The sequence below is a fragment of the Paramormyrops kingsleyae genome, chromosome 4 (genome assembly GCF_048594095.1).
Source record: "Paramormyrops kingsleyae isolate MSU_618 chromosome 4, PKINGS_0.4, whole genome shotgun sequence".
Lineage (NCBI taxonomy): Eukaryota > Metazoa > Chordata > Actinopteri > Osteoglossiformes > Mormyridae > Paramormyrops > Paramormyrops kingsleyae.
The window spans coordinates 6,997,554-7,050,476 of record NC_132800.1 but is presented as its reverse complement, the minus strand read 5'-3'; the positions used below and the strand labels follow the sequence as shown (position 1 = coordinate 7,050,476).

The window sequence follows — 52,923 nt, the reverse complement described above, 5'->3', positions numbered from 1 at the left end:
TGTCCTCTAGATCAGTGGTTCTCAACCTTTTTTGCACCGCGACCCAATTTTTACCATGCCAGCTCAAGCGCGACCCTACAACAGTATAGATTTAAATTAACACTATGATCAAGCACGCAGTGCACTCTGCAATTTATGCAGAATCAATGTCTGTCACACAAATCTGATTGGAGGTGCCAGTACATTTTAAATTAAGCATCTGTGGTTTGGCCCCGCGACCCAGTAGGATAAGTGGGTTGGACAATGGATGGATGGATCTGTGGTTTGGCTTCTTGGCTGGGTTGAGCGCTGACTAGTTCTGCGCTAAGCGTTTGCAGACCCAAATTTGGGTCGCGACCCGTGGGTTGAGAATCGCTGCTCTAGATTAAGGGTTCCCAGCATGTTCATGCGCATGGAAAGGTTTACATAGTATATAATTTGCATGGACCAGTAAATTTGGTGGGGCGGGGGTGTCCCCACAACACAATTTGCAAAGCTGGGGGGGGGACTACAAAACATATACTAAAATACAGGATAAATTGCGTACATAGGTAGAACATATACCATTTTCCTGGATCACAGCATTTTGTTTTTCAATACGGGCCGATCCAGTAGTATATGGGAGAGGTGGTAACTCTACCCCCAGCAATCTGAGGCCCCGTGGAATATTGTCTGGGGAGGGGGGGGGGGGGGGGGTGGTACCAGTCTGCTGCCCAGGGGGGCCTGACTCTATATAAATTCACACAGGTTTTACAGTATAACTTACTTTCTTACTTTAGAACCTGTAAAAGGCGAGGACTTTGGGAAGGGTTCTATAAAAATTTAAAACTGACAGTCACTGAACTGAGAAAACACAAAAAGAAAAAACAAATACAGTTAACCATATGCTGCACTGCAAAGCATATTTGTAACAAGTGTATAACAATTTTCCCACATAATTTAAACTTGCTCATCACAGTCATTCGCGCCCCCCTGCATACCTGCAGCGGTTTGGTTTTCATGCTCAGCTATTATTTTGAGACACCGGCGCTCGTCTCTCTCCAGCTGAAAGATATACTCGCATTCGGGGTGCAGAGTGGCCAACGCCTGGCGGGAGAAGCAGTGAAGATTGGAAAGAATGAAGAGGAGAGAACTGCAACCATATATACACATTATAAAATAATGTATGGGGAAAGTGTACTTTCCCGGAGAAGCAAATTTGATTGGTTGAAATAAATTGGATTTCTGTTTGGCCTGGGGGGGCGCGGCTAAGGGCTTCAGAAGGCAGGGAGATGTACTCAGAACTGACCGTCCTATGGCTACATTTGAGTAAGCGGGACAGCACTCCTGTTAAAAGAGCTCTGATCAGCATCATTTACAGTAACAAGGCCTTCCTGCTGTTATCCAGATGCTGCACATCTGCACAAGAAAGGCTTAAAAAATTGCTCAGGCAACATTTTTACATTTAGTTTTTTTTAGAAGATGCTTTTATCCAAAGTGAGGTGCCTTTTTTGAGAGGGCTGGGTTGGCAGGTCCCAGGAGTAATTGGGGTAAGGGGCCTTGCACAAGGGCCCAGCAGTGACATCACAATGCTGGCACTGGGACATGAACCGACAACCTTCCAATCACAAACACAGCATCCTAACCCACTGAGCTAGTTAGACAGCACCATGGCCAGTTCTGCTATCGAGAAAGCACCTGTAGGAAATATGGGACTGATTTTTTTTTTGGAGGGGGGGGGGGGGTGTTAATTTTTGTGGCCATAACCTGAAATTGAACCCGAATTCTATTTGATATCTAGGGGTTATTATGCCTGTATGAACAGGACAGATCCAGCCTGTGTTACAAGTATGCAATATTCTCCAGATTGTCCTGATTTGTATTTAATGTGCCCCGTTCCTCCACAATCTAGCAACCCGCCAGCGGGCATGTTTCAAATGTCATTCTTGCCAACACTGCCCCTCCCCCCCAACCGTTGAATGAGCATCAGATAATGGAAATTCAGCCCCACCCCCTACCCCACCCCCCCCCCCAGCCCCTGCTGTAGAAATGTGATTACAGGATGCCAAAATGCAAGGCTCAGTCCGGGAGGTCGCCTGGCAATCCAAGGAACAATCACTTCTAGAAATCCCGAAATACCACCAGCCTACCCTGTGAACTCGGCAATTTCACCTATCTTTAAAAAAAGGCTAGCCTACAGTTATATTTCAACGGACTTCAACCTATCATCTAGCTCGCCCAGCCTCGCACTTCTAAATCACGTGAAATAGTCCCACGTACGTATAACGCAGGTCTCAGCCCGTTACGGTGCCATAAATCCATAAATCCAGTAAGTCCTGAATCTTTAAAGAAAGCACATAAAGCTGCTGTCAGTGCACATGCTTCACTGCTTCGGTGGATTTGCTGTGCCGAGCTAAATGGGAAATTGTTTAACGATCTAATAGCCACGCTGCTTCACATTTTCAGGGCTGTGGATTTACACTACATTCACCGAACAGACACCTTTATACTATGCTACGTACATTTACTTTTTTGAAGAAAGCGGGGTGCGACAATACCTGGAGCAATTGGGGATTAAAGGCTTTGCTCAAGGGAGCAACAATGAAACTGATGCTCCAACAACAACAACAACAACAAATTTATTTTTGTATAGCGCATTATCACAACATTACATTGTCTCGAAGCGCTTTACAGCATCCTCACCCAAAGCCCCCAGTGAGTAAGCCATAGGCGACAGTGGCAAGGAAAAACTCCCCTGAAGGAAGAAACCTTGGGAGGGACCAGACTCAAAGCTCCAGCCTTGGGATTTGAACCCATAAAGTTTGGGTCCCTATATGTCGCCCAGCTTTCCTTCCACTACCTAAAAACAGTTAAGTGAAATGAAACTGCCTATAGTATAGAGGTATTCCAACTGTGGGGTGCATCCCACTGGTGAGGCAACTGAGGGAGAAAATACAGAGAACTTTGGGGGAGGGGAGAGTTTCAACAGTCAGCCCCTCACAAGTCAGAATCTACATATGCTAAGAAGTAACTTTGTCAATAATTTCCCTCCGTGTTTTTTTGCCCTATATTGCCAAGCAGTTGAGCCCACACTGTTCTGGCGAGGCGTTTTTTAGACTAATGCATTTCTGCTGTAATTACACAGGAGGTGCAAATGGGCAGAGGCACCTGCACAATAAACACTATCCTACACCAGGGATCTTTTCCCATAAATTCTAATCTTTTTATATATTTTATGCTAATTCTATGTTTATTTTTCCCCTCAAATTATATTGTGCGTCTCCTGCCATCGCCTTCTTCAATTCCATTTTAAATACAACCACAAAGACACAGAGAGACAGGATTAAATTTTCAACTGTTGCAAAATCAAATTATCAGATGTCTTGGGAAGTTTGGGTTCCGGACCCCTTTTCAGTCAACTGAACCATGTTCAGCTGATACTTCTTACTTCGCTGAGTGCACAAACACATATGCCGCTCCCAGGTGTACTTTGACTGACAGACAGACGGACGGACGGAGAGACAGAGCAGATGATATTCAGATGATGTCTTCGTGTCGATTAAAATCCTACTTAGCTCCAGCAGTGCAGCCTTTTATGGTACAGATGGCATTTTTGAACAGTTGCCAAGGTGACGGACCTCAGTGGCACGCGCAAAACAATAGGCAAAACCGATTTCTTTCACATTGCGTCTGATATCGGTCAGCTTGCAGTATTATACTATAAGTTTTGCTGAGCTATTTACAGAGTATTACTGCGCTATCAACTAAAATGTGACAGGATATCTTTCTCTTGAAAATTCATCAATAGTGTTTTCTGTTTTGTTTGTTAATATGGGTAAACATTACCCATAGGCTTCTTCATGGTAATGTTAATTGTTGTCAAAGTGATGTTATTATTATTATTATCATTATTGATAATAATAATAATAATACTAATAATAATGATAATAATAATAATAATAATAATAATAATATGCGAAATCATAGTCCCTCATTGTCCCTCTTTCACGTTTTTTTTCTCTATTAATTTAGATTTTTTTATTTTTATTTCATTTTAGGTGCTTATTACCAGCTAGGTGCACTTGTACATTAGACCCCAAACGGGTCCCCTACCCACCGAGTCAGGCTGTCCAAAGGGTTTATGGTCATATTGTCTCGATCGATTGAAACAGCAGGTGAGGTCCTGCGGCTGCATTGTGATCACGGTACACTGACCTTTACTGCCCCTGTGAACCGAAATGGTGACACGTCTCCGGTTCTCGAGCATCTTTTTGTGATATTTGAGCAAAGGAGCACCACAGAAAAACTCGTGTTTCCCCTTCAGCCACAACAATAACGATTCTCATCCATATTTTGTCCGTCATTTTATTGATTTTGTACTTACAGTCAAGTCACAATGACACTTAGAGCCAACTGTTTTTACAACAAAACTACGTCGCGTGTTCAAAAAAGATTAATAAAACGCCTGTAGGTGTAGGAAAAGTACTACTTGGTACTTATTTAAAGTTTAAACACATCTTAAGTTTAAAGTAGTATAAAGGATGTATTATGCATGTATTGTGAATCAGCAGGAATTAAAATATATATTTTTTCCCATAAAGGGTAATCTTAATTTATGAGGATGTTCACATCAAAGTCGGAAACATCAGTTTAACCAAGAGAATAAACTAGACGCATGCACAAGAAGCAGAATCTTTAATTTTGTCATTTGACAGCCTTGACAAATCAGGCATTGTCCTTTGAAATCCAAACTTAAGTATTCTAAAAATAAGAATGTCATATATATCAAAAATTAACTTTGTTTCATCGTGAGAGCTTGCCAGGGGAAACTCAAAATATTTTTAGAGCCTTAAACAAATGTCTCATTCGCTGCTGATGTTTCAGAGCCAAGTACTATAATTCTGTTTCCCCCCTAATATTACCAAAGTCATTTTTTTTTTTAGATTAAAAAGCCAGTTTTATTCACTTACGGAGGCGATGAGGGACACCCAGCAGACAAGCCCGTAGCCCGAAACATGCATCTTCAAAGAGCGAGGGATCGGACACTCCCACTGCTGCCTCGGAGAGCCCCTTTAAACGCTGAGCATGTCAACGTCACATGCCATCCAGCGGCGACACCCGTTTTCCTTCCCCATTTCAAATACGTTCTATTTTCAGTCGAAGTTATTTTAACATTATTTGCATCCCAGTTTTGGCTTTGGGTAGATGATGAGGGGGAGAACGCGCTTCTTTATATGAGTGATTATTTCCACAACTATATAGTGCACTATTGTTCGAGTTGTGTAAGCATCTCTGCAAGGTTTTTTGTGAGGGTTTAATGCAAAATTAATGTGTGCTGAATGTTGGATCGGACACGGACTGAAAAACGCTGACTTAAGGAAATTGTGCCGGCGCATAAAAACGTTGGGAAACATTGGTCTAGATTTAACACGGTAATGAACAAAATTCAGTATTTGCAACCAAACGTCAATGCACAGTACTGGAAAAATGTTACAAATTGTCAATGAATAGACAAAAAAGCTTTACAGAATACATTGCTTATATAATGCATGTACTTGCGCGAGGTTGACGCCTCATCCTGGGTTGGTTCCCTGCCTTGCGCCTGCAGCCTCTGGGATAGGCTCCGGACCACCCGCGACCCTCAGTAGGACAAGCGGTTACAGAAAATGGCTGGATGGATGGATCATGGGTGTCCTATAGGTCCGATCACATTTTAGCCCCGAAAAAAAGTAAAACCCGGGGAAACTTCACTTAGCCCCTGATCTTTTCAATGACTAGAAACGCCCCAGGGATGCATAACGCATGGACATTCACCGGATGGGACACTGTGGATTGCGCATTTGCAGGTGTTATGCCGAAAAAGGCATCCCTGCCGTAGAATGCATGCCTGTCTCTAAATGACCGATTGGTCGCTGATCTGAAACGAGTTGAGCTACTTTGTCGAGTAAGGCTACCGTAGTGCTAATCAATAGCCCCAAAAAAACCCGTAAAACTCTAACCCTAACCCCCAAAAAACCTCTAAAACCCTAACCCCCAAAACACCCATAAAACCCTAACCCTAACCCCTAAAAAACCCCAGACCCCCAAAAAACCCTTAAAAGCTCAACTCGTCAGAACACTGGCATTCTAAGGCAGGGATGCGTTTTTCGGCATAACACCCGTATAACACAATGATCGTTAATTAACGGTAAGTTAGAAAAATGGGAAAGAATATGGAGGGAAGCACGGCATTTGTAAGAGGGCGCGGAATTGTAACGCGTTTCCTTTGGTACTGGGTTGAGTTAAAGCAGTGGTTCCCAAACTTTCTTTGCAGGGCCCCCTTTTCTAGATAGGAGCATTATTGAGCCCCATTCAAACTACATAGGTTCAGATTCAAACTTTATTTGAAATACAACTCCCTTTTCTAATTGAGCGAAACAAATGCAATTACAAAATACAAATGGTGCAATTTCACCACTGTAGGAGAAAAAAGAGCAATCTATTAAAAATAAAAGTCCAGCATAAGTTTGTAATTATTCAAATACAGATTTAACATTCCTGTTAATATTAATTGGCGTACACAAAATGAAGTTAGTATCCCAGGAAGTTCCGATGCCTTATCTCCTATTTCTCCCGAATATCACGTAAAGCAGTGAGAACTGGTTTTCAGTTAATTTACCTGGCAAAATAAAGTTTAAATAAATGACATAAATGCTCTAATAGTACACGTAAGTTAGTGGTTTATATATTGTTAGTTACTGTAGTGTTGCGCTGATTATTTGGTTAATTGTCCAGTCTGTAAAGAGATTATTTTGCCCCTGAGGCTATCCCATTGGTGCGCCCCCCAGTTTGGGAATCACTGAGTTAACGTAACATTACTAGGGTACTCAAAAGCTCTTAAACTGTAGTTTACTTTTGAGGTTTTGAATAAGCGAGGAAATCCCAACCCACGCGAGGATGCTCTGAATATTCCCACTGCGCATAGTGACGTCGGAATGACATCTTTAATATGTCGTTTTTGGACGTCCAATTTTGGTCCACTGAAGGGGTTGTTTTGTAACGCCAGGCGACGTCTTTTTTTGACGTCTAATGAACGTCTAGTATTGACGGCCGTGGGACCTCCATGTATGGGCTATTTATAGTCCAAATGTGGTCGTTGTGGACGTCTTATAATACCAAAAGCAGACTAATTTTAGACATTGTGTATGTCGTGTCTCGACTAAATTCATATATAAATGAACAATTTCACCATGCTTTCAATGAAAACTTAAATTTAAATAATGTATTGCTGCGACGGGCAGATGGAGGTATCGCGAGCAGAGAAACACGAAGACTACTCTGCCGGGGAACATCCACTCAACAAATAATCCGTACAAGGATTACATCAGGCACACAAAGAGCACCAAACATAATTACATGTAAGAAACACAAAGTTGTCAGACAACGAACTGTAAGACGCATCCACGGTGGGACATTTATGTAAGCTAATTACACACGAGGATCAGACCGGGTACACACAAGACACATGTAAACACATGTGCAACAATAAGGAATTACCTATTAATTAACAATAACAGCAACAACACAACAATGGCTATTTACAACTTCACGCGGGGCATGCTGGGACACGAGCCCCGCCGGTGCTACAGTGTATACAACAGAACAGTACAGAGAAAAGTATCATGAAAAGTAAAAAACATAATTTAGCATTAACCTGGTTTACCAAGCTGGATGTTAATTTGTTCGACTGGGCATCAAGCTGCTGCCAGATTTTGAAATCCCGCGTTCTGCATGTGCACAAAAGTGTCCGCGAGGGACGTGGATAAAACTGTTACAGCTGCTCTGCACTACTCAGTTTTCACATGGTTTTCAGAACGAACATAAAAAACAATGCGCGATATAATTTATTGTCATATCAGCGCAAATGCACATAAAATACGTACGCATTGGCATAATAAATCATGTTTGTTTCGAAATAATCATCTGTATTCACATTTATTATGTTGATAACAACAATGTTGATATTTGTAAATAAAACTATATTTCCTGCACCTGTCATAGTCGTCCAAATAACGTCAAAAAAATTACGTTCAAATGTTGAATGTCATATTGACGTGCAAGTTGGGTCATGGATGGACGTTCAAATTGTGGACCTAGTTTGGACGTTGTATAGATGTCCAGAATTGGTCATGGACTGACGGACCTAATATAGACATGATCTGCACGCCTATCCGACGTCCAATGTTTAGTGGGTTCCCCTCGAGCAGTGGCGGCTGGTTAAAAATATTCTATGTAGGCTGTTTGTGCCATATTCAGTCAGTTTCAGTAACCATCCCAATACAATTTAACACAAGCTGCAGGATACCAGTGTTCTGAGGCATAGTCAGTAATTATTTCATTAGCATTAAAAAGTCAACAGATTAATAAATAATGAAAATTATCATTACAGGACTCGCAAAATTTCGGAATCTTTAAAAATTCCACCTGGAAACATATCCTATAGGCCATTCTTATGTTTTCAGTTTAGGCAAAGCAGTCACTTTGCATGACAGAGGCAACATTAACTGGGCACCAGCAGCGAATGAGACACAGCAGTTTGTCAGCATCACGGACATCAACAGAAAAAAGCAAAAAGAAACAACTGAGACAGTCCCTTCGGCTAAATGAAAGCCGCACATTGATCCAGCGATAAAATACATCGATCAGCAAATTACCTTTATTCAGCTTCATTTGCTTCAGTGCTATTCACGTTTTTTTAAAAAAAAAAAAAAAAAAAAAAAACCACATAATTAACAATACCCTCATAACAGACAGCGGGTGGCTCAATACTATTTTGGTTTCAGTGTGTGAGTGTCACAGCCAGTAATATCTGTTCTGTTTAAATCGTTGGCTTTTGTAAAGTTATTTCGCATCACTCGGTGGCAGGACAACTGTACACTGGGCACTGGGGCAAAAATGGACCATATATGCCCCCTCCTTTCCAGATTCACACCTATGCCTCGTTTCCACCATCACGGAGCTGGTGCTGGTGCCGGGCTGGTTCCCACTTGGTGCCTTTGGGAACTAGCCTACGTTTCCACCAGTGTCAAAAAAGAACGGAACAGAAATGTTGCGTAGGCGGAAGTGAAACCGAACCTCTCCCTGCTGTTGCCACGTCCCTTTCGGAAAGCGCTGTAAATTCATATAACATAAACTGTTCTGCTTTTAACATTTTCTTGCCCAAAGTTTTCTACTGGACTAACAACCAGAACAACTACACCCCTCTATACTCCCCGGTGCCATTTCCAGACTTGGGTTCACTATACAGTAACAGTATATTTACGTTCGTAAACTCCAAGTATACAAAGTCAGTCAGTGAGTTTGTCCATCCATCCATCTGTCTTCTGACTCCAGGGTCACACAGGGCCTGGACCCAATTCTTAGCAGCACAGGCTACAAGGCTAGGTTACAACAGCATGTAGCCCATTGCAGGGCACATACACATGATGGGCAATTTAGACACCAGTTAACCATAACATTACATACCCTCATATTGTCAGGGTCAGCCCCCCACTGTGGTCCTTCCGTGCCCCTTCCCTGTTTGACCAGCAGGTGATGCTGGTCATTCCATCCTTCACGTCAGTCCTTGTTTCTCCCCTGTCTCTTGTCTGGTCTTGTGGCTCAATGTATTAAACATGTGCTGTCTGTTTGCCCCTCGGTCCTGAGTTCCCTCTTGTTGTGAGTTCGAATCCTGCCTCCTTTGTTTTTGTATTTTGCTCCCTAGTGTTTCATTTGAGTTTCTTTAGTTCTTGTGTCTGATTTTGTAGTTGGTTTTGGTTTTGTTCCTTGCGCCCCTGCTTGTGTCTTTACCTGTTTAATTCCCTAGTGTTGGTTTCTGTTTCCTTGATTAATTCTTAGTTTCCCTGATTGTTAGTGTCTTTGAGTTAATTGGTTTCACCTGTGTCCTGTTTCCCTAGTCTTTGTTAATCAGCCTCACCTGCCCTGTGTTAGTCATTACCCCTGTAGTATATTAGTTCCTGCCTTTGTTCTGTTCCCGGCTGGTTCATCGCGTCGTGTCTATGATTGTCGTTGGTTGATGGTTTTGATATTTTCAGTGTTCTGCGTGTATTCGGTTTTTGTTATTTAGTCTTGTTTAATCCCCTTTCTGTTTTTGACCCCTTGTGGTCTTTTTGGTTTAGTTGTGTTTATAGTGTTTTCAGTTTTGTTTAATAAACCCCGTTTTTGTGTTCCTGGAGCCGCCAGTGGGTCGTCCGCCCCTTCCTTGTGCACCATGCCTCGTTCCCGTTCCCGTGCCGTCCGGAACCATGACACATATAGAGTAGGGGCAGGGCTTAGAGCCCTTGCCCCTTGAGATGTGAGGAAACAGTGCCCACCCCCTGAGCCACCCTGCATCTCCAAAATAGTAATGTACCCAGCAAATAAAAAAATAAAGTTAAAAGGCAAAACCATCACAATAAACATTTTATTTTTCGAAAGTGTACATATATAAATTCAATACAATGGAATCCGTGATTGTCTATACACGCACTCAGCTGTGATAATACATACGCACTTATGAATGGGTTGGGCTGCACGCTGCTGCCTTACATTTGGTGCTGAAGGGTGGAGGACCACCATGGTTTGTCTCCAACTTAACCGGCTAAGTAGGTCTGAAGTTGGGCTGCCTCTGGTTCTCCTCGATTCACCACGCAAACCAGCAAAACCTCAGTAACGAGACGGTGTATTCTTAAAAAGGGACATGGGACGGTGTATTCTTAAAAAAGGACATGGGATGATGCATTCTAAAAAAGGGACATGGGACGGTGTATTCTTAAAAAGGGACATGGGACGATGCATTCTAAAAAAGGGACATGGGATGATGCATTCTAAAAAAGGGACATGGGACAATGTATTCTTAAAAAGGGACATGGGACGGTGTATTCTTAAAAAGGGACATGGGACGATGCATTCTTGAAAAAGGACATGGGACGATGCATTCTAAAAAAGGGACATGGGACGATGCATTCTAAAAAAGGGACATGGGACAATGTATTCTAAAAAAGGGACATGGGACGATGCATTCTTAAAAAGGGACATGTGACGATGCATTCTTAAAAAGGGACATGGGACGGTGTATTCTTAAAAAGGGACATGGGACGGTGTATTCTTAAAAAGGGACATGGGACGATGCATTCTTGAAAAAGGACATGGGACGATGCATTCTAAAAAAGGGACATGGGACGATGCATTCTAAAAAAGGGACATGGGACAATGTATTCTAAAAAAGGGACATGGGACGATGCATTCTTAAAAAGGGACATGTGACGATGCATTCTTAAAAAGGGACATGGGATGGTGTATTCTTAAAAAGGGACATGGGATGGTGTATTCTTAAAATCCTTGTACGCTATGAAAAAAGTAAATAATACACCTCAAATACGAAAAATCCCATAGAAAATGCCCCCCCCCCCCCAGTTTGGTTAATGCTTATTAAAAAGTGCTTTTTATAAACAGTGCACCCAGTCTTAGTTTGGCTGGTCTGCATGAAGGTGCATATACATACACCTTGCATAATTCCACTTACGGCCAAAAAGCATGTAAATCGCTACAAGTAACTATTGCACCTGTTACACCCGTGGGGGTTTGAGCACATAATGACCGATTTCTGATGGAAGTAAAACCAGGTATTGCACAGAAATTAGTGTTATATTTTGTATCCATCTAAAATCTAGGCAAGGGAAGAGATATTTCATATCTGTACAAAATACTTCGCATATATTAAAATAAAATGTAGCAATGCTTATTGTTATTAGTCATTGTTATTGCTATTATTATTAGCGTGTATTTACAGAGATTGGCATTCTGAGTAATTAAAATCTGCAGTATGCTTTGATGTTAACACAGCAGTGTGGCTGTCATGGCGATATTGTTGTCACGGTGACCCTCCACCCAATTATCTGTGTTTGCTGGTGTTAAGAGCCCGGAAGCTTGTTTATAGTACAAAAAAAAGACTGAAAGTGCTATTTATTATACCTCTAATTCCCAGCCCTGAGTCTGACCTTAAAAAACGCCATAAAAACTTTGTTTCTGCTGACCTGTCGTCTGTATGCTGTTTAAGACCTGAAAATCCTCGTTAAAATTCTCCAAAATTCCAAAAATGCACGTCTGACATTGTGAATGATATACAAAACAAAAAATGTAATAAAAATATAATGTAAATAAAATAAGATAAAATAACGCACATCAAGCTTTTCTCAGTTTTCTTAAAATTTCTTGGAAACTCTCAGTTCCTCAGTCACTTGCTTGTGATTATAATGCTTCTTTAAGTTTTTTTTTCCAATCATTCTAAGAGTTCTGAAAAAAGATATACTTTGGTGATTTTTACTTCTGCATTTGGTCTGAAATGCACCCTTAATGTTTTTTTTCTTTCTTTTTCATAACCATGGCTATTATTTTTAAAATGCTTTAACTCAAAGGAGCCCATCAAAAAGAGTGGTGTCATAATGGCATTTCTAAGCATCTATGGCTTTTTCAAAGTAGAAGATGAGTGTAAAATGGAACCATATAGTGATGCAGTTAGGGTCTACAAGAGAAAATCGCGCAGACCGTGAGGAACACGAGGACCTGAGTGACTCTACACCCAGGGAATTCTGGGGGAATCTGAGTTTGGGGGCAGGACCACCTCTCCTAAGAATCACTTCCATCATAGATCACTGGCTTTTCAACTGTCAAATGGTAGAAAATATTCTTTGAGATGAACCTACAAAAAAAAAACAATACCATAAATATAATTAAAAACAGGAATAAAACGAACAAAATGAAAACTGTGGTTGAAATATAATCGACAGAACAGAAAGGACGATAAATAAATTGAACTTATAGGTTACTGATACCGACTAAAGCTTTCCTGCCTGTAACGGAACGGCGTACCTAGAGTAGGAATTGTCAAAGAGTAGTGTATAGACCCCTGGCCTCCGAACTTTCAGCTGGCCCTGAATTGTCTCCTGGTGGGAGTTGCAGCGGGTCAACGGGATCAGAACCTGCCGAGGGAGAAGGAGAGATTTCAACCCTCTGCTCTAAAGACATGTGGGAATCTGGCCTCACGTGCAGGAGGTGCCCATACTAATTCAGTGTGAAAGTGACTCATATAACAGCTGGCAGTACTGATTACCACAGAGGCCGTGTTCCATCTAAAAAAAATAATAATTCACCATTCAGCAGAAAAATGCTAGGCTGAAAGTCTAAGGGACAGGCTAAAAAGAATTCTTTATTACATTTGATTATATATTATAGATCTCGCAGCTCTTTGTGTGTGATGATAGTGTGAGGTTCCTCCAGGTTCTCCGGTTCATACCCAGCCCGGGGTTCAAACAGACCCCAGTATGACATGTTCCCCCGTTCCCTGGGATCGGCTCCAGATCACCGTGACCCCAACTGTGTGCATATATGGGTTGCCACAGCCTTCTAATAATGCCACTAAATCCTGCTTACTGCTCTCCTGTAGTGTATCTTTGATGCTAAGAAGTCCATCCTCACCCAGGTTCCTCAGTCAAGTCCTGATGCTTGATGGCCTTTGGAAACCGGGGCATGTTTTTTTTTTTCCATTTCCATAAGGCACATAGACCTTATTCGGCTAAAATAGGCCCATCAGAACTTGGTAAAAGGAGAACAGAGGCCTCGGTGTTTCAAAAGGAGTCGTGTTTAATTTTGCACAGGGATTCCAGACTGGGGCTCCGAAGAATTGTTGCTTTACCTTGGCCTGCTCGAGTGCAGCATCATCCACTTCACGGTACACCACGCTGAAGGCGATGCTCTTGGGCTCGGAGGAGAACACCCAGCTGACAGTGGGTCCTGGCTCGGGCATGGTGATGGACAGCACACTGTAGCAACTGGAGCGGATGAAGAGCTCCCGGGGTCCTTCACCGAAGTGTGAGACGTCCTCGAGCGTCAGCGGCACGGCAGACCTGCCCGAGACAGCCACAGCTATATTTTCAGGCCCAAGGGCCGCTCACATTTTCACGTCTCACAGCTAAGAGACGACTAGACAGATTTGTGACGTAATGGAAGGCACTGACTTCAGCAAATTCTCACCCTGGAATCTGTTTTAAAAGACTTTAAATGGAAATGTAGGCACCCCGCCCCCAGCTTGGCTTTTCAAGACTTTCTATAGGAGATCTTGCCGAAACATCTATCAGTGATTGGGTTTCTAGGCGTGCCAATTCATATGCTATGATGTCGCAACAATGTATTTATGGATGCATTTCTGTTCAAGGTTTAGTTTAAACCACATTAGTTTCAGTGCTCACAGAAAGTTTTGGGAGGCTTGCTTAAATTCAGTATACATATTGCAGATTAATTGATTTTATTACGAAAATCATTACTTTATTTTTATTTTTTGCAAAAAATATATATATCACATTACAAACAACCAGTAGACTTAAGCTAAATATTAATTTCAAGTAGTAATAAACTCAAATTACAGTTGTAAAAGAGCTGCTAAAATAGTTAAAAAGTTCATTGACGAGCAGGGTAGTGGGTGCTTTTTAATTAGTGACACCTTTTAATAACATTCAACACCAAACATTTGTGTTTAGTATCCCTTTGGCAGCCAATGACTACAATTGAAATTAATAGCAAAATGGCAAGATCATAACTGAATGATTCAGTCAAAAAATGTACACTAAATAAAATGCCTGTGTGTAAGATACGTGCAGATATGTTAAACACTGCTTGGCAACCGACTTCTGTTCCGAACACAATGAATTAGCAACATTTTTGCAGAATTAAGCAAGCGTCCCAAAACTTTATGTTAGCACCGTATGTCAAATTACAGTGTGCGCCTTAGTTTCAACAAGGAGGCCGCCGTGGTGATGATATGTTATCCCAGGGGTCAGCAACTCCGGTCCTGGAGAGCTACTATCCAGTAGGTTTTCAATCCTACCCGGCTTCTAATGAGCCACACTAGTTCTCAGGTAAATACCAGGAGCAGGTGTGGCTCATCAGAAGCCAGGTAGGATAGAAAACCTGCTGGATAGTAGCCCTCCAGGACCGGAGTTGCTGACCCCTGTGCTGTCCTAGTCACTCACGTGAGCACCCCTGACTTTAGAAGCTGGATCTCTGCATCCTGCCGGTCCAGCGTCACACCCTCAGGGTCTTCGGAGGCAGCATCCCCGGTGCTGTCACTCCTGATTCACGGCATAACCGAAACAAAACAAAAAGAGGAAAACCGCATCATGTTTCCGAAAGAGCGGCAGAGCTCCGCTCCATGGCAGCAGCGCTGCACTCCGCCTCCCCTGAAGCGGCAGTCAGGGTTGTGACGCGTCCCCGTAAGCGGCGACTGGTTCACGGACGCGTTCGGCGGAGCTGCTCACGGGCACGCAGAGTCGCCGTCGTAGATCCCGTCCAGGTCCTCCTCCGTGATGATGTCGAAGGCGGCGTCATCCGACTGGGGGCTCGGGTCTGTCACTGAGGCAGGGGGGAAGGAAATGGGAAGGAGGTGTGAGATATGCCACGATATCTCCACCGACTGCATCTCAGGGAACTTCCCAGAATTTATGAGAGTGGCTCCTGGAATATTTAGTGAAGCAGAGAAATTCCCAACAAAGAAACCCATCAGAATCCATCCATCCATCCATCCATCCATCCATCATACCAGCTATCCAGAACAGAGCTGCCATGAGCCAGCAGCCTATTCCAGGGAGCACAGGGCAGAGGACACCCTGGACATGATGCCAGTCCATCACAAGGGACACACGCAGGTGTTCCTGGAATTTTTCAAGTTGCTGGTTGGATTATTCTAAAAAATGTGCCTCATCTACACAACTAGGAAGCTCATATGAACATTTCTACCATTTGGGTAAAGAGATGCAATCAGTCTGATCCCCAATCAGTTTCTAGCTGCAACCTTTTGGCTGAACCTGTCTCTTTCTGGCAAAATGTTGGCATAACTCTGCCCTCGGTCACCTCTGCTGAGCTCAGCACCTTTTAACCTCTCTTCGACACCAAAGTTTTATATAAATAACCCACCCATGATCTTCTTTGCTCACATCATACTAATGCTGAAATTGTCCTGCCTTGGAGAAATTATGCTCATATCAGGAGACCAAGACACTTCCTTGGGCTCCCTTGAAATTTAAGACAAATACAATTTCCTGCTTCATCCAGAGGGACTCAGAAAGATTTCAGTGAACTCAAACAATGGCCACATCGGAAAGACATAATTACTTTCTTTTTTCCCCACAAAAAAACATAGCTGTCTGTTGTTTTTTTGTTACCTGTCACCCTAGGTATGGGTGTGTAGGGGGCGGGTCCCAGCTCAGAGGGGGGGCAGGGGGAGGTGGGGGTGTCCTGGTTGCTGCCCACCGCGGCCTGTGTGAGGCGCTCCACCACCGCGCAGTGCTGCGAGTAGCACTCTCTGCAGCAGCGCTCCTTTTTCCCGCTATGCTTCGTCATCGCAAAGTTGTTGCTGCAGTAATAACAGAAAATGCGCCCGCATAGCCTGGCATGACCAGTAGGGGGCGGTACACATCTATGTTTTTTTTTTCATGTTTAATGTCAAAGGACAAACACCTTCTTGACTACCAATGCCTGTACAGTAAAACCTAAGAATCAGGCATATAATACCCCCAAAAACTGCCCACAGGAAGTAACCCTAAGCTTTAATCGAAATGAAAATTAAAATGATAGAGTATGATTTCAATGAAAGAATCATTGAAGATTTAATTGGTAACTGATTGTCGGGCCTTGTGCAACACATTTAAAGAGTAACTCTAACAAAGAAATTATTCATTTAATAATGTTTGATATGAATTTGGAAAACAAAGAATGCATAATAATGTTTCTCATTTCATTCTATATCACATGCCAAAAAAAATCACTCATCAGAGACCCAATTATTATCATTAAGCCAAAGGCACTAGCCCACACCCAGCCAATCAGTGGCATCGTCAGGGATGGCTGTCCAGCCAATGGGAAGCCCCGTTGTTTTCTGCGCTCACCTGCAGTGGTGCCTTCGCAGCCACCAGGTGAAGGTGCTTCGGCAGCCCTGGCAGCGGTCGGCCTCCTTGTCCACGAGCCACCACTGCTCCTCCGCCCGCAGCTTCTGCTCGAACTCCAGCGCGTCGGACTTCTGCCACAGGGCATCCTTATCCCTATGGGGTGGGGGGGGGGGCGGCGGGAGGGGGCAGGAAAATGGCTCCAAGAGCTCAAATAGGATCAAACAGGAAACCCCGGCAGTGCTGGACACACACTGCGCAGGTCAAATCCCAGAGAAATCCCGGGGAAGAACATGGTAGCCTCGCACCTCCAGGGATGCAGGCCTGAATCCGACCCCACGTCCGCCTACAAGGCCTGCCTCTGGGGACTCCTCCCACTGTCAAACCCATGTGGTTAGGGGGCCGTGCTGAATTTAAAATCACCCGTAGGATGTGAGTGTATGTGCCCTGCAACTGACTGGCATCCATACAAGGTGCCCTCTACCATGTTCTGCTTGGGATTGGCTGCACTGGATAAGAGGGGACCGGAATAAAGGGATGATAAAATAAAAAAATACAACCTCAAAATGCATATTGTAAAATGACAGTATTACATACTAACTGCAAGTAATGTATACTGTACATCACCCAGTTAAAAGTAAATACAAATATATCAGTACATTCTTGCGGGCATTTTCGAATCTGTCTATCGCATACTGGGGTTTTGCGCTTGTCCCCTGCTGGGTGAGGGTAAACCTCACGTGATCGGCTGCCGTGCATTTAGACATGAAAGCCTAGGCATTGAACACAGCCTCGGTCCAGGGGAAGGGACACCACGGCCGTCGCCGTGGAGCCCAGGAGCCATGTGATGTAACAGACTCAGACGCGCTAAGAATGTCTTCACAGCAAGACAATTTCCTGAAGCTAAAGACTCCCTGTGGACAAGCAGTAGGCAGGAAATAATGCAAAATGCATTTTTTGATTGCCCCCTAAGAAGCGCCCCCCCCCCCCGAAAAAAAAAAAATCCAATATGGATGTAAACAAGAATAGAACTAAATGCTTACCTATTTACTTTGGTTACAGATTGTTTCATCCATTGTGATTCAGGGTATTTGCCTGTTATTATCCCCCCTCATTATTGTACTACATTGTGTTTTCCATCATCTCTGATATAACGTTAGCTAGCCTGTTATTATCTGTGTTTATATCCGTGCTTCAATGTGTCCCTGTTATTATCTCTGTTGTTACTGTTTCATATTGTGTTACATTATGTTTGTTGTTATGATCTAAGCTGATATTATTTCATTGCAACCATATTATCCCATCAGTGTTTCACATTGTTTCTTGCTGTGATCTATGTTTATATGACTGTCATTGTATTCCTGTTACGGTCCCTGTGTTCTCCATCATTCCTGCTATTGCGTTACATTGTTTCTCCTATTATCCCTGCTGTTACTCTGTCTCACTGTGTTTCCTGATCTATGACTATTGTTACTGTGTTCTGTCGGCTTTCCCCGCGATCTCTGCTGGTACAGTGTTTCACTGTGATTCCCATCATTACTGCTTCTGTTGCCCTGACTGACGCGTTACCTGATCAGCTCAATGAGACGCTCCTCCAGGGTGCTTTTCGTCTTGCACAGGTCTTCAATTTCAGCCGTGGTCTTCATCTCCAGGACTTGTCTCTCTTCTGCAGCCCTGTCCAGCTTCCCTCTCAGCTCCTCGCACCCCTTCCTGGCCACAGACAGCTCCTCCTCAGTCCTGCCAGAGTGTGAACAATGCAGGACATCGGCAGTTTCAGGTCAACACACGTGCATGTGAGGCTCAGGACGCCTCAAACGCCATCGGCAGGCAGCTCACCTAACCAACGTTCCTCTCAGCTGCTGGAGGTCCTCCTCAGCCTGTCGTACCTTGGCGTCACTCCTCGCCATGTCCTCCATCTTCTCCTCCATCTGATGGGCGCAGTCACTGTTTGCGGCCTTGAAGGAAATGAAGATGGCATCATGCACAGACAGCCACGAGCAGACGGGGGCCCCGATGCAGAGCATGCTCAAAACGGGGGGGGGTTTAAGGCCTCGGTCAAGGTCCCAACAGACATGGGTATAAGGGGCGGAGCTAAAGGCGGCCCACTGCCCCTGGTCCCTCCCCCCAGCCAAAAGAGGACCCTCCCATATACTAAATACACATAAAGTTATATTGTTATAATTTTTCCCAAGTGTTTCACAGGTAGAAAATATTACTTACACTTTAACTGTGACTTGCGATTTTATATATCTGTCATTTTTGGTATACATTCTTATTATGGTAGGTGTATGGTGTAATTTTTAATAAAAAAAAAAAACAAAACCTGTAAAATCCCTACAACAAACTTAAAATAGAATACATAGCAATGTTTTGAAGTCAAACTAAGCTGTTCCTTTTGTATTTTATGTATTTAATGCTTTATAGTTTTTGTGAGGGACAGTCAAATTCTTAAAAAAAAAAAATTCTTTAAAGAATGACCCACACTTTAAAACACCTTTCAGCGCCGCCGCATACAAGTATGCGTGCACGCCTGTATGTGTCTGTGTGTGTGTGTGTGTGTGTGTGCGCGGGGGAGGGGGGCCGATCGGTGTTTTGACCCTTGTGTGCAGTTGTTCCGCCACTGATGGCTATGCGACCTCCCTATCATAGCAACAGAGGTCTCACATGCTGAGTCACATAGAGCTCTTTCTTTCTTTCTTTCTTTCTTTCTTTTTCTCCTTCCTATTCCCCAGTGACCATGGTCATCCTGTCTATATTCCCAGAGGCTGTGTTACTCAGCCAAAGCTGTAATCTTGAAATGCTTCAGTAAAATGCCCAGTACTTTACAAAAGTATAAGTTCTCATACTGGCTCCTCAGATCTCTCCAGTGCTCGAATGCGCATTTCCAAGCCAGTCTGGCTTCAACTGTCAAACTCACAAACCTCCAGCTGTAAGACTCTGGCCTCCAGCAAAGACGATTTCTCCCTCCCCGCTGTCAGCTGGCCTTTGAGATTCCCCACTTCATCCCCAATCCCCTATGAACAAAAGCTTAAGGTTAACACCCCAAAAACAGTATGAATACACTCTACGCAACACATCCATACCTTCAGAATTTAAAGATCAGTGGTCATTGTTGACACACCACAGCACAAAGTGCACAACAACGAAATGTGTCCTTTGTATTTAACCCATATGTAACGTCGTGACATAGCAGGGGGCAGCTAATTCAGCACCCAGGGAGCAGTGCTTGGGGGAGGTACCTTGCTCAGGGTACCTCAGTAGAGTCTTGCTGCTCAGGGAGTTGAACCAGTAATCTTTCAATTACAAGTGTACTTCCCTAACCATTAAGCCTCCACTGTCCACTTTGAGAATGCATGCAATGTATCTATATCTATATGGATGTACACAATTTGTATCTACATCTACAAGAATCAATCTATAAGAATGTGTCTATAGCTATAAGATTGTGCACAATGTATCTATATCTGTAAGAATGTATCTATATCTATGAGAATGTACATAATGTATCTATATCTATAAAAATGTATCTATAGCTATAAGAAATAACAGCTAGAATGAACTTCAGACAGAGAGAAGATGGTTTGACTGGAACATGGACCTTGAGCTGATTCTGATGGTTTAAGGCTTCACTGGACATCTGAAACTTCAAGGCCTTCACTTCCTCCCGCGCAGCTTCCTGGATGCTGGTGGCCTGCTCCAGCTGCTCCTTGAGTTCCAGGGCGGTCTGCGTGAGGTTCTGCGACTGGGCCAGCTCCTCGCACAGACTGGTGTTCTCCTGCCGGAGGGCGGCAAGCCCAGCTCTCAGACGCTCGGCCTCGCGGGCCACCTCCTCCAGCCTGCGAGCCGCCTCCTGGTTCTCGGAGGTCAGGCGGCAGACAGCGACGCCCAGCTCGGCAGTCTCGGTGTTGGCCCGGTGGAGGCCCTCTTGGGCTTCTGCACGCTCCAGCACCAGGTTCTCATGGAGAGTCTTCAGGGCAGACAGCTCCTCCCTCAGGGGCACTAGCTCAGCCCGGACCTGGGTTTCATGATCCCTGATGACCCTCATCTCCTCCTCCATCTCCACCTGCCTCCCCCGGAGCTCCTCCTCCTGTCCCTTCAGCTTCTCAAGCAGGGTCGCAAGCTCTTCCCGTGAGGTCTCTGCCACATTCAGCTGACCTTCGGTCCTCCTCTTGTCCTCGACGGCACCCCGGAGCTCAGCACGCAAATCCAGGAGCTCTGCCTGCAATCTGGAGACTTCCTTGACGTTCAGCTCTAGCTGGCCCTCCACAAGCATCAGGCTGGAAACTGCATCCTTCTTCTCCTCTGCCAGCTCCTTCATTTTGGCTTCCAGCTCCTGGGTCTGGAGCTTCATGAACTGCAACCGTTCAGCAACTTCCTGGAGCTGCTTGCGGTGTCCAGCCTCAGTCCTCTGGGATTCCGCCAAGCTGCCCTCCTGATCGACCACCCGACTTTCAGCAGCTCGCAGCTCCTGGCGGGTGGAAGACAGTGCCCCTTTTGTTGCCTCCAGCTCCTTTTTCAAGTGCTGGCTCTCCTGCTCAAGCTCCCTCACGGCCCCTTCTACGGTCTCCTTCTCCAAGACGGCCCTGCGAAGGCCCTCATCCAGGCATCGGTTCTCCTCACGCTGCTTTTTCTCCCGCTCATCCAGCGCCATGGCCGCGTCATCTATTTGGCTCCTCAGCTGCTTCTCGGACGCATGCAGGGCAGCCAGCTTGCTCTCCTTGACCATCCCGGCCTCCGTCAGCTCTTTCTTGGTCTGCAGCAGCTTGCCGTTGAGCTCCTCAAGGCTACTGCATCTGGTCTGGTAGTCCTCCATCTTCCTAGCCTGGTCCTTTACAGTGACCTGCAGCTCCACCTGCTTCCCCACAAGGCCTTGCTTCTCTACAGCCAGCTGAGTCATCTGCTTCTCCAAGTGTTCGATCTTCTGGAGCCTGACGGACGCTTCTTCGTCTTTAGCCTTTAGCTGCTGGGTGTAAGTGTGAATTTGGCCCTCTAGCGAGTCCCTCAGGCTGGCAAACCTCTGCTGAAGTTCCAGCTTCTCCTCCTGGGCTTTTTTCCTCTCTTCTGTTGCCTCGACCACTGTCACCTCCAGGGTGTGCTTCAGGTCCTCCAGTTGCCTTTCCAGGCTGCCAGACGCCTTCTGCTTTGCCGCCAGTGCCCCCTGCAGGCCATCCGCCTTGGCCCGTTCTTCGGCCAGCACCCCCTCTCTTATCCTCATCTCCTCGGCCAGCCGCCGTGATTCCTGCCTCTGCATCTCCACCTCCCGGCACACCTCCAGCCTAGCACTCTCTGCCTGATTGAGTTCATCCAGCAGGCCGTGGATCTTCTGGGCTGAGTCGAGGTAGCTGGTTGCATGCAGGCTCTTCTCGTCCAGCACACCGTCCAGCTTGGCCAAGAGCTCTGCGTTCTTCCGCTCCACCGTGGCCAGCTGGGCCCTCAGCTCATGCTCTGTTGCCCCCCTCAGCCTCTCAGCCACCCTCAGGGCCTCCAGCTCTCTCCGGCCGGCCTCCTGAGTAGCCAGTGAGGTGTCCAGCTGACCCTGTAGCGCCTCCACCACGGCCCTCAGCTCGGAAGACTCCTGGCCCAACTCCACCACCCGGCCCAGCAGCTCCCGCTGCCTCAGCTCTGACTGGTCCAGCTGCAGCCGCAGGTCATCGGCCGCACAGGGGCTCACGGCGTCATAGGCTGCCTCACCTGCGACCAGGTCAGGGCTGGAGGGGAAGTCCTGCACCTGCCAGAGATGTGCGGAACAGATGTGGTTAGATGTGGCTCTTCTTGAGGACCGTGCCTGTGCTGCATTTCTGGCTAATAATCTATGCTGCTTGATACCGTAACAGTGCTGAAGGATTACAGTACTGTTAAAAAGTCTTAGGCAGTCAAAGGAAATGATGTTTAAAGGATCTTCATATTGGTGTAAAACTATGATATTACGTCTATAAACTTTGAAAAAAATTCAAAATCTCTCCTAAAATCATCCCAGGATTTGCAGCACCATCCAATACACCATGTATTTTCTGACTAGACCACTGGCAAACCATGTCTGGTTAATAAATAAATCGCTGAGTTACTTAACTAATTAAGTTTTAAATATCACAAACACATAGAATGGCTCAGGTGGCCCTGAGAAGAGCTCATCCAACAAGATATCAGTGATTTTTTGGAGAACAAACGAAAATATTGTCAGTGTTTATTATGCTGCAGTTAATTTGCATATGCTCTTTTTTAAATTGTGCTTTTTTTTCTGAGCAAATATACACTTATAAATAGCTTTAAACATTTCCTTTGACTGCCTGTGACTTTTGTACAGTACTGTATGTTAACTGAGTAATTAAGAAACTTCATGGCAGGAAGAGAGAAAGAGACTCCCACCGCAGCACAGCTGGAATACAAAGGCACACAACAGAGAACGCTTGATTAAAAGGCACTTCACCGAAACAAGCCTGCTCTGTGTAATATCGAGTGCCACCTAGTGGTCATAATAAGTCGTGATAAGCCAAAATATCCCCAACTTCAATGCATGCAGGGCATGCTTGTGAACAACAAAACTGAACGACTAATGAGGACTGTTCTTCAAAACCTGACAGGATGATTCATTCAAGAGAACAGGGTGTGGGTCTGGTGTTCTTAATGAGGATACTGGGATGGAGCGTGGCTGAACAGGCGGACCAAGGCCCTTTGCTGCAACTGCTCCAGCGACATTAACTGATCTTACGTCCTCATTCGGACAGACGTGGAAACGTAATGAATCCCGGCGTCCCGATTTGGAGGAGCTTTACCTGAGAGTAGGAGCTGACCAGACTGTTGATGCTGGAGCTGCGGCTGGGGGGTCTCCAGAGGTGGGCGGGTGAGCCGCCCAAGGTCCTCCTGCAAGGACACATCCGCCATCAGCCGTCGGCGTCACTAGGTCGCCGATCGAAGGCCGCTGAGCAAATTACACTGAAATGCTCTTATGTGGTCAGTGCCTTAAACACAGCAGGGTACTTGACAATTTAAAATACAGTTCCATGTATTTGTATGACAGCTTGCAAAAGTATTGCTTGACTTACAGTATGATAACAGACTCTGACACTGACACTCTGAGAGGGATCTGACGATGATCTAATAAGCCTCTTTGAATCTGAGATCACTTGCCCTTCCTGCATATATTATTTTTTACTCTAGTGGTCCTCTGCTAAATAATATTTACTCTCTAGCTTGGAATTTTGCTTGGCACATAGGAAAGTAGCATTAAAATCACTGGTGGTCTACAGAATATGTTGTGAAAATGGACTCAACATGTTTTTCAGTGTTCTGGTTAGACAGATGCTTTAATGAAGTAGTTAAACCGGAGTACCTTACTTAAGGCAACTCATTCCAATTAAACAATTCTCTCCTTAGGACTAAGACTTCATTTGTACACGTCTCCTGTTTGGGTTTTGTTCATGTTGCACAGCAACATCTCTTTAGCGCCCTCTGTTGTCGCTTTGGTTGGATGCAGTTTTGAAAGACGACAAAACGGCAGCCGAAGCGTTACCTGGCGAAGGTAGGCCAGGCAGCGTCGAGATCATGGCCTCGAGACGCCACGTCGAACTGGATGTCGTTAAGCTCATACAGGTGATTGATGATATCAGCACTCAGGTGGGGCTTCATGAAGGGGCTGCGTGCGTAGTACCAGTCACTGAAAGCGGATATAATCGGGGTGGGGGAGTGACGACGTAAACCACAGATCAGCCCATAACAGTTGTGTTAAACTCACAAACCTCCAGCTGGAAGAGACCCTGGCCTGCAACAAACAGGCTCACTTGCAGACGGAAACCCACCCTGGCATCTTCATCTGCGTACCTGGTGACCCTCTGATTCATCAAGCATTGCTGAAGGGTGTCAGCCAGGCGCTGGTGCACCAGCGAGTAGCGGATGAAGGCCCGGCCTTTCCCCAGGGACGTCTTCAGCTGGGGCACAAAAGTCGGAAACAGACGGTGGTGTGATATAGTACAGGATATATTTCAACACCTCATACTCTGGCTGGAGACTCCATACTGGTCCTGGAGTAATCACTAAACCCGGGTCCCGAAGCTCCATGCCGTCTACCGAACTACTAAAACTGGGTCTAAGTAATTAGTAAAGCCAGATCTTAGGCATGCACATAATCTAACTAATCACTCAATCAAAGTTATGAAGATCCACAGTATCTATCTAAGTACTCAATCTGAGTTCCAGAGATCCAGAGAATCTAACTAATCTCTCAACCACGGTCCTGGACATCCACAGTATCTACTAATCTACTAAACTCTGGTCCTAGAGATCCACAGCATCTACTGATCTACTAAACTCTGGTCCTAGAGATCCACAGCATCTACTGATCTACTAAACTCTGGTCCTGGAGATCCACAGCATCTACTGATCTACTAAACTCTGGTCCTGGGGATCCACAGTATCTACTGATCTACTGAACTCTGGTCCTGGAGATCCACAGTGTCTACTGATCTACTAAACTCTGGTCCTGGAGATCCACTGTGTCTACTGATCTACTAAACTCTGCTCCTGGAGATTCACAGTATCTACTGATCTACTAAACTCTGGTCCTGGAGATCCACTGTGTCTACTGATCTACTAAACTCTGGTCCTAGAGATCCACAGTGTCTACTGATATACTAAACTCTGGTCCTAGAGATCCACAGCGTCTACTGATCTACTAAACTCTGGTCCTGGAGATCCACAGCATCTACTGATCTATTAAACTCTGGTCCTGGGGATCCACAGTATCTACTGATCTCTGGTCCTGGAGATCCACAGTGTCTACTGATCTACTAAACTCTGGTCCTAGAGATCCACAGTACATGCCGGGCTACAGAATGTATCTCCTTGAATGCCACACTACCTGCAGGATTCTACATTCTTCTTATCCAATGCTACTCTTTCACCAAGATTGTGGTGAACCGAAGCCCACCATCATACCTCAGCAACAAGAGCATTGCACGTTCCTGGGTAATGCTCACCTCCGAGATGGACCTGACAAAGCGAATCCCATCACTGGCGCCCTTCAACTTGGCCAGGCAGTCGCTGAAGTAATCCCAGTAGTCTTTTCGAGTGCCCAGGAACGTCACTTTTTCCTTCAGGTCAAACTGAAAGCAAATCAGTGAGTGAACATGTGATGGTAGTTGAACATCGTAACTACTACACCACCTAGTGACTTGTGAGGGAAAATCAACCTGGACTGCAAGGTCCCTCAATTGTGATGCTGATATGTAGGCCAAACATGACCTGCTAGGCATGTGGATGCCCACTTGCCTCGTTTCCGGCCCAGGCTTTGAATTGGGGGCGGGGGGGAGGGGGTGTTCACCTGCAGCAGGTACTCCAGCTTGTAGGAAAACCGGTGCAAGTTGGAGCTGTCATCTGTGATGGGCTCCCCACTCTCCCTGTACTCTCTGGCCAGCTCTGCCACGGCATCTACGGTATGGGGGAGAGGGAAAACCATTATATAGCAAATGTATACTCTGGGGAACAGAGAAAGCCATTATATAGGGAACTTAAGCCCAGAACACAACTACAGGACACTATTTACTCATGTCACACCCCAGCAGACACACATGTGGTATAGATTATTCAGGGTTCCCCCTGGAGTTTGATTTCAATACTTCACTTTTCTTTGTATTTTTGCTTCTACTAATCAAATTCTTCACTTTTTTTTTTTAGTCACTCTCTCGCCGCTTCTTAATAAATTAAACATTAAACTCACTGAATATACATCTCTTGTTCATTAAGCCTTTTCCTTATAATGGGCGTCAATGGAAGGGTGAAAACGCTTAACGTAGTATAAAGTCCTTATTCTTAGCATTTCGGTTTAGATTTCTTGTCAGGTGAACGTTTTTATGACCAGATATATGTGTGAGAAATATAGTGATTTTTGGTGGCTGTCTTGGTACTTTAAGTTACATTAAGCCTTTTCCTTATAATGGGCGTCAATGGAGGGGAAAACGCTTAACGTAAAATGAAGTCCAAATTCCTTGTATTTCGGTTTTGATTTTTTGTCAGGTGAAAGTGTTTATGACCAGATGTGTGCGAAATTTGGTGACTATCGGTCGCTATTTTGGTACATTAAACCACATTAAGCGTTTTCACATTAAGCATTTTAGAATGTCCCCACACCGATCGATAACATTTGCTACTTTTAGAACGGCCCATGCTCATTTGACATGGGTGATCGACGATCGTGTGTCCGGGGCGCCGGGCCAGTTTTGATTAGGCCCTACGGGTGCTACGGTTGAAAATTGGGGAAAAAATTAAATTCGACTTTTCAAAAATTTAAAATTCGTCATTTGAAAATTGAATTCGCCAGAGTGACGATTTGATGCCGTTTTTCTTCGTCACCATGGGTTCCGTTTTCGTCAATGACGAGAGTGACGACCGGCAGCGGGAACCCTGATTATTATATTGTACATGTAGTAATCCAACTTTACCTGACCAGATGCATGATTATTAATAATCTCGACTACGTATCTGCTTTGGATATCACCGGCACGCCACAGGCTTTGTAGGCGGAACTGCATGTCCGTTATAGCCGAACAAAACTACAGTTAAAAGCGGCCCTGGGGACCAAATTGTTTGTCCGTTATAAGTGAAATTCCGTTATATGCGAGTCTGCTATATCCGATGCTTTTTCTGCATGTTCTTAAAGGCGCACGGCCAGGACCAGCGGACCTCGTCTGTTATAGACGATATTCCGTTATAAGCGAGTCCACTATAACGGGATTGTACTGTACAGGGAACCGGGAAAGCTGTTATATATGGAATGTATACTATGGGGAACAGGGAAAGCTATACTCCATAATAAGTCTGCCTCTAATGACTGTTTTTCTAGAGATTAATCTATTGACTATTTTATCAATTGGCCGACTAATCTAAATGATTAATTGTCCTCCAGAAAATCAACTTGACCACTAATTTAATTATATTTTGACAGCAAACTGTATTGCATGGGGAATCTATACAATGGGGAACTGAGAAACCCACTATATAGTGCAGTGGTGGCTTAATGGTTAGGGGAAGTGCACTTGTAATAGAAAGATTGCTGGTTCAAATCCCCAACCAGCAAGAGACCACTGAAGTACCCCGATCAAGGTACCGCCCCCAAGCACTGCTCCCCGAGTGCTGAATTAGCTGCCCCCTGCTATGTCTTGATGTCACATATGGGTTAAATGCAGAGGACACGTTTCGTTGTTCTGCCTGGTGTGCTGTGGTGTGTCAACAATGACCACTGATCATCTAATTATTATATTATAATTCTAATATAGGAAATTTATACTGTGGGGAACAGCGAAAGCCATTACATAGGAAACATTTAGAATGGGATACAAGGAAAGCCACTATATAGGGAATCTATACCATGGCAAACAGGGAAAGCCTTTACATAGGGAATATATACAGTACAATGGGGAACAGAGAAATCCATTATATTTCATAGACTGATGATGATGCATATAAATATACATACACATTTTCAGAGACGTGTACATATGTGTGGTAATGAGGAAATCACAGTGGAGACTGAGCTGAAAAGTCATAGGATTTATCAGACAATAAGAGGCAAAGTTGAGATCTGAAATCAGAACGTGGGGATGACACTGAAGGTGACACTGATGAATTTCCAGAGTAGATGAATCTGAAAACAGCAAAGAAAACACAAAAGCTCTACTATGTAGTTGCAAAAGGAGTATAAAGTAGTGAGCCATGCTGAAGGCAATGATGCGGTATGAGCAAACGGCTTTCTGAGAAGAATAAAGTGCGTAGAAGCGGAACATCTGGGAAGCTCCGTTATGAAAACCTCCCCAGTCCGAACTGGCGTGCTTTTCTACTGTGGAACTCCATGGAGAGCAGCATGCCTTTCAACCACAGCAGTAGATTAAAGGACAAATGGGACGAGTCTGGCAGGATGGCGTGACCCCGCTCCCTCTGCCTGTCCACGGCAGATCCCAGGAACCAGCAGCAAGGGAAGCCAAGTTAGGAGTCTGGCGAGCTCAGAGCTCCCTCACCATCAGTGGACAACAAGCTGCTCTGTTTCAAGCACACACACACACACACAAAAACCCATGGACACACACACTCTGCCGCCCTACCCTGCAGCTCTCGGACGATCCTCTGCAGCTGGCTCCCTCCAGAAGCTTCTGGGGCAGCCATGGTCCACGGCGTTTACCGGCAACAGGGGTCAGAGGTCACACGCCATCTCTGCCGAGTCAGGGAATCCCATAGATCCATGATTATCAGTGACGTAGAATCAGCTCACCAACATCTTACATATTTTATATTTTAATAAACAAAGACTATTCTATCAATCCAGTGGCTCCTCCCAGGATTAGCACGTTATACAAATATGAAAAAAGACATGGAGTACAAGACTTTTTGGTACAAAATGAAGATTCAAAGAAATATTTTTTTAACGAATGAATTAATTAATTCCTTTTAACTTGAATAAATGTTTGTTTCAAGCTTGTCTTATTGTGACTTTCATCACTAGACTCTCAGTTCCCGTGTCCTATATTTGTAATCAGGGACTGTTGAAACTGTTGAAAGACCTACTCAATGGCACCTTGTGTGTAGTACCCAGAAAGAAAATCCCAAAAAGGGAATTCAACAATCCAGTAAAACTCTAGTCTGCGAGGGGGTGGCTATTGTAAACATATGGCTCTCGTGCTTGGTCTCGGGGCTGGCGCGCGGCGAGAAATCAACAGGCACTGTAAAACTGCAGAGATTGGCATTTCTGAGCAAGATTCGTCACCTCAGCTCAGCCGAACACAAGTCCCAAATCCAGGACCTCAGGTTTCAGGAACAGCCACTATGTGTAAGTACATCTCTACCACCATATAAGCTGAATACCTCTTGAAATATAAAGACGCGGGGCGTGAATTCTGACGCTTATCACTGACTCTCCCTGGTACAAATCGGGATTACACATCGTGATGTTACTTTAAGATGGGTACGCACCGATGATCTAACATCGCTTATAAAACCACATGCAAAAAAAAAACGCACTTAAACCTGTGTTAAACGCGTAAGCTCTAACATGGTATGCACGCAAAACAACAACAACTAATACTTATAATAATAATAATAATAATAATCCGAAGGACTGTAATGTATGGAGGTGACACTGCACAGTTAGTAAATTTCTTAAACCTCGACTTGGTTTCCCTTTAATCCGACAGAGGTCCCAACACAGGTGCTAACTTTGGAACTACTAAACACGGGTATAATCAATCTCTTATTCTTTACATAACGCAAATAATCTCTTCTCGGTTGACATGAGTGCTTCTAAAAAATGTATTATTCGTCTTTTACATATATACTTGTGTTAATAAAGAATTCCTTTTTAAGAATATATTTTTAGACATAGGCCTATGGCTATATATGTTGTCCGGGTAATAAACGTCGGTATGTAACGCTACGCTAGTACAGTAGTTGCTTAATACTATTAAAATACGTATCTTTCTGAATAAACATCACTGGGAAATAGCAGAACTAGCCTACATAATGCAATTGCCATAGAAGCATAAGCAAGACACGCACAATAAAAACAGCACTAACTTTGACATACTTTAAACTAGGCGATCCAGAGTAGTTGACACAGTTTACCTCCACATACTATCTTGCCTGCAATGGGGCGGAGACGATCCTTTTAAATAAAAAAACACTGCACCAATAATCACTTAGGATTTCGGTGACGACACGAACCGACCCAAAAGCAAGTTTAGTTGCACTGAAACCCAAACGCAAACACACGAGTCATGTGACAGCTTCAGAACGCGCTTACCTCAATAAGCTGCACCCTAGCCGGGGGTGCATATGGGGTGAGGCGTGGGACAATCTGGACGGGACGTCTCTCAAGGCTTGGCCGTGGTTTAGCCAGGGCCGGTTCCGAAAAGTCTTCACTGCTTTCTGGACTGCGAAGCTTGGGTTAATATTTCTAACCAGTTCAGGAGTATGCAGGTTCTTACATAATTCATATTCATACCTTCGGGAGAGTGAAGCGGGAAGTGCAGTCGGCATATCATTTTCCATGTAAGAATATCTAAAAGCATCTTAAAACAGATGTATCTTTTATGGAGGGATTTGAAAATGTAGTTTTATTTATTGAAGTACTTTTCTCACATACAAATTTGGTTCTCAGGTTCAGGTTTAAAATGCCCACATTCTTGGGTCTCCACAGAAAATATGGAAACACAGGGATGGACTCTCCCTCCATAAGCATGCTGTATGAACCGACCTGTAGTGTCAGAAAAGACACACTGACATTTCTTATATTTCATAATTAAGCTGTAATGTCATGTTTTTGTTTGGAAGTACAGCCAAATGAAATCATGTTTAAAAGTATTTATCTGCACAATAAACAGTAATACAAAGTATTCGACTTCTTTGTGTTCTCCCAAACGCTGCTGCAGGTATCTTGGACAGATAGAAGAACACTGCTTTGCTTTATAAACCTCTTCTCAGGGACAACCCAGTCCATGTATTTGTTTAATTTTACCAACCGCTCATCTAATGAACTTAATTAGTGAATTAACTTCACGCGGTACCGATTCCCCAAACAAGATGTGCTATTGGTTGAGTGTAACAAAAACATGTATATATTGGATAATATGCCTAACATACTGGGGAGACTTGAGGAGAGGTTTTGAAGTGGTTAAGCTGACACACTTTACGGTCCGAAATCAGGAAAGAATCCCCTTTTTTGGTTTTGATGATAAGGTAGGAAAACGGGGGGAAGCGGACAGTTATCTGATCTTCTTTAGTATGATTATAAACGAAAACCGGGAACCAAAATCTCTTTATAGATGTGGGGTCCGTTGACAGTTTTGTTGTGACTCTGAAATTCTCGCCTCATACCTGTACCTGTAGTTCGTGGTCTATTGGGGAGCCGGACGATATAAGAACATAAGAAATTTACAAACGAGAGGAGGCCATTCGGCCCATCAAGCTCGTTTGGGGAGAACTTAACTAATAGCTTAGAGTTGTTAAAATCTTATCTAGCTCTGATTAAAGGAACCCAGGGTTTTAGCTTCCACTACACTAGCAGGAAGACTCTAACTACACGCTGTGTAAAGAAGTGCTTCCTCAAATTTGTTTTAAAATGTTCTCCTGCTAATTTCCACTTATGGCCACGAGTTCTAGTATTTAGACTAATATTGAAATAGTCATTTGGCTTAGCAAGAGTATGGAGATTCCATTGTTGATCAACACAGAAACGAAGGAACTTGCGCTGATATTGCATTGGCGTCATGCATCAATTTTGGGACGAGACGTGGGTTTTCAGAGAGGAATGTGCGCAGGTCGTGTGCTCAGCAGATGCTTGGAAGGATCATCAAAACAAAAGGGCCGCACTAAAACGAAAATCCATTGGCTGTCATATACAGACAAATCAGTTTACATCTGCATGTGTATAATTTAACCATTTGCTTGGTCTTGCTAAGATTTTTGCATAGCCCTGTGTATTTTGATGCATATCACTATTCTTTAACACTAGATTTACCGAGTCTTTATTTTCTGGTGAAAGTCCCGAGGTGTTTTTCACCCCTGCTGAGATTTTCGCAGGTCTTTTGTTGTGCAAACACACCCATTACCTGTGAGTCCTGGCACATTTGCATTTGGTCCATGGTTTTTGACATGCTCATACACATACAGAATAAAATGATCTAATTTAATTTTCATTGGCCATCACTGAATTATAACACCAGAAGTGAATTTTGTTTTTGTGTGATCTCTCCAGCTTTGCATGTTTGGCTGTTCATGTAGAAATAGCAAAAACTGTTTAAATAAAAAAAAAAAAAAAAAAAAAAAAAATGTAAATTTTTAGCCGTCCCTCAGTTCCAGGTTCATCTCTTCATCATCTTTCTGCCTTTTGTCTCAGTGGTTACTCTCCCACACAGTCTGTCTGTTTCAAAGCCTTTGTTTGCAGCGTTTGCAGACCCAGTGACCATCGTCCCTGCATTCGACAACGGAGTTCCTTGACTAGAAGAATCAGAAACAACCTTCTTTTTCCTTTCCATCCTGTACACACCTTGTACAGAACGTAGGCATTCACCGCCACCAGGTCCAGCATGTTGTAAAATACAGCTACTGGCCACCTGCTGTCACGCCCAGCTCGTACGATCCTTGTGTTTGCCACGCCCCCCCTCGTTACCTCTTGTGACTACCTGATTGTACTCAGCTGTTGCTTGTTGAATTCAGCCTGTCTTGTATATTTAGTCCGTGTCCCAGTCAGTATGCCGAAATCTGTCATTGTATTGTTTGATGTTCGTCGCCTGTCTGCCCTGATTAAACCCCATATTTCTGAAGTTACGGCTCTCTCGCCTACCTCCTCGTTCGCCCGTCCACCAAACGTAACACAATGACTAATCTCGGAAGACTAACTCAGATGCGGACTAAATACACAGGACAAGCCAAGAGGAACAGGAAACCGGTTATGACAATCGGGAATTAACACAAGGTAACGAGGTGGCCGTGGCACACGAGGATCGGACGAGCTGGCTGAAGTGCCCGACCGCCCGCCTGCTGCTGCTGCCGCCGCTCTGCCCGAGGTGCCTGCTGAGGCGCCCCCTGCTGGCCACACGCCCGAGGTGCCTGCTGAGGCGCCCCCTGCTGGCCACACGCCCGAGGTGCCTGCTGAGGCGCCCCCTGCTGGCCACACGCCCGAGGTGCCTGCTGAGGCGCCCCCTGCTGGCCACACGCCCGAGGTGCCTGCTGAGGCGCCCCCTGCTGGCCGAAAGCCCGAGGTGCCTGATGATGCCGGCGCTCTGCCCGCGGCCCTGCCTGAGGCCGCCGCTCTGCCCGACCCGCCTGTCCAGCCCGGCTCGCCTGTCCAGCCCGCCCGCGGCTCCGGCTGCACCGCCTGCCGCCCCGCCCGAGGCTCTGACTCCTGCACTGACTCTGTCTGTTCCAGTTCCCCCAACTCCGGTCCCAGACAGCTTGACTACCGCTCCTACCTCCATAGAGGAGGAGCTTGAAGGGGACCCCTCGAGGACCTCCCTTCTGACTTTTTTACCCTCGCTCCAACCAGGACGATTCCGGCAAGTGCCCCGCCTGTCTGTATCCCGAAAGGGAAGGGGACACCGGCGTAGGACTGTGGTCCTGCCCACCCTGCCCCCTGGCTCGCCCTAGTTGGCTTTGGCTGGGACTCGGGGCGTGCCTGCGCTTCCTCCGGGTCGGTGGTCGCCTGCGGGTCCCCCGGCACCAGCGCGTCGGCGGACGGCGCCTTCACCTGCTGTGGCAGCGCCTTCGCTGGCTGTGGCTTCCCCCTCCTCCTTGCCTTCGCTGGTGCCCCCTCCGACTCCCTCCTTGTCTCCTCCGTCTGTCCCTCGTCCTGTCTCCTTGTCTCCGTCGTGGTCCCCCCCTGCTCCCTCCTCCCAGGCGCCTGCGGCCCCTCTGGCCGCCGCCCGTCTGGGCTCCCTCGGGCTCCCCCGGGCTCCCCTTTGTTCTCCATCCGTTCCTGTCTGGTCTCCCCTGTCTGCTCCTCGTGTTTCTGCTCCTCCCACTGTGGGTCCTTCGTTCCCTCCTGGTCCTTTTGTTCCGCCTTTCTCCCCTTCTCCTGTGTCTCCTTTCCTGGGCTGTCTGTCGGCGTTTCCCATTCTTTGTCAGGTCTTGTCTTACTTCCTGTCCCTGTGTCTCTTTTGTCCCAGTTGCCTCGTTGATGGTTTCCTTTTTTTGCAGGTCCTGTTCCCCGGTCTCGTCTTGTCCATCGCCTCCCCTGGGGCGTGCCCGGGGTTCTGCCACGCCCAACTCGTTACCTCTTGTGACTACCTGATTGTACTCACCTGTTGCTTGTTGAATTCAGCCTGTCTTGTGTATTTTAGTCTGCGTCCCAGTCAGTATGCCGAGATCCGTCATTGTATTGTTTGATGTTCGTCGCCTGTCTGCCCTGATTAAACCCAGTATTTCTGAAGTTACGGCTCTCTTGCCTACTTCCTCATTCGCCCGTCCGCTGAACTTAACACCTCCGTGTTGCTGCTCGTACTGAATACATGCGCGCCATTCTAACAGTGACGTGGAGAATTTATTCACCGTGCCCAGTAAAGTGAAGCAGTCTGTGTGACGGTGACAGTGAGGTGAAGAAATTGTCTGTCGTGACATTTCTCCCATCGTCCAGAAATGGCTCCATTAGAGTGCATGTATATTATGTACAGAGTGGATATATAAATATATGTACAACACTGTGGATATATCTATATGGACAGGCACGAAATGGAGTGACAGGGATTGATAAGAACTAATATTGCATATGAGAAATATTGCACATAGAAACTACCATGGTGTATTGGATGTGTGTGTTTTAGTCTGTGTGTGGGGTCAGCTGCAAGGACTTTGTTGTAGAGTCTGTCAGCGATTGGAAGGAAAGACCTTCTGAATCTCTCCTTCCCACATCGTGGATGCAGGAGCCTGCCACTGAAGGAACTGCTCAGTGCCGTCAGAGTCTCCTGCAACACTTGTGAAGTGTCTGAGGTGGAACAGAGGTGGGGGTAGGGGTGTCTGTAGCACATGTTGGGGACTGCGTGAGTGAGGGCAGTATGGGTGGAAAGGCAGGGGCAGATGAATCAAACCTGTTGAAGTGATTTAGTTCATTTGCCCACCTCACATCCCCCACAACCTTGAGAGTTCTGTTCTTTGTGTGCTCGTTGAACCTCTGATTGTGCTTCTAGCCAAGGAACTTTGTTGCCGATTTATGCAACAAAAGGCAATGGAGACAGAGAGGAAGGCTGCTGCAGCGTTTGCTGCTGCTGTGCCAGGACTTGTATGGACAACTCAGTGCCAGGTACAGGAGAACTGCAACAGAAATCGCAGCAAGTTTACCTGTGCAAAGTGCTACAGATTCACCTGGGCCAAATGCAGGGACAATGGTCACTGGGTCTGCAAACGCTGCAGAGTTTTATAAATAAAACAGACTTGTGTTTCCATATACAGTGGTACCACGGTTCTAGAACTTAATCCGTTCTGGACTCCGGATCGAATCCTAGAAAGTTCGAGTTCTGATCGAATTTTCCCCATAAGAAATAATGGAAAACCAATTAATTGGTTCCCGGTCCCCCAAAATTTTTTTTTTTTTTTTTTTAGCATTTAAACACAAAATGAACAAGATAAAACAGCCATGCTGTTCAACCAGATAGTTACTTCAGCATTAGTTCAAATACAAGAACTCGTGGCCATAGGTGGAAATTAGCGGGAGAACATTTCAAACTGGATTTACTTCTTCACACAGCGTGTAGTCAGAGTATGGAATAGTCTTCCTGATAACGTAGTGCAAGCTGAATCCTTGGGTTCCTTAAAATCAGAGCTAAATCAGATTTTAACAACTCTGAGCTATTAGTTAAGTTCTCCCCAAGCGAGCTCAATGGGCTGAATGGCCTCCTCTCGTTTGTATAGTTCTTATGTTCTTAAGAAGAGCATATACTGTACTAAACACATCTAAGCACATTTATCAAAACAGTAATTTGTAAAGTAAGAAAATAAATGTATCCAAACAATATGTAAAGTTAAAAAAAAATCAATGTGTCCTGCCCCGATCGTCCGCTTCTTCCGTGTGCCAAGCCCCCTTGTTAAACTTGTGTGGAATCCCCGTGTGATCAGCTGTTTCTGGTTGTTGTCATTAGTCCTCTGTATTTAGTCCGCGTTTCAGTTTGTTTCCCCAGTCCGGTCATTGTATTGTCCGTCAGCGTTTTGCCTGCCTTACCTGTAATTAAACCCCGTATTCCCCAATACCCTGATGTCTGCGCCTTTGTCTCCGTTCCGTCCCCGCTAAGCAGGACAATATTATTATAATTAAATGTATTAATGGTTTATTATTAATGATATTAAAATAATTAATAAGAAATCTTTATTTTATAATGTATTTTATTATATAATAATAATTACTGTTACTATCATTGTCTAAATGTATTTTTACTGTCTAAATATATGTATTCAGTTAGTGTAAACATGCACGATGCTATCACAGCGAATGCGAGGCTGAGACTGAAGCGTTACCCTTTGTTTCCGCTGAGAGACGTGCCGCGTGACTCATTTTCCCACACGTGCAAGTTATCTTAGGTCGGCGTTCACGGTTCAACTTCTGAGATTCAGATTGAGTTCTAGGTAAAATTTTTTTTAACTGGTTGGTTCGACTTTTAAGAAATTCGAGTTCTAATGAGTTAGAGAACTGAGGTACCACTGTATTTTGAACGTCACTGATGTGGAGCAGTGGAGACACGTCAGCACTGATAAGAATCCAGCAGACTGTGTCTCAAGAAGGCAAAAGGTAGAAGATTTCCTGAAAAACAGAATTTTGATATCTGGTCCAGATTTCCTTTACCGTCCAAGTGAATTCTGGCCAAGTCTCGCAGCAAACATTTCCAAAATCCCTGTAGATGATCCTGGAATCAAAGGAGTCAGAGTCAATTCCATAAATGTGGAAGAAAACATAACTCCATTCCAGAGGTTGATTGGCTATTTCTCATCATGGACAAAGTTGAAGTGGATTGTGGCTTGGTTCTTGTAGCTTAAAGCCTATCTTCGAGCACTGAGGCAAAGACATAGGGAGTTGTGCACAACAGACATGGGTAACAGCCACAACAAAGGTCCACTTGTTCAGGTGAGGATGGAAAAATTTAAAGGAAGCTACAAACACACAGGCATATCAGTGGAAGACCCTGATGAAGTAGTGCGACATAATTAAATTCTGTCTGATGGAAAAAATTTTCAGATTTCAGACCTACATAACGGACAGAATGTGAAGCACAGTAGCCACTCGTAAAAACTGAATCCTGTATATTACAAGACAGTCTGTTGTGAGTTGGTGGAAGGTTAAGTCGGGCACCTATGCCAGAGAAATCTAAACAACCCTGGGTAAGGACTTTTCCATTGTCAATTTAGTTCTTCGTCAGATTCATGTGAAAATAGCACATGGAGTTCGTAACCACATGCTGTCAGAACTAAGAGAAAGATTTTGGATCCCTGGCATCATCACAGCCATTCGAAAGGTCCTATCCAATTGTGTGACCTGCCATTGTTTACACGAAGTAGCTGGGAAACAACTAATGGCTGACCTTCCATAAGATCAAGTAACACCTGTTGACCTACCCTTCACAAGAGTCGGAGTGGATTATTTTGGACCTTTTGATGTGAAACGTGGAAGAATCCATGTAAAGAGATACGGTGTTATATTCACATGTTTAGCCATCCGTGCCATTCACATTGAGCTCGCCTCATCACCGGACACAGATTCATGTATAAACGCTATTCGCCGCTTTGTAGCGTGAAGAGGACAGGTGAAACAGATTCTCTCTGATAATGGAGCCAACCACAAGTTGAAGGCATCTGTTGCCGACTGAAATACCTCCAAATTTCAGCATTTGTTTCACCAGTTAGGGATTAAGTGGACATTTAATCCGCCCACAGCCTCTCATCATGCCAGTGTTTGGGAGAGGTTGATAAGATCAGTGAAAAAGGTTCTCAATTCCACCGTAAGAGAACAAGATCTGGACAAGGAAAGACATTGACCCCTAAACATCTTTTAACACTGAAAATGAAACCATTGTTACCGGCTTGGTAGTTCGACAAGGAAGACCGATACTCAAAACACAGATGGAGGCAAGTACAATCATAGACCTCTTCTGGAAGAAATGGACCAACAAATTTTTACCTCAAATCCAAGTGCGGCAATGATGGACAATAGCATCAAGAAACTTTGTAGAAGTTCATGGATTATGGGGAAAGTCATCGAGATAATAGCAGACAAGAAGGGTCTTGTTCAAAGTGTTTGGATTAAAACAAAGACCAACATATTGGATAGATCAATCACAAAGATTTGATTACTGATGGAATCAGAAAGGGCAGGTGGTAAAGATTGAACCCCAGTGATGAGCCATATGCTAGTAACCTCTGGCTCTTTTTCTTTCTTTATATCTCACTTTATATCATATTATTTTAGAAATGGAATCTAACAAGCTGATACTGGACTGAAATTAAAATATTGGACGCTAATGGACTTAATTAGTTTTCACTTTGTGGTGTTAGTATTACAGTATAAATTCCTGTTGGATAACATTGGTGAATTTGTAGTTGTGATAATTGTTCTCAAGTTTAACGTTCAGAACAATTAGGGGCGGGTAATGTAGGAGGTAAGTTTGTGCAGTTAGGAGCCATTTAATTGCACTTGACTTTTGAGCTTAAAAAGATGTCTGTCGCTTTAAGAGGGATTCATGCACGTGCCGACTTAAGGGGGAGAGGAAGAGTGGCTTTCAGGAGAGTGGATTTTCACGGTTTTTCTTTGACCGTGTTTCTTAATTTTGCATGGAAAGATGGAAAAATGCAGTTTATTTCTCTTATGATAATTGCTCATTGTCAAAAATAAATAGATAATAATGAAACCTGAGTAACTAAAACTGAAGCCAGTCGTTTTTTAGTTATTTGGATCCACGAACAAGGGAACACGCATCAGCCAAAAGATAAGGAGATCGGAAACTCTGACGGATTGCATTCACACATTTTTACAATTTCAAGATTATACAAATGAGGACCTGGAAAAATGTCCCCAAAAGTAAGGAAGTTTCTGGCTTTACCACACTTGGAGACATTTTGGTTCAGAGTTCACATTCCTGCAGAATCCCAAATCATCTAGATTTAATTCACTGTGACTAATTAGCTGGTTATGATGAAGCTGTATATTCAGATGGAGGCATTTTATAAACGCCTCTACATTAGGAAGTTACTAGGATGTCATTATAAAAATGCTCCTGAAAGAGTTTATATGTCACCCCTGATGTTTGGTTTGTATGTCACTGGATAACAATCCACTGCTGTCAAGGCACCTGCAGGAGAAAATGAACAGCATGTAAATGAGATGTAAGACTTCAGAACACAGGCCGAGGTGAGCTTTGCCCCAGCAGGGGGTTGTAAATGACATGCTTCATCTTCCTCGTGGTGTAACACAAGACTATAGTCTTTTAATATAACTTGATGTCCAAAGGGTTTCAGATGTTTATCTTTGAGTGTGGAGTCACATGACGTGGCAGAGAGGTGAGAAAATGACACAGACAAACAGCTTAAAAATAGCCTGTTTTATTACCACAAAACCATCTTAAGCTGCATCGCCTTCAGCAAAGCCTGCATACGCCCCTCTGTTCAGCTGTGCGGCCACCTGCCTGCATTTTACTTCTGCTAAACTGTACAGAGAGAAGGGTGGCGCTTGCAGTTTGCTAAGTTGGCGCCCCCTCAGAATATGGCGCCCTATGCAGCCTCCTATGTTGCCTAATGTGTTGACAGGCGCATTTAAAATGGATAAGAAAATTGAAATATTAGCACGCTGCCTTCGCGTAACCATTCCCTTGCAACACGAGACAGCTAGTTAACATTAGACATCTTCAAATAAATGACAAGGCGTGACTTTTCTTGACCGTTTACCAGAAGACGTCCTTGATTTCCTTTTTGTAAGACTACACAAATGCAAACAGAAAAGTTCACAATTAGTAATAGTAAAAAAGAATAAAATTAACTTAAATCCCTTACAACTAAGTAATGCATTATAAAGCCGTTTTAAAAGCGACCATTGTACAACACAAACATACATCGCATTTCCCAAACTTACAATATAGCAACCGAGCATAGTTAGCACGCATTAAACAACCCAAGATTGATATTTAATTGAAATACTTCTGCCTTACTGAGTACTGTTAATTAAACAGATTTATCACAAATTAAATGAAACACATTCACTTACAGAATGATGTCCAAAACGAAGCATGATAAGAAAACCGTTGCAGAAAAGCAGGAGATATGCGCACCACATGCTGACTAAATGAAACTAAACCAACTTCCTGCTTGCATGCGACATTTTACAATAAAAGACGCCACTAGGTGGCGGCATAACGCAGTAATATAACATGCGAAACATACCATTTAAACACCAGTTAAAGAGAACAGAACAATTAGAAAAACAGAATGGATGAAAGAGGGAGTTTTTACTTCATGTCACTTCCTCCTTCTCTCTGATGCAAACTTGGCCTGAGTAGATCTTGTGGCCTGCTGTCCTTTACTCCCTGAAAAAAAATACATTTATCTGTCTGAATACAGGGGACGCAGTGACACAGTGAGCGCCACGCTACCTCACTTCCTGTCTTCGTGTGTCATTTGTATTTTCTCTCTCTCTCTGTTTCCCCAAAGACCTGCAGCTTAGCTGGGCTGCTCTCTCCACATTCCCTGCTGTGTCTGTGTGTGTCTCTGGGTCCCTGTCCATCCCCTGCCCTCTGCTCCAGGTTCCTCCTGACCCTGCACTGGATAACTGAGGATGGCATTTTAGGTCATTAAAGACAGAGCTTTTGTAAAACCACATCCAGGGTGAAGATTTTCATGAATTCCATTTTCAGTGTCTACATGTAGACAGGGAAAACAGAGTTTTTGGCTCGTAACAGATTGTGCACCATTATCTATTTTGTTTTACATCAGAATGTGTGGAAAAGGCCTGAGATGATGGGAGATGAACAAGCGGGGCAATCTATCCGCACTAGTGAGGAGCCAGAGGGCAAGTGCAATTTAATGTCTAGGTGGGACACGTCGGACCCCACTGTTTGGACGGCTTCCAGCTCGTACGAGCAGATTGTAAGTAAATAAAGTGAAAAAGCATGGAGGGGCTGGGCTGGCCGTTTTTATTAACTCCAATGGGGAAAGATATATAAAAAATTTTTAAAATGTACAATAAGCCGTCTAGGTCCATCTGCTGGAAGAGAAGTTTAGGAGGGTGCAGGTGAGGAATGCCTGGACACCGGACTACCTCACATGCAGGCCCCAGTGTGTCTGCATATCACATGTGGTCCTGCGCAGCACAGAGCACCCCAAGGTACCGGACTGGATCATTCCTGTCCACTCTCTACAGCACAGACTTCCAGTACAACACTGGCTTTTGCCACCTCCATAAATTCTCAGGTAAGTGTGCATTAGTGACGGGACGGAAATAAGGTGCAGGAGCCCAGTGGAGAGCTTCCTCGGATGGTGTAAGGAGAATCACCTGCAACTCGTCAAGAAGACAGAGGAGTTAGTGGTGAACTTCAGGCGAACCAGAGAACTACTGGCAGCCATGACTACCCACGGGAGAGAATGTGGAGAGGGTACACTGTGGTAATTATGTTACACCCAAAACTACATATGTGTCTGATCATCATGTTAGGCACCCCATGCACAGCAGTTAACCAAGCTGTCAAAAAATTGCAGTGATACAGCTTGGTTGTGTTTTTGGTTACCACAGTACATTTTGTTATCATTTTGTTGTTTTCTATTGCCATTTTTTCTGTTATTTAATGCTGCATGACTTTTTTGTTTGCTACTGTACTGTCTTGAGATCTGAAGAAGTTACATGTGCATGCTGGTGAACTTTACATACTGTAATGTACAGCCTTGCAATGTTGAAACTGGTATCTTTCACATGAATCAGTAGCAGTTTGCTAAAGAAATATGATCAGTCAGTGACAATGACAATAAGAAAGTGGGAACAGACTATCATTCAGAATTGTGCAGCTCAGGATCATACTTACACTGACATACTGACAAAATATATCTAAGCATTTTGACTCTCATGGTTAAAATGAGGTGGATTGTACTTTTCATTTTGGTGGAATTATTTGCTTTTGAGACATGGGCTAATTGTTTTGGGAAAGTTTACAGGCTTTTGCAGTTAAACCAGGGGGGTTGTGTTATATGCATGAATTGTTTTGAGAAATGCTCTTACAGTCTTGAGAATATTAAATTTGTTTTATTAGAATTCAGTGATCATTGTTGACACACCACAGCACACAACAACGAAATGTGTCCTTTGTATTTAACCCATATGTGACATCGTGACATAGCAGGGGGCAGCTAATTCAGCACCCGGGGAGCAGTGCTTGGGGGCGGCACCTTGATCGGGGTACCTCAGTAATGCCTTGTTGGTCAGGGATTTGAACCAGCAATTTTTCAATTACAAGTACGCTTCCCTAACCATTAAGACACCACTGCCCGTTACGAAATGTGCCAAACTGAGAAAAACTGTTCATGTCAAACACACCCGTTTCAACATTGCAGGGTTCCGCATTACAGTATGTAAAGTTCACTGGCGAGAGGGAGCACTAGAATGTACATGTAACACCTTCAGATCTCAAGACAGAGTACAATAGCAATCCAAAACGTCACAAAGTAAAAAAACAATAAAACGGCAGTACAAGAACAATAAAATTACAACAAAATCATTTACTGTGGGAACCAAAAACACAACAAGGTGTATCCCTGAAATTTATAGAATATTTTTATATCATTTTGAAAGATTGGTTAACTGTCTTGGCGAACACCATGACAACATGCATGTATTGTTTCGGGTATAAAATTTTTACTTTGGAAAACTACATAATCTACTATATTTTCAGCAATGAGACTAAAGCTACTGAAAATTGTATCAAATGATGACAATTGTACAAAACCATTTGTATATATGTACTATAATATTTGGAAATCTATGTAAAGCAATGAGAAATGATGTTCTGCTGTGCAGAAGTGACATTTTGGTGTAGGGATCACACTTGCTGTTTTGCAAATGTTAATTGTCATGTGAGAAATGCTCCAATTGAGAAAAACTGTAATATTATGTCAAAATAAATATTGTAAAAATGTATTTGTGGATCTTTTGTTGAGTACATTTACCAATAGAAGTATATTTGTATTTCTATAACAAAACTCCCACATTCCGCCCTCCGTCCCACCCTGCCAACATCTCTTTCCACCCCATGTAAATTTTCTAGATCTGCCACTATGCAACATTTGAAGTATACCAATCGCTTCGCTGAGCATCTATAGGATACAGAAATACAGAAATGATAAAGAAATACAGAAATGATAAAGCATTAAATATACACTCACCTAAAGGATTATTAGGAACACCTGTTCAATTTCTCATTAATGCAATTATCTAATCAACCAATCACATGGCAGTTGCTTCAATGCATTTAGGGGTGTGGTCCTGGTCAAGACAATCTCCTGAACTCCAAACTGAATGTCAGAATGGGAAAGAAAGGTGATTTAAGCAATTTTGAGCATGGCATGGTTGTTGGTGCCAGATGGGCCGGTCTGAGTATTTCACAATCTGCTCAGTTACTGGGATTTTCACGCACAACCATTTCTAGGGTTTACAAAGAATGGTGTGCAAAGGGAAAAACATCCAGTATGTGGTAGTCCTGTGGGCGAAAATGCCTTGTTGATGCTAGAGGTCAGAGGAGAATGGGCCGACTCATTCAAGCTGATAGAAGAGCAACTTTGGCTGAAATAACCACTCGTTACAACCGAGGTATGCAGCAAAGCATTTGTGAAGCCACAACACGCACAACCTTGAGGCGGATGGGCTACAACAGCAGAAGACCCCACCGGGTACCACTCATCTCCACTACAAATAGGAAAAAGAGGCTACAATTTGCACGAGCTCACCAAAATTGGACAGTTGAAGACTGGAAAAATGTTGCCTGGTCTGATGAGTCTCGATTTCTGTTGAGACATTCAAATGGTAGAGTCAGAATTTGGCGTAAACAGAATGAGAACATGGATCCATCATGCCTTGTTACCACTGTGCAGGCTAGTGGTGGTGGTGTAATGGTGTGGGGGATGTTTTCTTGGCACATTTTAGGCCCCTTAGTGCCAATTGGGCATCATTTAAATGCCACGGCCTACCTGAGCATTGTTTCTGACCATGTCCATCCCTTTATGACCACCATGTACCCATCCTCTGATGGCTACTTCCAGCAGGATAATGCACCATGTCACAAAGCTCGAATCATTTCAAATTGGTTTCTGGAACATGACAATGAGTTCACTGTACTAAAATGGCCCCCACAGTCACCAGATCTCAACCCAATAGAGCATCTTTGGGATGTGGTGGAACGGGAGCTTCGTGCCCTGGATGTGCATCCCACAAATCTCCATCAACTGCAAGATGCTATCCTATCAATATGGGCCAACATTTCTAAAGAATGCTTTCAGCACCTTGTTGAATCAATGCCACGTAGAATTAAGGCAGTTCTGAAGGCGAAAGGGGGTCAAACACCGTATTAGTATGGTGTTCCTAATAATCCTTTAGGTGAGTGTATACAGGACTTCAGACCACTTGCTTTCACTTTGCATATGTTGACGTTCGAGAGGTTGGCATATAAACAGATTGGACCCCTGGTCACAAACCACCTGGATTCCTTGCCAAGGCCTGTATCTGGTTGGTGAACAGGAGGTCAGGAATGAGGGCTTCCTGAATGCATAACACGATCAGCAAGATTGGCAGTAGCATGCATCTGGGGTGGTCTCAGCACAGCAGTTATCAGGACAACATCCATCAGGTGCTAAAAGGTGGCTTCATTTCAGCCCAAAGGAAGGTGAGTGTTAAGTCTGCTCATTTACAATTAGGCTAAATTTATTTTAGCAGGCTAAGTTTCAGGTGCACTATAAAATACAGTGTAGCCATAAATTATTTGTACACTGAAAAAAATGTCAAAATGGAAATGAAGTTATATGGAAGGACAAGCTTTAAAAATTGTCAAAAATGTTACAGTTATGTGTGTTATGTAAAGAAACAGGAAACTTTAATTCAAAACATATTCATGAATTGTTTTCAAATGATGCAATTTATTGCTTTCCAATAATTATTTGTACACCGGGCCATTCATAGAGTCGAAGTGACAATGGGAGGAGTTCCCAGTCATAATAGAAATCATTTAACACAACAAAAATACCCAATGCATTGAGAAAATGAGTCATAAAAATTCACGATCAATATCCTCCATTTCATTTCCATTTTTGACTATTTTTTCACAGTGTAAAAATGAACAAAATTGGCTCCTGTTTCTAGTAGCACATTAAAGTTCAGAAAAGTAGAAAAAATAAGCATTTGCACCAAAGTAAAACATAAAACATTTAATATCCAACCAAGCACATAAAATGTTATTATGGAATGGAATAAAGAGTTAAGATATACACATTAATCATCATATATATGATTGACTTAAAACATTATCAATACAGTTATAATGGACAAACTAAGTAAATACGCTCAAAAATATATATCCGGCACAAATAAAAGTAACAACTGATTAATTACACATCTCATTAATACAGTCTACTCTGCCTTGAAAAAATATGAATGAAAAATAGCTTTTCATGTCAAAAAATTGACTGACTGGCATCCAGATCACCTACAGGACCGCCTGGTCATCCATGGGCCTGAAGACAAATACATGCTTCAGTGATACCAGCATGTGCAGTTTACTGTGATTTAACACAGTGAGGATGAGGGAGAGTGAGATATTTACCTATGTCTGCTTCAGGACCAGAGTACTATAGACCATCAAACCAGCAGGGTCCTCTGACGAAAGCTCCTAATCATGATTAGGTAGAGACAATTCCTATAAGTCATCACTTTTACTGACATAATGGGCACATCTAATATAGTTCCCTTTATAAATCTATCACATTTTGCCCACAACTGGCATATAATGTTCATCTCTGATCTTGAAGAGCAACTTCCCAATTTATCTGCAGGACAGCAGGATATAGAGACAGCTCACCGTGGAGGTTATGAGTTGTAGACATGTATCTTGTCATCGCTGTATTTTATTTGGCCATAAACTATAGTCATTAACTGGGTGATAATGCTGATAATCTATTATCCTACCTCTTGGTTCTGTAGAGTTATTGTGCTGTATATCATAGCATCCTTAGGGTCTACAGAGGGCTGGAGAAGAAACACACTGTAAATGGATACTTTAATCATGTACCATTACTGTTACACTGAATAGTTACAGAGAGGACACATACTGTAAATGGATACTGTAATCAGGTACCATTGCTGTTACACTGTATAATTACAGAGAGGACGCACACTGTAAATGGATACTGTAATCAGGTACCATTACTGTTACACCGGATAATTACAGTGAGGTCATACACTGTAAATGGAAACTGTAATCATGTACCATTACTGTTACACTGGATAATTACAGGGAGGTAATACACTGTAAATGGATACTGTAATAATGTACCATTACTGTTACACTGGATAATTACAGGGAGGTCATACACTGTAAATGGATACTGCTACCATGATCAATCACTGTTACACTGGATAATTGCAGAGAGGACACACACTGTAAATGGATACTGTAATCATGTACCATTACTGTTACACTGGATAATTACAGAGATGACACACACTGTAAACACACAATGTAATTATGCAAATTGGTATCATGTAATGTTACTGTTACTCTTCGTATTTACAAAGGGACTTACTATGTTGGCAAGTCTGTTCTGTGTATCATCATTACTGGCCGGTCTTTTTCCTAAAATGAGAAATGGTGGTAAGAACTGCAGAGCTGAGGTCACTCTCATAAGGCACATCAACACACCATCAGTCAATGAGTGCAGGAATAGCAGGAGGTTCATACTGGTGTCTTTTTTAAAATGCCTTCTGCAGCCTGTCTAATGACTACAGATATGGCGAGTACTGTAGTTGACCTGCTCAGATGCAACCCCCTTTTCCTCTCACCTTGTCTGTTCAGCATGGCGACCATAACAATGGCCAGCAGGATCACCAGAAGCAGCAGCAGTCCCAGAGTTAGCAGGAGAACCAGCTGAGAGGATGAGCTGGAGAACATTGTGAGGCACAACACAAAGGGGTTCCATAACATTCCTACACTACCTATGAGGCAAGGAGCTCAGCAGATACACCCCCAAATCAGAAGAAGTTGGGACGGTATGGAAAAACACAAATAATGGGACAAAATAACACCTGTAATGTTGCATTGCTTGGTATCCTCAGTGCCAAAACGTCTTGTTAGTGTAGCGAGAAGGAATATCAACATTACAAAGTGGCGAAAGCTTTACCATCCCAGCTATTTTGAAATGTGTTGCAGGCCTTAAATGCAGGAATGGATGTGTATTAACGAATGAAATGAAGCTGACCAGACAAAACATGAAATATCTTGGGTTCATACTGTACTATCTGCAATGAAACAAAAGTCAAAGTGAATTTCAGAATCACTGCATTTTTTTTTTATTTGTATTTCCCATACCATCAATTTTTTTTTTCTTATTTGGACTTCTACAGAAAAACAATCCCAGCACCTTCACTGGATCCAGTGAAGCCCGGTGTCATTGTTATAATACATTTCAATAAAGAGCAATGTCTCTGCAGCTTGCCTTTCTGTACTGTCAGTGCTGGAGACTTCCTTAGGTGAGACGCCACTGGACGCAGTGGGAGGCCCAGCTGGAAGTTCCTTGCCAGTTATATTTTTGACATTTCCTGCAGCAAATGCTACAATTTAATGAACAGGTTAGGAAAATCACTGTCTAACTATATATGGATATAAAATGAAAATCGAAAATCAATAATGAATTATAATAATGCATATTTATATAAATTACAATACCGCATTTTTCGGTTCACCATCTAACTGCTTTTCCAACAATGGCCAGCAGGGGGGGCTGTAGCCTACTACTACTATTATGGTCAAAACAGGATATAAAGATCTGTTCTAAAGTGTGGGTGTTATGAAGTGTTTCACATACCGCTGCTGATCATCAGAGGCAGAAATACACCGGGATCTACTGCAAATTCAATCCAAATGGCACACCAGTAGGTGTCAGCATCCTCATCCTGCAGGTCCCTCATGGTCACATTAAAGACCAGGTGGGCGGGGTCATCACTGATTGACACTTTCCCTGCTGGCTGATTGGAGTCAGAACGTGCCAGTATGGAGCAGGAATACCAGTTAGACCCTCTACACCAGTACTTCACATGGAGTTTATGCATCTGATCATAGTAACATGGGATGGTGACAGATCCTCCTCTCTCTGCAGATACCCAGCTCTCAGTCCACACACTCTGAGCATCTATTGGGACAAAATAAGAATGATGGAGCGTTAAAAACATATATTAATATCACATATTGTACGTGTGAATGACACATTTAAGCAGACATAGAGGTGTACAATGTGCAAAGTGTACAAAGAAAGTCATGCTAATAATCAGTAAATTTAATAAGCTCCATCATCCACAATGGGGTTAGGGAGAGTCTGCAGCCTGTCCCAGGGATGGCGGGGCTCAACACAGCAGAACAGGCCGTGTGGGAAGCCAGCTCATCACAAGGCATAGCCACAGCTTAGGGCAGGGCTGTCAAACTCAGTCGCACAGGGGGCCAAAACTCAAAGCACACTTTAGGTCGCGGGCCGAATAGGATGAGCATTTATTGAACAGACTAAACCCAAATGTTTTTTTTTAACATAAATATGAATCAAAACAGACAGGATACAATATTATTCCAAAATAAATAAATTTAAACTTAAAATAACTTAAAATATTTTGCTCCATAAAAATATCTCCAGTCAAAATTATACAAATTCAAAATATGAATATGCTGCAAAAAACCCCGAAAATATAAATAAAAATTGGTGTACACGTACATACGCATGCACCGACACGCACACACACGTCGGGTATACCTATCCTTATGGGGCCCGCTCATTCACTTCTATGGGAAAAATGCTAACGCTAACTATGACAACCTTAACCCCCACCCAGCCCTAACCATAACCATAAGTAACCAAGCAAAATACAAGAGTTTTTGCATTTTTAGTTTTTTCATAGCAGTCACCAATTTTTATAATAGTTTTTATTAAAAAAAAAAATGGATATTTATCACGTTATGGGGACATTGTGTCCCCATAAGGATAGGTACAGTATACCTGCTTGCATGCACATACACACATATGCAGGCACACACGAGCACACACACACGTGGGATTTTAGCCCACTGTGCTACCAATAGAGAACATAAAGTAAAATAAAAACACAATTATATTGAGAACCGAAATAAATTCCAATTTACATTTCACACATAAATTTATTTGCATTTTTGCAGTCAGCAGTGCTTGTAAGTATAACTTTATTGTCGTTATGTTCTAATATACTGCTCTAAGTAAGCTGGACAGAAATACTGCATACCAGGGGCGTTTCTATAGCTATTGAAAAAAATCAGGGGTTAAGTCATGTTTACCCAATGCTTGAGGTTTTTATTGGAGGCAGACTTGTATCGGGGCTCTGGTAGGACGATGCTGTGTGTCAATATTAGTAAGTTCAGTGGGTACAGTACCCGGAAAGCCCCAGTACGAACAGGGTTAGAATTACTGCAAATGACATGTATAAACACTACACTCACCTAAAGGATTATTAGGAACACCTGTTCAATTTCTCATTAATGCAATTATCTAATCAACCAATCACATGGCAGTTGCTTCAATGCATTTAGGGGTGTGGTCCTGGTCAAGACAATCTCCTGAACTCCAAACTGAATGTCAGAATGGGAAAGAAAGGTGATTTAAGCCATTTTGAGCGTGGCATGGTTGTTGGTGCCAGACGGGCCGGTCTGAGTATTTCACAATCTGCTCAGTTACTGGGATTTTCACGCACAACCATTTCTAGGGTTTACAAAGAATGGTGTGCAAAGGGAAAAACATCCAGTATGCGGCAGTCCTGTGGGCGAAAATGCCTTGTTGATGCTAGAGGTCAGAGGAGAATGGGCCGACTAATTCAAGCTGATAGAAGAGCAACTTTGACTGAAATAACCACTCGTTACAACCGAGGTATGCAGCAAAGCATTGTGAAGCCACAACACGCACTACCTTGAGGCGGATGGGCTACAACAGCAGAAGACCCCACCGGGTACCACTCATCTCCATTACAAATAGGAAAAAGAGGCTACAATTTGCATGAGCTCACCAAAATTGGACAGTTGAAGACTGGAAAAATGTTGCCTGGTCTGATGAGTCTCGATTTCTGTTGAGACATTCAAATGGTAGAGTCAGAATTTGGTGTAAACAGAATGAGAACATGGATCCATCATGCCTTGTTACCACTGTGCAGGCTGGTGGTGGTGGTGTAATGGTGTGGGGGATGTTTTCTTGGCACACTTTAGGCCCCTTAGTGCCAATTGGCCATCATTTAAATGCCACGGCCTACCTGAGCATTGTTTCTGACCATGTCCATCCCTTTATGACCACCATGTACCCATCCTCTGATGGCTACTTCCAGCAGGATAATGCACCATGTCACAAAGCTCGAATCATTTCAAATTGGTTTCTTGAACATGACAATAAGTTCACTGTACTAAAATGGCCCCCACAGTCACCAGATCTCAACCCAATAGAGCAGCTTTGGGATGTGGTGGAACGGGAGCTTCGTGCCCTGGATGTGCATCCCACAAATCTCCATCAACTGCAAGATGCTATCCTATCAATATGGGCCAACATTTCTAAAGAATGCTTTCAGCACCTTGTTGAATCAATGCCACGTAGAATTAAGGCAGTTCTGAAGGCGAAAGGGGGTCAAACACCGTATTAGTATGGTGTTCCTAATAATCCTTTAGGTGAGTGTACATACATACAAAGATACCTATTCTTATTTATAATTACCTTTCTGATCTCATAGCATGACTCTGAACCCAGGAAGACTGTAGCATGTGAAGAATAAAGCATGTGTGTGTGTGTGTGGCTATTGTGTTAAACCACAAGTGGTTACCATCGCTTCAGCCATCTTACCTTTGGGGCGTATACAGGGGCGGGGTCACAGGGGCACTGGTCCCAAGCTGAAATGTGATTGGCCCCCGACCCTGTCACTCACCAATTCAAAGCATATCATTGGCTAATGATAAGGTTGGCTTTTCCATATGAATTGCAGCCCCTCTTAAACCCCCGTCCAATAAAATCCTACCGTCGCCCCTGTCTTACTTGTTACTGCTAAGCGAAGGTTTTCAGAGTATTCCGTAGTGCCGTTAATCTCCACAGCACACCAGTAATTCCCGGCGTCGTACCACTGAAGGTTGCTCATGGTTATGTAGAAAGCCAGCTTGTCGGGGTTGTTGGCGATGCGTTCACGGCCGATCCTCCGTTCAGTCTCATTGCGATCCAGCATGGTACAGGATTGCAGACCTTTAGTTCTGCACCAGTACTTTGCATGATCCTTCTGCTTGTGTTCATAGAAACATGGGATGGTGATTGATCCTCCATATTGGCGGGTTAAATACTGAAACGTTTTCACGCTGCTGTTACCTGCACAGAACGTGATGCATGTTTTTTTGTGATTCACACAATACTCACTATATCAAAGTACAGACAATTAAATGCTATACATCATCATCAAATACACTTTCCACTTTAAATAGCTAAACATCCACCATTTCACTGTAAGGAGCTCCAAGTGTATGTAACTATAAAGAATTATTAGTAGTATTAGTATCCATCTATCCATCCATCCATCCTTCCCTCCATCGCTTATCCAGTATAGGGTCGCAGTGACCCAGGATCCCATCCCAAACCACAATGCCTAGACGAGAAGCCAGTCCATCGCAGGACACAGTATTTATATACCATGTAAAACTAAGGCTTTGTACAAAATGTTAAACAAATTTCATTAAATGTAATGTAAATGTCAGATCTCACATCTGCTAGGGTTTTGTGTTCTGCTCTTCCTCTCGTTAGTCCATTACGGGTCTCAGGCTTCGACCTGCTCCTGCGTTTTATCAGTCACGGACCTGGCCCTCTTAAAACCCGTCTTTAAAGCCCTTACCTCCTCCAACACTGCAATCTTACCTGGAAGGCCACTGAGGATGATGAGGATGAGGAGGGGGAGGAAGAGGGTAGCCATGCCTTATGTTATGTGTTAGAAACCAGAATGACTCTGAGGACTGTCTGAGATACTGATACTTTGGGGGCATTGCTGACCACGCCCCCCCCCCGGCCCACTTCCTCGTCTATTTTCACTCAGTGGTGCTTTATGCAGAAACGAGAGTCGAGCTAGACGCCCGGACAGATGCAGAACCCCAAAGCTCTGACCCTGGACGGATATTTATTTAAAAAAGGCCACAAAAAGCAAGAAAGGGAACTGAGAGAGGGTCAGAGGGCCTGTGGGCTGCTCCGCTACCTAAAGGCATATCAAAGGTTGCACACGCTGTCAAGTTCTAGAACAAAGCCT

General features: G+C 43.8%; 3 protein-coding genes and 1 long non-coding RNA gene across 11 annotated transcripts in view; all 4 read right to left on the bottom strand.

Annotated features, from left to right (window-relative positions):
* Nucleotides 1–5,077, bottom strand: part of ghrhrl (growth hormone releasing hormone receptor, like) — a 33,068-nt gene extending 27,991 nt beyond the window's left edge. Inside the window, exons 1-2 of the mRNA XM_023844728.2 lie at nt 4,929–5,077; nt 960–1,065 (exon numbers count right to left, since the gene is read on the bottom strand). Of these exons, the coding sequence (XP_023700496.1) occupies nt 960–1,065; nt 4,929–4,979 (157 nt within the window). The 5' untranslated portion in view covers nt 4,980–5,077. The remainder of the gene's footprint in view (nt 1–959; nt 1,066–4,928) is intronic.
* Nucleotides 5,078–10,385: 5,308 nt separating this feature from the next.
* Nucleotides 10,386–30,548, bottom strand: fyco1a (FYVE and coiled-coil domain autophagy adaptor 1a). Of its 4 annotated transcripts, none has more exons than XM_072710536.1 (18): nt 30,475–30,548; nt 29,000–29,108; nt 26,227–26,333; nt 25,883–26,008; nt 24,729–24,835; nt 24,421–24,564; nt 23,684–23,771; nt 20,509–22,638; nt 19,832–19,924; nt 18,747–18,865; nt 18,480–18,647; nt 16,914–17,066; nt 16,191–16,414; nt 15,288–15,381; nt 15,003–15,101; nt 13,670–13,880; nt 12,847–12,956; nt 10,386–12,676 (listed from the first exon to the last, which is right to left on the bottom strand). In XM_072710536.1, exons 2-18 carry the CDS (start codon nt 29,058–29,060, stop codon nt 12,604–12,606), a joined length of 4,107 nt encoding a protein of 1,368 aa, XP_072566637.1. In that variant the 5' UTR covers nt 29,061–29,108; nt 30,475–30,548; the 3' UTR covers nt 10,386–12,603. The 4 variants fall into 4 exon arrangements, with proteins under 4 accessions (XP_072566637.1, XP_072566639.1, XP_072566638.1 ...); XM_072710538.1 differs by having other exon boundaries at nt 16,191–16,381; XM_072710537.1 differs by having other exon boundaries at nt 30,465–30,530.
* A 9,398-nt stretch (nt 30,549–39,946) lies between these two features.
* LOC111860730 (uncharacterized) lies at nt 39,947–42,191 on the bottom strand. The gene is made up of 2 exons (XR_002842084.2): nt 40,621–42,191; nt 39,947–40,336 (listed from the first exon to the last, which is right to left on the bottom strand). It is a non-coding gene; the product is annotated as an uncharacterized lncRNA (long non-coding RNA).
* Nucleotides 42,192–44,648: 2,457 nt separating this feature from the next.
* Nucleotides 44,649–52,662, bottom strand: LOC111860728 (uncharacterized). 5 transcript variants are annotated; one of them, XM_023844706.2, is made up of 10 exons: nt 52,542–52,662; nt 51,681–52,001; nt 48,465–48,788; nt 48,096–48,210; nt 47,443–47,540; nt 47,187–47,236; nt 46,570–46,629; nt 46,208–46,273; nt 46,076–46,118; nt 44,656–45,252 (listed from the first exon to the last, which is right to left on the bottom strand). In XM_023844706.2, exons 1-8 carry the CDS (start codon nt 52,594–52,596, stop codon nt 46,208–46,210), a joined length of 1,089 nt encoding a protein of 362 aa, XP_023700474.2. In that variant the 5' UTR covers nt 52,597–52,662; the 3' UTR covers nt 44,656–45,252; nt 46,076–46,118. The 5 variants fall into 5 exon arrangements, with proteins under 5 accessions (XP_023700473.2, XP_023700472.2, XP_023700477.2 ...); XM_023844705.2 differs by having other exon boundaries at nt 44,649–46,135; XM_023844704.2 differs by having other exon boundaries at nt 44,651–46,118.
* Between the last annotated feature and the right edge of the window lie 261 nt (nt 52,663–52,923).

Coding starts and splice junctions, on each gene's coding strand:
- fyco1a (XM_072710536.1), bottom strand. CDS start 29,060: ATGGCTGCCCCAGAAGCTTCTGGAGGGAGCCAGCTGCAGAGGATCGTC. Junction 26,334..28,999: donor GATCGTCCGAGAGCTGCAGG/GTAGGGCGGCAG, acceptor CCCATACCGTAG/ATGCCGTGGCAGAGCTGGCC. Junction 12,677..12,846: donor TTTGACAATTCCTACTCTAG/GTACGCCGTTCC, acceptor TTTTTTTTGTAG/GTTCATCTCAAAGAATATTT.
- LOC111860728 (XM_023844705.2), bottom strand. CDS start 52,596: ATGGCTACCCTCTTCCTCCCCCTCCTCATCCTCATCATCCTCAGTGGC. Junction 52,002..52,541: donor CATCCTCAGTGGCCTTCCAG/GTAAGATTGCAG, acceptor CGTTCTGTGCAG/GTAACAGCAGCGTGAAAACG. Junction 48,211..48,464: donor GCCTCTGATGATCAGCAGCG/GTATGTGAAACA, acceptor ATTAAATTGTAG/CATTTGCTGCAGGAAATGTC.